The sequence below is a fragment of the Sparus aurata genome, chromosome 1 (genome assembly GCF_900880675.1).
Source record: "Sparus aurata chromosome 1, fSpaAur1.1, whole genome shotgun sequence".
In the NCBI taxonomy this organism is placed as follows: domain Eukaryota; kingdom Metazoa; phylum Chordata; class Actinopteri; order Spariformes; family Sparidae; genus Sparus; species Sparus aurata.
In genome coordinates, this window is record NC_044187.1 from 20603358 (window position 1) to 20658976 (window position 55619).

A 55619-nucleotide genomic window follows, 5' to 3' on the forward strand; every position below is an offset into this window, starting at 1 on the left:
GTCTTGGCTATTACGAACACCCGAACATCATTTCAGCTTACTGGAAAATGTGTTGCAAGTCTCCGATGACCCACTGACAACAGTGATCAGCAGCTGGTCAATCTCCTCCTGACATATATATATATATATATATATATATATATATATATATATATATATATATATATATATATATATATATATATATATATATATATATATATATATATATATATATATATATATATATATATATATATATATATATATATATATATATATATTAGGGCCGGGGCTTATTTTAATCGCACTAATTTTTGCACCGCGGAACGTTTCTCACTGGATGAGTTTCAGGGGTACAGATTATACTGGAGCACCAACTAACGTTCATGCATAATCGTTCATCCAGTGTTGGGCAGTAACGTCGCTACAAGTAGCGGCGCTACAAGTTTAACTACATTTCTCAGTAGCGTGGTGGTAGCGTCGCTACTTTCTGAATGAAATAGCTTTTCAGTAGCTTAGCTCTTTTATTGACCAAGTAGCGCGGTAGCGTCCACACAAGCTACATTTTTATGAACACCTCTGAAGTTCTGCGCAGCGGAGCTTTCTGTTGCGGTCTGTAATGAAAGGATAATTCGGTGATGCCACCGCCACACATGGCCGTGTATGTGGAGCCGACAGAAGCACTTCTGTATGACGGTGACACCACGGACTAATCCTTGCCTACAACGTGTCTGCTGCAGGGGAATACAGACAGGTTAGCTTGAATGAGTTACGTTACTTGATGGAAAGATGGCAGAGGGTGAGGAGGACAGAGACGAGTTGATCCCGAGGGATGCAAAAGACAAACTTGAATAATAAACAAATACAGTAACAGAGAAACATTACTCTGAATTATTACTTTTGTAATTTTTAACCAGCACAGGGTACAGCAAAAATGCAATTTCTACAAAACCAATGTATGGTGATTAGTCAAAATGATCATCTTAAAATGTATGTAGATATAGCTACTACTACAGAGTGGGCTTAATAAAAATACCACTTTTGAAACTGCCAGTTATATGAGACACTGGTTGATGGATAGAGTACTTTATTAATCTCAAAGGGAAATTAAAGTGTTACAGCCACTTGACATAAATCAAAATCCAAAAACAATGAGGTAGGTAAAGGAAACAAATACAATTAAAGGCTGAATTATATACAATAACTAAATAGACTAACTCAAATGTCAAATATAAATTATAAAGCTGAAACTAGAAGACTAGAGAACCTTAACGAAAACTAAATCTATAAACTATGAAAAAAAAACAACAATGTTTTGTTGCTTAAGCTTCTGTATTCAGTCATTATTCAATGGTATACTAAAATCCATGTGAAAAAAATTGCTTCTCACTGTTCTCAGGTCAAATATTTATATGCGATTAATTTCGATTAATTAATTACAAAGCCTCTGATTAATTCGATTAATTTTTTTAATCGAGTCCCGGCCCTAATATATATATATAGATAGATAGATAAGCTTTATTTTCAGACTCAAGGTCCATACAAAAAATAAAAACAAGACACACAGTACAAAAGGATTAAGAAACACACAATAAAATAAAAACATAATAATCTAATGACTCATTTTTAAAAGACACTTATACCAGTGCCCCCAAAACTGAGATGTGCAGCGCGTGTCACTATACATAATGTTCACCATTGCCACAACATTTTGATTCTCAGAATCATTTAACCGGCAGATGAACCTGTGCATTACATTTCTCAGAACTGCTTGCAGTGTGTTCACTCCAGCGCTCACAAACAGCTCACTAGCACTGGTCCATCTGGGCCTTTTTAAAAGTATCCTCAAAGCGTCATTGTATGCCACTTGCAGTTTCTAAAGGCTGGCTTTTTTATAATTCAACCACAGATGTGCAGTGTACATAGGTGAACAGTACGCTTTGAACAGAGTCAGCTTCACACCAACAGTGCACCAACCGAATTTACGTGCCAATACATTTGCTCGCACATACAACATACGACACTGACGAAAAATGTCCTCATCATCTGTCAGTTGGTCTGTGATCACATGACCAAGATATTTCACTTCACTGCAGATATTTAGAACCTTACCTGAAAGTTTAAAGTCTGGAAAAGTCATCTGTTTATCTTCCACGGTTCTGCAAATCATTATCACACTTTTTGACTCGTTGTTCCCCATACACAGAACACACATTAAGGAGCTGCTGTATACCAGCTGAGCTCGGACTAAAGATCACACAATCATCAGCATACATAAGATGGTTCATCACTGTACTGCCAACCATACAGCCTGTTTTACATGAGCTTAGATTATTTGATAAATCATTCATGTAGAAATTAAATAAAATAGGAGATAAGATGCTCCCTTGTCTTACTCCGTTACTGATATGAAAGGGAGCAGACAAGCAGTTGTCCCATTTAACTTGCATGGTCTGTTGGGCATACCAATAGGACAGGATTCTGACTATATACTTGGGGACACCTGCTGCACCCAATTTTTAAAATAATTTCTCGTGATTCACCCTATCAAATGCCTTTGAGGCGTCTAAGAAACAAATAAAAACAGATGAGTTTTTTCTCTTATAGTTGCTCAGCAGTTCCTTTAGCACATATACACACATATCTGTACCGTGTCTCGGTTTAAACCCAAATTGATTATCTGTAGAGATAATTAGTTCATTAATCCTCTCCAGGAGAATTTGTTCAACAACTTTGGACAATATATTAGCTAGAGCGATGGGCCTATAGTTTTCTGAGGAACCCACTTTTCCTGCTTTATCCTTAACCAATATATATATATATATATATATATATATATATATATATATATATATATATATATATATATATATATATATATATATATATATATATATATATATATATATATATACACACACACACACACACACACACACACACATTAATAACAATTAAGCAAGTCATATCCCCTAATAAGGCCCTCATCACTAAAAGTAATCCACAGTTTAATCCCCCAACTATGCATCATCAAACAATATGTGCCTCAAACAATACCACATGATATTCTGTTAATTAAAGAGAAAAACAACATTCTCCAAAATTATTTTTAAAGTGATTTATTCAAAGTAGTCATTTTACCAAACAAGCTCCATGTCAAGCAAATTATTTAACAAGCAAGAAAACATTAAGTGCAAATGACAGTGCTAAATTTAGATAGTGAGTCGAATAAAGTCTTCTTTATATTCATTATGAATAAAATGTAAATTCCAGTATTTTTTGAATGATAAATGGTCTCAGGGCTGACAATGATTTTGACCAAGGAGGGGGTTGAGGAAAAAAATAGTAGCTGATATATTTGTCTACTCGTATAGCAACATCACAACAAGGATTCAGTGGGTATGTCTGGTCTGTCTTCTTGTTGATGAGCACACAGTAGAACAAGTTATTAAAGTTAATTTAAGTCAGCAGTTAGAATTGTCATTTCCTTGTGGCTGTTGGGTTTTATGTTGGGATTTACAGTAGCATGCTAGTTATGGCATATAATAAAACGCTTGAATTGAAATCTTTCAATACAATACTTGTACCCTATAAATGTGTTTGCTCCTTCCTTCCTTTTAATGAAAAATATTATTGATAATCACCAAGCCATTTTTTTTTATTTTAGAATGGCTTCGGAAACAAAAAAATAAAAGTAAAACAGCTTATATCCTACACTGGACAACTAATAATCCATTTGGACTTTTTTAAGATGAAATTTACGTTTCACATTTCAAGATGTTATAACAGCAAGTTATAACAAGTAATAAGTAAGTAAGTAATAAGCAAGTTCTTTATTGCAGAACAATGCACATCATTTCCAGATTGTACAACCTCGTCCATGTTTTCAATTATCAGCTGTTAATAAATCATCAAATGAGAACAGCCAATGAAATCTTACATTCACATTTTATTTATATCCCTGACACTGAAACAAAGATATTAATGACTCAAAAACACGTATCCCCAAAATAAATTTTCAAAAAAAAAAAAATGTCCGAATCACTTTAATTCAAATAAACTACTAAAGGTACTGACTTTATGCCTGTAAACAATAAAAGAAATGTAAATCCTCCTCTACGAAACATCAACAACTTAAAGCATTCAAAATATGCATTTAAATGCACACATTTTAAAAAATAAACATTAAAAAACATTAATAACAGCTTGCAAGCAAACTGTTCATGAGTGTTTGGCAATTGGTAAGTATAAGGGTTTTTTTTAAATAAACTTGGGTTTTCTTGATCCACAGGATCAGACCGGATTCTTTTTTTATTATTATTAATGGATCTGATTTTGTTTATGTAAAAGTCTCACCCATATTTCAACCCTCTGGGCTATGTATGTTTGTGTTAAAAATGCCCTATTGAATTTATTGATAACACTATCAAAATGCAGTGATGGAGGTACCTTCAAATGAATGGTAGAGGGCACAAAATAAATCAAAGAAGCCAGCAGTTTTGGTTAAGATGGCACATGCATCAGGAAACACTGTCATTGAGAAATATAAATATAATATATACATTTATCAGCGGAACCCACTGGCATTTGAACTTTTGATCGTTCTGAAGATTAAAGTGGCTGTCCCTGTCCAGAGCTTTCTGCTGCAACAGATCCACTCTGACACCTCTCTTTCCATTATTATACAAAAAGTATTACAAAATATGATCTAAAAACATTAAAAGGATTTATTTTATTTTTTTTTTACGTTAAAGTATTCTTTGCTACAGGCTTTATTTTCCTTGTGCAGGCCTGTTCAGCTGTCGCAGATAAAGTATTTAAGGCCCTGAAAAAAAAAGGTAAACATTAACTATGCAGCACTGAAATGTATCAAATGTAAAAGTTAGGGGAAACTAAAACATCCTTAGACATTCTTTATTAACAGTCGGACTATAAAAATGGAATCAGCAAAGGTGTGGTTTCACAACTTGTTGATCAAACTATCTCTAAAATTGTTTGTTCATGTAGGGCCCCAAGAAGCTTAAAGAAAGAATAGATGTTTAATAGGTTTCTCCACTAAATTGTCTCACTAATTTGGATACATGCACTGTACACACAGTGTTTCATGTTCAAGTTTCCGTTTCATGCTCAATACCGTGAGCCTTAAATTGGGATCGGGGGAGAAACTGTGATTGGGACGAAACATTGCTCAGAATAGAATACATTCATTTTCTACTACAGTTAATGTCTTCAATTGTCGTTTAAAACTAATTCAAGCATCGTCTCTGTTATATATAAGAGCAGTCAGTATAAACATCATGTAACCCTTCAACCATAGGCAAAGCCCCAAAACATCTACAACTAAAATAATACATGGCATCAGCCATATGTCTACATAAAACTTAACAGAAAATAAATAATCTCCACTTCATCTCCACTGAGAGATCTAACATATCTAACTGACTTATGAGTCCAAATGTCCTGTTTTTGCCATTTTTTTGTTTTTTTTAAAGGCAACAATAGACATCATCCATGTCTTGTGATTCTGTCAATTTCTTTTAAATTTCAACTCAAAGAATGCAAACATAAATATGTTATATGTTTCTCTTACTCTATTTGGTTATTGCAAACACCACTGGCTCTGAAAACGTCCAGTTTTAGGTAAGATTATCCTTTCAAAAACTTTTAGTAAAAAGATATCTACAGTGTGGTCAAACTCCCTTTGATGGTTCAATAAAAAGTAAATAATATGAAAAAAAGACAGCATTTTAAGGTCCTTATCAGAGTTTGTGAAGACCACTTTGAAGCTTTTCTGGAGCTGACTCATTTTTCTTTTTAAAAAGGTTTTTCAACTTTAAGGATTTCTTGCTCTTTTCCTTATCATGGTTCTTCTCACGGGGCGATGCAGGAGATGGGACAGCAATCCTTGGCGGGGGCACGGGGGGTTCCGCCTCTGCTAGCAGTCTGCTCTGGGGCAGGTTGGCTGTTGAGACGGAGAGGCTGGTTGGGGTCGAGGAGTTGCAGGCCTTCTCAAGGATTCCATCATAAACAAGCTGGCTCAACGGGTAAAGGTCTGATGATGACTTCCATGGCTCCTGGGAGGTTACCATAAGATCTGGCTGTCCTGTTTGACCGGGAGATGAACTTGATTTGGATTCTCCCAGCTCCTCCCTCAGCATTGATTGTTTAGGTGTTTCCATTTGACCATCAACTCTATCCCAAGTGAGACTTTCAGTGGAACTGTCAATATCAACTCTGTGCATTCTTGGCATTCTCCTTCGGAGAGAACCAGCAGACATCTCAAGTTCACCTTTCAGTGTCATCCGACTTGTAGATGGTTCTAAACTGAACTCTTGCTTCTCTGGAATATTGGTACCATACTCCAGCTCATCTCTAGATATCTTTCTTTGGGGTGTTCTAGTGGTCTCTACCACTTTGTCCATTGCTAATGCCCTCACAGAGGGATCAAGCTGGCTTTCTCCTTTATTCCATGGAAGCTTCCTAGAACTTGTGTCTAGGGACTTTCCCATTGAATCTCTAGTAATCCTTCTGGATACAGAGTCAAGCGTACGCTCAACATCGTCCCGCATCATCTTTCTTGAGACATTGTCCATTGAGGAACCCAACTTATCTCTTGATATCTTCCTAGGTGCCATATCTGTTGTTGCTTCTAACTCATTCCAAAGAATCTTCCTCACATCCAGAGACAAATCACTTCGTTCTCTGTATAAATTCCTTGAAGCAGTTTCCATCAAATCCCCAATTGTATCTCTGTCTCCTTTCCTGGCTGGAAAGTCTGTGTCCAACTCATTGGAAAGCCCCTTTCTAACTGCAACATTCATAGGAACATCACCTCTGTCTCTGGATATCTTCCTTGAAGTAGACTCTATCAATAACTCTTCTTTGGATATCTTCAAAGAAGGGGTTTCCAAAGGAGTATCAAACATTTTGTCTTTTGCCATCTTCCTGCAGGAAGCATCTACTGTAGCTTCAAGCTCGTGCACAGATATTTTGCGAACTGGAGATTCAGCAACAGCTTCGACTTCTTTACTCCAAGATTTTGAAATGGAGCTGTCTGAACGAAGCTCAGTTTCATCAAGATAGAGTTTTTGAGAGGTCAAATAGTCTGTGTCTGAAAACATCTCATCGGAGTCTCTATTAGTGAGAGAAGAAAAGGAAAAAAACATGGGTAAGAAAGGACAAGGAAGGAAAGCAGGATGGAATCAAAGATGAACAACATCTGCATCAACAAAGGTGTAGCTGAAACATAGTGGTTTAGCATGGAAGTGTGTAAAAATCATTTGTTTGTAAAAAATTGTCAGAGACATACTGTTTCTTCAGAGTTTTCAAGAAGCGCCCCTCTTCCTCATCAAAACAAGGGTATGGGGATCGGATGGGGATGAGAATGTCGGGGTCTTGGGAGATCATGCCAGCTGTTGGCTGAGTGATGACACCAGGACGACGTGACCGACATATGGTGGACCCCCGTGTTCGAGGAGAGCGCTTCAGTGGTGGAGCTGTGACTAGAGAAAGGCCAAAGATAAACCAATCGGCAAAACTGCTCTATCCATACATAAGAGACAGCGGTGTAAGCCTAGATGTAGCAATGAATATATGTACTCCTTGTTGATAGACCTTAAAGACCAGGAAAATATTGGATTCTAGAAGATGAGTGACTACTCACGGCTTGTTGGCAGACTACTAAGACTGCGAGCTAATCAAAAAAATGCTAGCCATCTAGCTAGTGCTATTGAGATAAAACAGATTTTCAACCTTTTTTCTATTTTCTCTGTTCCTTCAAATGTCCTTTCTTGCTATTGGTCAATGGCACAAATCTAAAACTTTAGTCTATCTTTAGAGTCCACTTCAATGTTAAAATGTGTGCTGATTAATTAACATTGGCCCAGTTGATCATTTGATGCACTTGAACACATTCACTAAATTTGCAGCTTTCTAACACAACAGTTGAAGATGATCACATGCCATGGCCTCCACAGACACCAGATATGAGGCTGATGGAATACTTTGTTGACTGTAATGAAGAATAAAACATGTCTGCTACCTACCTGGCATCTGTGATAAGACTGGAGAGTCAGACTCTTCTAACAGATCCTCTATAGATCCCTGGAGAGAGCTGTGGTATGAACAAGATGACTGGGGCACTCGGGGCAACCCAAGGGCAACTGAGTCTGAGTAGAGCTGGGCAGTGAGGTTTGCTAGCCCTGGATTCCTAATGATGGGGAAGCCACAGAGGCGCTCAATGTGCTGCCAGCGATGGAGGCGCTCACGTAGGCAGGCTGTCACTTCAGACAAAGAATTCCTTTGTGAGATTAAAAAAAAAAAAATCCTTTGAGACATTTGTTGCACATTACACACACAAAAAAACTTGCTTTGCTTGCTATTTTTTGACTCACTTTGCCTCTAGGATCTTGTGGTCAACTTGGTCTAGAGAGGAGCTGTGGGCGACATGGAGAGTCCCCAGCACGGAATTCCTCTTCTTCTTAATTCTCTCTGCCTGCAAGAAAATGTAGGTGCAGGTCAGATTGCTAAATTCTTAATCCTGTGTCTTAACATTTCCTTTTTTTGCAATATCTTGCATCTGTATCCAGTCACATTAATAAAATGTTTTCAAGTTACTTAGGGGATTGTGGTGGTGTGACAGCAAGCGAGATGGCTGCCAAGCGAGAGACCGCTGTTTGAGACTGCACTTTCACATTTGAAAGCACGAAACCACTGGATATTTTTAACGCAATGTCGGGATATTTGCCAGCCATGTTTACCAGACAATTTATTTTGTGACAACAGAATCAGGTCAGCTAAAACATGATCTTTTCCCAACCCTAACTGAGTGATCAGAGCAAAGATTCAACGTAGTATGGAATGCAGGAACGTAAATTTCAACAATTATTATTGCGATTGGGTTGTATGTATCCAGAAAAGAAATGGAATTGTTATCTGTGTCCCTTTTTTCATGAATTACCTCTTCCTTGGCGGAGGCAAGCTGCAGTACTGCACTCTGCTTCTTGACATTATAGTACTGGACCTCAACCTCATGTGTCAGCTGCAGCCACTGCTGGAGGGCCTCTGAGGCCGTCCAGCTAGCATGCATGTCCTTCTCTGCCTGCTTCAGCGCTCCAAGGACCTAAGGGGATGACATTAGTAAAATGTTGGAAGTTAGTATGTAGAAGAACTGTTGAAAACTGCAGTCAAAGCTTAAATCATTTTCTTTACAGTCTTTAAACTTTATATAGCAAGGAAAATGAGTGTCTAGTGCAGGGTTTGCAAGAGTTGTGTGCTCGAGTTGTATGGTGCATCTACCTGCTCCAACTCTTCCTCTGCGTATCTCAGGCGGCTGAGCTCGCTGACAGCTCCCTGCCTCAGCTTGTGTAGACGGTGGGCCTCCTCCTGCGCCCCCATCATCTCATCCCTCATCTTCTCCTCCAGGTTCTGTTTCTCCTCTGCAACATTACGTTTTTCTTCCTGTGCTCGCTCCAGTCTGAGAAAGCGAAATGATTTCAGTGCAATCAAAAAAAGTTAATTAACATCACAGAGCAGGTGAGAGTCACTGAACACTGAATACTCACTGTTCCTGCATATCTATGAGGCTCTGTTCAGCCCTCTGCAGACTCTCCAAGTCTTTCATCATCTTAGATATGTGGACCTTACTGGCTTTGTTCTGGGCCTGGGCAAACCAACAGCCTCCAATTCCCATCACCACTGATACAATTAGCAGCAGGTCCTTCATGTAGTTATGAGGACCTGTGGTGAAATGGAAGGTCACGATTATTTATGGTGCATCGATCCCAAATCCATCATAGGTGAGGCTAGAGGAAAGAGTCATTTTGATTACACGTTACACACAAAAAGACAAACTAACACCATGCATAGTTGACAAATGTTTTAGCCTCTTAAACACGCAATATGTCATTTCTGCCACTAGGGGTCTCTCAACCAAAACAAAAGACGTAAGAAGTGTGGAATCATGGGAGTTGTTGTCTTCATTGTTGAGCAACCATCATTGCCAATGAAAATCTATCTACGTGGCAGACATGTTCACAGACAAGGTAATGCTTAAGGAGAGGGCTTATTCTTACGTGTAGGCGGTCCAAACAGAACGACATCCAGAGCCTTGATGTTGAGCTTCTGTTTGTCTCTCTGGTCCTGAACCCTCAGCTGGCCACTCAGGAATGAAGGCTCATTAGCTGCAATCCTGTATGCAAACGTCACATTCAGTTCAGCGTGTTGATATGACTCTTAACAACAACCGACTTGCTTTCACAGTGACTTGCGATGCAGTAGCACACACGACAGTTAACTATCGCATTGTCACTGGATAGTCTCACCTGGGTAGCGTGTTTCCATTGACCTTAAAGTCTTTAAAGTTCCTCTCATACTGCGGCAACTCAACAAACTCCCTTAGCCAGCGAAGCACCGCATCTTGAGTCCAATTGTGTACTGGGAAGTGAGACGAGGAAAGAAGACAAAGTGAGACAAAAAGTCAGACAAAGTGGACACAAACCCATCCGTCCTTTTGTACATGTACTCACACACACACACACACACACACACACACACCTTCAGATGACTTCCAACCCCTCCAGAGCTCCTCAACGGTGATGTGCTGGTCTTCTCTGTGCAGGTTGCTGTGTTTGTTTGTCTGCTGCTGCTTCATGTCTTCAATGATGAACTATAATGACAGTGAGGGACATAAGAAAGAGCGTTTTGAGATAGAACTTTAAAGAGCAAAGTCAGAGGGCAGAAACACTTCAAATTAGCTGAGCATGAACTCTCAACGTCTCTGTCTAAAATAAATTGGTTGTTGCTAGGAGTTATGTTCTTGGGTTTCAATCTGGTAATAAGGACTGGGTTGTTCTGAGACAGTTTTTATTTAGAATGCATGCAGAAGCGTGGTTGTGTATTGCAAACTTCAGTGATTGCGCACGTGTGTGTGTGTGTGTGTGTGTGTGGTGCTGTCTTGGAATGTTTCCTTGGCTGTAAACTGGAGCTTCATATGATGGCTAGGGGAATTTTGTGGCAACCGCAACCCGAGCTCCTGGATAGTGTGTCCATGAACTACATTCTGGAAGGCAAATGCATTCTAGAATTCTGGATTTACTACCAATGTCACATACAAGGAAAGACACACACAGTCCTTGAACAAAACACATGTTCACTCTGTATATGATTTACTCTGACATTCTAGACCGAACTCTGAAAACATGCAACAGAGATCACATACATTACATGCAGTAAATATGCCTTTGCATGCATGTGAAGAAGCAGAGGAATGCAGGAATTATAGCCTAATTACTTGTTTACATGACTTAATGAAAACAATGTTTTTCTTCCAACTTTCTTTTGCAGGAAATAAAAAAAAACTTCATACGTCTACAACAAAGCAACAGATAAAGTCTTCACACCTTGTTTTGCAACAAAACTTTGTAATATTTTAATTTATTCCACCATAAACATTTGTTCATCTTTCTAATGATTATTTACTTTTACTTCAATAAAACAAAATCATGCAATTATCAAACACAAATACCTGAAGTTAAATATTTCCTCTCTGTGCAAAAACAATGTATGACACCACAGAGGCAAGCAATGTGTCCTTTCAAGCTGTTTGTGACGACTATCAAAAAAATTTACTGAAGTAAAACAGGAGCTGGAGTCAGAAAACATTAAGAGTTGTACTCTTAAGCATGACTATGAAGGTCACCAGTGTTACAGTATTCTATTAGTGCGAACCGGTTTTGTCACTGAGCCAAAAGCAAAGTTATACCGCTGCTATCCTTGAAGCAGCACTTGACTCTGCCACCGGCCAGCACACCTGTTGTTGTATTGCTTTACCCGCTCTGTCTTGTGCATGCGAGAACACGCTCTAGGATTTACAAAAGCCAAGAAAATGGGGTTAGCGTTCCATGAAGCGTGAGTTTCGTACCTCCACACTCTCCTCCACCTCAATCCCACCATCTTGGTCATCGTCCATCATCTGATGGATGCTCCGCAGGGCCTCCAGGCTGTAGCGATCGGCCTCGCTCATACATGGCGGAGACACCACCATACAAGGGTCTACATGGATCAGGAAATCAATGTCATTATATTGATTATTATGTCACTGAAATTGGCGCCATTGAAAATAATGGACGCCTTTCATTTAAAGGCTGATTACAAGTGAAATACTTTCCTTTGTATCATCACTGCTCTTTTTTTAGCAGATACAAGAACAGACTGTCTTACACTGGTATTCTTTGACTTTTGGCTTATAAAGGGATAATTACATTCATTTACCAATGAATTATTCTCTGCTACTGTACATTAGTTAGGTCTCCTCTATTTGTCTATCCAAAATCCCAACAGGTCAATAGCCTAGTTTCCCTTAAAATACATTTAAGATACAGGCCAGCGAGTGAAATATGTCCCCTTTTCAGAGTCACAAACGAAAAGGATTGAGTATCTTATACAGAAAAAACATGATCTCTCAGCCTTTTTTTTAAAATTTAGATTGATCTCTAGGCTATTTCTTGTCTCATGATTAAGGCATAGCTAAGGAAAATGAGACATAACATAATACTTTGCCAGGAAGAAAAGGGGAAAAAAATAAACATCCTTGTAAGTCTGTAAGTGCTGTATGGCAGACGTTTCACCTCTCATCCAAGAGGCTTCTTCTGTTCTAACTAACCGGAGGGGAGTTGCAGGCATTTAAACACTGTGTGGGCTCTTAGTTTCAGAATTGTTAGCAATTTGACGTCATTCAGTTGCATACATGTTACAGTGGGGTATTAGGAAACTCAAGAAAATACAATGAGGGAAAAAATGGTCTCAATGGTTCGACATGCTGCATCTTTAAGTCCATCTTTAAGTCTAGAGAGAAAGCAGCCCTTCCAATCATGTAAACTGTCACATCTGTCTAGTAATCAGTGCTGTTAAAAGCACCAAAAGTCATTCTTAAGTACATGTGTAAGTCGCAAATATTACTTGCGAAAAAGCCTTTTAGTATCTGAAGTAATCCTCTGGCAATAAATGTACTTAAGTATCAAAATTCTTGAAAATCAAACCCCTCTCTATTTCTGTCAATTGAATGAATTTGAAAAAAACATTTTCGATCTGCATGTGCTGCATTGGGCAAATTTAGACAATAAACTAACCACATAATGGGTTAAATCCATCTGCTAACAAAACAATCTCACCTCAAGTGGCACTCTGCAGCTGCTACACAGACCTTCAAATGTTCGCAAGGTTAAGAATAAACTCTTTTTACAGCGACTGAAAAGAAAACGCTGTTAAAGGGCCCTTAAGACAACATGATAAAGTGCCCTTCAGGGTGCACTCCCAGTGGAGAAGTGGGGGACTCTGCCACTGCGCTATGAACAGTACCAATGACAAACACTGATTTTACACAGAGTCTAGATCACCATTATAAAAATAAATCATGATCGATAAACTTGAGGTTGAATCCTTAACTCAGTCAAACTTTGAGACAATGACTGGCGAATGAACTTGGTCACTGTAAAGTAAGGCCTCTCTAAAGAATGGGTCATCGTGGACCAAACAGCTGTGGTAATTTGGATTTAAATTGTGCAGTATGTTCCGGGCTTAACGATAATACCGGAACACAAATACATTAGCGGATGACTCACAGCTTTCCGTCATCTGTCATACTGAGTCACAGCCCATTTTTGTCTCTGTGACTTTAGAGTTTTGGTGCTCCAGGAGCTGAAGGGACTGGGGGCCAAAGGTTTGCTAGTAATACCCACAATCAAAACAAGCTCCAGTAGCACTAGACTCTTCTTGTATGGATGTATGGAAGGAGGAATAAAGCCATGGGGAAAAGTGAGTTCTGGGAAATAAAGATAATGACGTGAACCTCAGAACATTTCTGCAAAAATATTGACATTCATTTCCAAAGTATTTTTTTTTTTTGTGTTGCGCAAATCCTGTTCCATGAACATCAGCCCAGAACTATGGATGTATACTAGTGCACTTTGATCTGGTGACATAGGCATCTATATGAGCAGAAGAGGTGCTCTGACACATAGGGAAGAACGCAAACTGAACATAGGGAGATGAAATGGCTTTAATGATTCATTGCTTCTTTACTTGACGTATGGGATGGATGACAGATGTGAGCTATTCTGTTCCTGATAATTGTTGGCTAATAGTTTAAATGCTTCACTGGCATTAGTCAATATTGTGAAATGCTGAAACCTTTGAGAGAAATCCTGATGTGAAATCATGTGATTGATGTTCATCTGCTCGCTCCCACAGACAGGAGCAGGATACCATTATCCAGAGAAGAGACATCCATCCACTGTTTGATGATGAAACTTGAATTTCTCAACGCTGAGGAAACCTCTCAGCTGAATAGGCTATCAAATATCAATGGTCCATGCAAACGTCCTCTGACCAGTGTGTGTGTGCTGGTGTCCCTGTGGGACCTCCAGGTGACCTGAGTTTAACCCTTCCTACAGGTGAGCCGAGCACAAAGCCTCTGACATCACACCATCAAAATAAAATTCCTGCAAGATTTAGTATGGTGATGAGTTTTTTATTTTTTATTTTATTTAAATGTAAGTTCAAAGTATTTACTGTTTTTAACATGCATTTTTGATGTTCTCTCAAGATGTGGACAAACTGCTTATAACACGAAGCAGCTCACTATTTTGTTATCATCAAAATGAGTTTAGATACAGAAAAGTGAAGTTAATGTGTTTAAAAATAATTATAAAACATTTTAATGGTAGCTCGCCTTGTCCAAATAGATATATTAAACAAATGTAATTGTTTTTTGATGACTAGAAAGCCAAAACAAGGCATGGATTATACCAGAATCCAACCACAATCTATGTAAAACTACCTTGGAAAGCAAATGTCAAAACAGACGCACGACAGGAGAGACTGGTGCCCCGCGTAATATCTGGCGCACCACTGGTGAGGTCGGGAAATATAATATAATGCTCTGTCTAGCAGGATGAGAATTCATATGTCAAGCTTTACCATTTGATTCAGTCGCTCTCTCGTTGCCTCATCCACCACATACCTGTTGGGTCGAAGCCTGCGCCCCCACCGGGGAAGGTGAACCCGTGGAGGTCCCCGGCGCCCTGCGCGGCCACGAAGAGCGCAGCGGGGAAAACGACGAGCAACAACGGGGACAGAGGCAGCATTTTGGGTGCTTGATGATCTCGTCGTCCTGAGTTGAGAAACTCTTCAAAGCAGATGGAGAAAGAACATACGCGGTACCGACCCCCGTTTAGGACTCACCGGTGTCAGTCTGCGAAAAGTGTCAAGCGATCTGTGTTGCTATTACGGGTACAGCCAGGAGTGAGACGTGATACTGATGATTCACTTAAAGAAATCGGGTTAGCTGAATAAGTGCACCTCGAAGTGGGGGAAGCGCACATAGACAGACTTCAGTAGGACTGCTCAGTCATCCAAACACGAGGTGGCCCTGCGTAAAAAAAATACTCCAAAAACGTGCCAATGGTATTCCGGCGTGATGGCTGTTACAAATCCATACTGGGTAGAATAATAAGTTAGGATTAAAGTGTCTGAAGCTCATCCATAGTTAAAAAAAATAATAAGAAGAATAAGAATCCAGCGTTAAAACCACAGGCGCAGCAGATCTCAGGATTTTCAGGGCGCGTGAAAACCCCCCCTTTTTTTTTTAATGTCAGATGATGTTACAGAAAGGCGACATAGACCTCTAATCCTGCTCAGGCTGCACCCCGCCTCTCTGTTCCTCTTGTCCAGTTGGAGTCTGCTCTGTGTTCATGTCCAGAGCTCTGTTCCCTCCTTGGTCAACCCTTTCCCAACAGAGACGTTTATGTGTGACGTTCTTACTCGGAACTGAGCGCTTCTCCTCCTTTCTCCCCCCAACACCCCCACCTCCCACTCGCCCTGTCTCTGGCAGCGGGGCCCCCAAACACCTTATTATGTTTCCAAACCCACCGCCCCACCCAGCGCACAAAGATCAAACATTCTATTTAGCCTCGGTGTTGATCCAGTGACCTCAATATAGAGTTTCTGGATAGGCCTCAATCTGTCATTTGTAACAGAGCTGAGCATAGAAACACAGAATCCTACGTGAGGATTTCACCTTCCAGTCTGGTGTTTGTGGCTTTACTGATAATGGTTTGCGTGGGGGATCAATTAAAGCCTCCAGACTCTACCAGTGCTTGAGATCTAGACTGTCATGCCAGGAATAGCATGTCATATTTCACGTCATGTCCAGGCTGTCTGGGTCTGACAGTTGTATCCATGTTCACAGATCTCCTCGCTATGCGGATAGACTCAGTAAATGTTTGCACACCTGTTCGTGGGGCCTCTAGTGGTGTCTGTGCGTGGGTTGCAAGTTTTTCTTCAGCACGTTTGCACAAAAACACTGAGATGCACACGGTTCACCCTCTTTAGACTACAAATCTTTAGTAGAAACGTCCAGAATGTGAGGGACACAAACAGACCACATGCACACGCACACACACACACACACACACACACACACACACACTTGAACAGTTACAAGGCGTCAGGTTTCATTCCAGCAATTCAGCACCCAGTTTAAAAATAGCGGGGCAGATTTGACCTCTACCCTGTGGAGCATGCCCATGTGGCAAGTGTCCAATAAGGCCTGAGCGGGACCTGAGTGAGGACACAGCATGTGAGGATTTTACATGATTTCGACCCCCAACTTCTGCAGAACTACACACACACACACACACACACACACACACACGCACGCATCAAAGGGTGACACAAGTAAGGAATGCGACTGCAGACTTCAAAGTGATGTAGATTCAATATTACTTGGATTTAGCATTTAACATTTAGATTTAATACTTAGATTTAGATTTTTTCATTTAGATTTAGATTTAATATTTTACATTTAGATTTAGATTTAACCCCTATATGTACATTTAGCATTTAGTTTTCATATTTAGATTTAATATAGAATAGAATAGAATAGAATAGAATTACTTTAATGATCCCAGACTGGGACATTATTTAATATGTGGATATAACATTTCGATTTACATTTTACATTTAATTTTATGTTTTTATTTACCATTTAGCATGTTGTTTTAACATTTCGATTTAAAATTTCGATTTAACATAAATTTGGCTTTAGATTTAACTTCTATATTTTTTTGCCCATAAACATGTATTTCTCAACCAATTTGTATCAAACGGAAATGGAAAATTAGCTAAATATAGAAAACATATCAGTTTGAAATCTGCAGTCAAATGTTTTACAGTCAGTTCCCCATACATACAGACTACATGTATGACCTACAATGTTAACAGAAAACTGAAAGGGCATCCTTTAGTAAACTGCTGTGTGAAAATTGATAGCAAACACTAAATCAAATCATGAGATGAAGCATCTGTCTGACACAAAGAATTGACTCAAAGAGCCATAAATCCAAATGTTAGGCAAATATGCAACACACGTGCAAGAAATTAAGAGATTACCATCGGTGTCAAGGAAACTCCTGACTGTGGTTTTTTAAAGGCAACATAATCTGAATAACATGTGACTCCTGACTTGATTAGTGAGTCAGGTCAAAGTTTAACCTGCTGAACAAAAGAGGCCAAACAAACTACGAGTTTGAATCTAAATAATCATCTCATTGCAAAAAAACAAAACAAAAGCAGAACCACGGTGGGTTGTATTAAAATGAACTCTATTTGTTGTCAGAAGGCATGTTTCACTTGACTTAATTTACATCAACTTCGTACAGTGACTTTGTTCAAAGGCTTCAGTGAAATAAGCATCGCTGCTGTGTACACAGCAAAGGCAACAGAGGGACCGAGTGTGTTTAAAAGTGCACCTTGATACAATAAACAGAACACTGGTTGGAAAACAAAGGCCTTCATCTCCCAGAATACATTGATAGTGTATTACATATCATCACACACATACACTGCTCTCATCAGAATTGACATCTTTGATATAAAAAGTATTTTGGGACTTATCAATTAAGCCCAGTGACCAAGAAGATTTAGGACAGTCAGGCCCAGTGACTGCAGGTAGATTTGCACGTTTTAATTGTCTGGTGACGAGTCTCCTACACACCTTAGCTTGGATGTTTCTTTTTCATGGAGGAGAGCTAAAACTTCCATTATGACTGATAAGTAAATAAGATGCACAATAATGTTGGCAAATTCATCAGCATTGGCAGTGAAAAGCTTTCAAAATAAAATATTGGCATCAGCTCAAAATTACCATTTCTTCAGATTTGACAGGCCAATAACATAATGCTTCAATTATGCACATGTGACCCGAACTGTTGACTACTTGTCCACTACTTAGATTAAAATGTATAATTGGGTGCACCAAAATGATGTGCTAGTATACCTAAATTAAACAGTTAGGTGCACCAGTGCAACCAGTGTGAAAGCTGGTCTGAAGCCCTTAATTTGGCGATCTAGTCCAAAAAAACACCAGTGAAGATTAAGGAAAGAGGAGACAAGCAGAGGAGCTGCAGTCAGACCATTAAGAGACACACTACAAGAAATTTCCACTTTGAACAGCCAAATGAGGCAAAACTCAAATAGGTGTCAACATGACAAATTCTATTTGGTAACAAAAGTGAGCTTACTATGTAGAATCATACAAAAAAAATGTACCTCGGCAAAAGCTTATAAAATATTATATGAATAAAATAATATAATAATATTCCTTGGTCCGTAAAAACTATGTTACTCTTACAACACAGGTTTCCCTTGCACACAACGTATAAATCAACAAGTTCAGTGAAAACACAATGTCTGTAGAGAGAGAGAGAGAGCACAGTGAAAACAGCTTCCAAACCCACAGGCATATAAAAACAAAATGGTTCTTGTACAAAGGTTGTGTTGTTGTGAGAGTTAGAAGGCAGTTTCATCTTCTTTATGTGAATGTTCGTGGATATCAAGGTCCTTTTTAGTGGGGCTTTTGTCATGTCCACAACACACCACAAGAGGGAGCTAAAGAGAGGCATTCTTTTCAACCAAAGTCTTATTCCCAACTCTCTTCAGCTTTCCTGATGATTACAGTTGATTTTTGTCGAAGGCTTTCCAAGCCTGCGGTGTGTTTGCATTTACTCACAGGTCCATGATCCTCTTTGGAAAGTACATGAACATGTTGTCTCACTCAGTCTTCTAAAGCACACATACAAATGACACACAGTCAAAGTGCGCACACACACACACACACCCATACACACACACACACACACACACACACACACACACACACACACACACACACACACACACACACACACACAAAATGAGTATTACTATGACAGCACCGACATGTTTGACGCCCCTGACGACATGCCTGAGTCACTGCTGCCATAAGCCCCATGGCCGTCTGCGAGGCCACCCAATGAGGAGGATGGTGAGGATGAAGATGCTGGTGATGAGGAAGAGGTGCTATGTGAGCGCAGAATTGCCCCAGCAGCGCTGCAGTGGGGCCTGGGCCCTGGTTCAGGGGTGTAGGTGAATGTGAGGGCGGTGGCGTAGATGATTCCATCGTTGCGGACCAGTGTGACGGGGACCTGGACCGGCTGCCTCACCCAGCGCCAGCCCTCCCTGAAGGCAGAAATGTCTGGCACCACGCAGAGGACGCTCTCTCCACATCTGAGGGGAACATACAAACAAGACAAGGGTCAGAGAATTTGAGCCGTTACACACTAAAAATGCACCTCACAAATATTTTCATTATCGATTAACCTGCCGTTTTTATCTATGACTACTCGATTAATTGTTTTGTCTATAAAATTTCAAAACATAAAACGTGAAAAATCCAAAGAGTCCAAAACACAATGACCCATTATTTATCATAAATAATGAAAATAAATAAAGACAAGAAGAAGCAGGGAATCCTCACATTTAAGAAGCTGGAAATTACTGAAACAATAATCAGAATAGCTGATTATTTTATTAAAATCCAATAATCAACATTAACTAATCGATGTGACACTATTGCACACACTGATATAAACACCTCACCTGTACATGGTGTCAGCCTCCACATCTCCAAACCAAACTCTGAGGTTAGGGGTGAAGTTCTGTCCTGTCAGCTCCAACATCGCCACATCTCCTCCACCATTTAACTTGACACAGACATACAAAAATGGCTTTTGAAAGTTCTGAGGAAAACACTCACGTCTGCTGATTTAAAGGCATAACAACCTTATTTGAAACTGATAGGGTTGTGTGCGTACCTGCAGGCTTTCCACCACGGGCACAGGTGTAACCGGTGTGGGGACGGGGCCCATTCCCTCATAAAAGGTGTATTCTGCCTTGTCAGTGCTGATGATAGTCCAGGAAGCCCCATCGTTAATAATCTCCTTGTTAGTCTCTTTGGAGCACGCTGGGGCCTGAGGAACAAAACAACATACAAATGCATTTGAGCAAGAGTGTCAGGTAGGAGCTCGCCCAATGACAGGGATGAAGATTAGCGACTCTTCTCCGACATTCCAGCTCATTAAAACTAATTGGTAGACCTCTTACGTGGATACTAATTTCCCAACACACACCTGCTGGTAGGTAATGCTCTCAGCAGACTGGTTAATATTCTGTTGTCTGCATGCACAAGGAATAGCGCTATTCCAGCTAATGATAACAAACCACAGACAGAAACATCAGAGAGGATCCATACCAATTGAATATATATATACACACTTCTTTTTCTGCAAAAAAACACCTTTTTCACTTGCTGCAAAGAGGGAGGAGCTCTCATGTCACATCCACTTCTGGTTACGGAAATAAAAATCACCTTCATTTGTGAATTCATGCCTTTGGAAGCTGCTTCCTTTCCATATCGAGAGTCAAGTTTGATGCGTATAGTATTTAGGGCCATTTGTCATGCAAAACTGATGTACACAACTTTATTTTTTCAGTGTTTTTATAATGAGTAACATTGAGATCACTGAAAGAAATTTGAAATGTACATTACTGAGATAGGTGTACATGAACAGGAAATTAAAAATTAAAGCTGTGAATCAAGACCATCAACATCATCTAATTAATCAATACAAAGAACCGGGGCTGAGACCTACGGGAACTTTATTCAGAAAGTGGGATTCAAATAACTGTGTGTGTGACTGATTGCCCACCTGGAACTGGATGATCCTCTCCTGTGAGAGACAGAGATACATTCTGTCTGTATCTTTCAAGTAGAAGCAACACTTGTGAAGCTGGGACACTGGGTCGTCTGCATCCAGTGAGGCAGTCTGCTTGTCCACTTTGCGAATGACCTGAAGAATTGAGGCAAACGCACCGATCACAAACAGATGGAAAAAAATAATAAAACTACGTCTCACAATCAACTAACTAACATGTGAAATGAGACAGACGCATGCATACCAGTCTGGGCAGGGCCATGCCAGTAACAGAACAGACCAATTTAACCGTTTGGCCGTAGTGAATATAGCCGTCTCTCACAGCAAACTCCTCTCCTTCAGACTCTTCATCATCCACTAAACCAAACGACACAGAACACAAACATTGATAACACTACAATGACAGTATCTGATCTCATGCAGGTAAGGTTTAACATCAGTAAAAACAGTCATCAAAGAAATGAGCATAGAGGTTAAAGTAAAATAGAAAAAAAGAGGAAACACAGGCGTAACTTACAAAGGTGGATGTAGAAGGCTCCCCACTGTTGGGAGCTGGCAAGAAAGTTTCCCCCCTCTACATGAAGATACCTGGTGCTAACTGTCTGGGAACGCAGGCGGTTAAACAGCGCCACTTTAGTCCCCGACGCTATACACACTGGGGAGAAAGAAAAGCCGAGTGAGTGAGAAGGAGAGAGCATCTTCGCATGTGCTTGTTTGTGTGGTGACACATCCTGCAACTCACAATCTGCATTTTTCAAAGACTGCTTCTTCTTGGAGGGCTTGGAGATGACCTTGATCCTCTTGCTGAGGAAGACTCCTATGTTGGCGCTGTTCCCGTACAACATCTTCACAGACAGCATGAAGTGCTTCCTTTTATCTGAATCGCTGATATACAGCGTCTTAGCGGTGCAGAAGTGCTGAGGAGCAGGAAGAGAGAGAGGTTAGAAGATCTCGTGTGAACGCTTGTCTACTCTTTCACTTCCCTCTAAGGTCCTTCATGGAACAACTTTATAAGTGGCTCTGATGCACAAAAAAAATAGATGGCATGCAAGGATATTAGCCACAGCAGGAACACTGTTGGCAGGGTTTTGTGGCAGCAAACCACGGCAACAAAGCAGATGTACATATGTTTCGTGCTGTGGTTACTTTGCATGGTTTGTCAAAAAGCAAGCACCTTGTTTACTGGGAGAGTGAGTGAGGTGTGGGGGGAAACACCTGCAGTGTTATAAAAGACCACCCACCTTCCCCTCCAGATTGAGCTGCTGCATCTCCTGCTCACTGCTGCCTATGCCGATGAATGCACATGGCTGGGCCTCCTGCTCTGTGCAGCCCTCCTTCTCCATACTCTCCACCTTCTTCTTCCAGCCACTGCCCATCAGATACACACATGGTGGAGGGCAGAAAAACCTACATTTCACAAGTAGAAGTCAGAAAAATCATACAAAGGGGTTTCAATGCAAGATTTCACCATCAAATTGTCATATATTAAAAGTTTGCAGCTTTGAACAGTCTCACACAAACCTTTTTTCGTTTCCATATGACTTCTGCGCAACCTTTGCATGTAGTATGAGAACTGTTTGATCGTCCTTTCCCTTCAAGTAATTCCTCATAGCCTCCCTGGAATGGTGGGGAAACATGTTAGCACTTTACCCTCACAAATTACATTTTTAATCAGGTTCTTTTCATTTAGCTTTCTGCACTGATTCAAAAAGTACTGGGAAGCGTTGCTTGTGTCAAAAGCATTTCTACCTTGTCAGGCGCTGAGGCTGTGGTCGCTCACCAAACTTCCTGCAAAACAAAAACATCAGGTTTGCAAGTTGTTTATACGTGGTTTCAGTGCTAGGGCAGTGTAGCAGAGATACAAATCTAAATCTGGGATGGAGCTTCTGAGCAGTATACTGTGGTGTGATAATGTAGATGGAGACTTTAACAGCAGGTTAAACAGGTACAGATATATATGGAGTTAAAACACTATATTTAAGAACTATTTCCAGGTAATATTCAGAAACTTTCTTTTTGATAGAGAGGGGGGTTATAATTTGAGGGAAAAGTTAAATGTCAAGATGGTCTGCATTTTTTATAGATGCCAGCTGTTTGTACGACTATAAAAAAAGAACGTGCGTCTCAATCGGTGATGTGAAATTGTGGAACGGTATGATCTTGGAGCTTAAGCAATGTCCAAGTATGATCCAGTTAAAAAAAAAAAAAATGGAGATGATTTTCAAAAGTTACAGGGATGAGGGAGGGCTTAACAAATTGCAAATATGTTGTGAAATATAGATGTGCGGTAATAACTGTTTTAATAAGATACAGAAATTAGTCCAATGTATATATATTATGTATATTATATGGGTGTGTATGTAAATATATTTATACATAATAACTTAATTGTACATATAGTATGTTGAATAATTTATATATATATATATATATATATATATGTGTATATATATATATATATATATATATATATATATATATATATATATATATATATATATATATATATATATATATATATACACACACACACACACGCATATAGTTAGATGGGAGCATTAGAAGGTACACCGGTCAAGCAATGTAAGTAAATTGATTATGAGTCAACATTGAGTGGTGGAGAATGGGTAGGATTAAATAAGTTGAATATACTTTGTAACATGGCGCTTTTAATCTTATTATGCTTATTTGTGGCACTAATCTAACTTTTTCTCTAGTTTTTTTTTTTCACATCTCCCAAATAAATGTGCATTTATTCATTGCTTGCTTGCTAAGAATGATGCTTAACTTATCGAGCAACACTCTGACTGCTATAAGGTTGATGAACATTATGTTGCAGTTTGCCCACTTTTTAAGGATATTACGGTGTTGCTGTACTTATTTGCTGAAGCAAATGACACACGCCGAGTAGTTAGGATACAATACGAAACTGGTGACTGACAAAAAGTTTCTAAAACAGTTTTAAACAGGAGTCAGCACCGTGCGACAACTAAAGAAACGGCAGAGGAACCAGGCGATACAGCGAAGAATAGTTTTACACAACTGACCCCACATCAAGCCACAAGTAGCACTTCGTGGGGGAGGCTAGCTGACACCGAGGCAACAGCGCTAGCATCCAAAAACATCACCTAAAACCACTCCAACCTGCCAAGGTTTTATCACAAGACAAAAAAACTTTATTTTCAATAACAATATGCTTTGAATTTCAGCACTTACCCCGTAACAACGGGCGCCATCTTCCAAATAACCCCCCACCCCCCCGAAAAAAAAGAAATCCCAACAATCGCGAGATCCCTCCCCCAGGCCCCCCTCCCTCACCAAAGCCAACGGTACAACACACAAGAGCCAGACTGGAAGGAAAGGCAGGGGGGAGAAAGAGGGGGGAGGTGTGACGGGGCAAAGGGGTGAGAAAGAGGGGGAGGGAGCGGCGACGGGCAGAGGGCAGACGCCAAAACAGCAGGCGTGGGAAAGTTACAAAGTCGCGCGAGAACGGGAAAACTCTCACAATCGACATGAATGAAGACGGGCCGATTGTATCGCGAGATGAGCAGCGAAACCTCACAACCTACTTTTTTTTTCTCACAAGGCGCCCTCACTGTAACTCGATTCCCACGCCTTATTGAGCAATAAAGCAAAATGCACCTCTCTGTTTTGAAGAGCTGGAAACAGCCTGAGGATTAAAACGCCTTTGAAATATATATTCTTATGTGAACTCTTCATATGGCCTTTATAAGAGCAGTAATTATTATTCTTCAAGACACATCAGGGTGCTTTGGAGGCTTTTAGACTGATGAGGAAGAGATTATTAGAACAACTTCACAACCCAGCATCAAACTCAACCAACAGAATTAGTATTTTGGAATAAGTTTTATTGCATTAACTTACTTTCAAATGGTTAATATAAAAAAATAAATGTATAAATGTTTGACTGAAAGTAATTTTCATCAATTAAGACAGTACTAGATGAAGAATAACACCAAAATCTCTCACAGCATTTGGAAATTCTAGAAATTAGCATATGATTTTGTCAAATGTATTAAAAAAAATGAATATTTATATAACTGCCAATCACAGAGGGGGCACATTTGTTTTGTGGCAGCAACAGTAAGTTTATAGTAAACAAAAAAAACAAGAATCTCACAATGACACTGCTGTACATGGGCAACATACAGTGGAGTAACTTTCTATAAATTCATGACATATTTACCAAAATGTGAACAATGGTAAAAAAAAGCAAAACCTTGCTGAGAGAAAGGAGGGGGGGCATGTGTAATGACTCACAAAAAAGAGGCAGTTTAATGACTTATGGCTTTAAAAAAAACCTTACCAAAAAGATCACATGCATGTCTCCGAGTCAAAATGCAAAACAAGCAGATTCCCGTGTGTTTCAATAGTCTTCTAACATGCCCTCGTTCACTCGCCCTCAACACATGGTAACTAGCGGCATCATATGTCAAACCACTGGACACTTGCTGTGCGAGGGAACAGTGTCGGAGGGGGAGCAGAGGCTGCAAAGGGAAAACACTTTAACAAGCTGACAATAATACATGTAGTACAAGAAAGGAACAATACGTATCGCTGAGGTTTAACTTTCATTTTTAAAACCTGTATTTCCCCTTGTTGAAATATCACTTCCAAGTTCCACTGTGCAGTGGAAATTACCAAATAAACACAATACATTCTTGGTAGCCTTTTCTCTTGAATGTACATTATTTACTGTCTCCTCCTGTTGTTGACAAGTCAATTGCACAAAAACCCACTTCTGTTTTCATATTAATGCAACAGTGCTGAAGATGGCCAAGATGGTCGATGATTGTTAAACCAATACAACACCCTGCTACTATAGTCAGTACGGGATGAGGAATGAAAACCAGTGTCTTTTAAAATATAGCCAAAAAGCAGATTAACAATGTCAGTCTTTATAGCTTTAAATTCTCAAACTATTCTTGGCCATGTTATTCCTGAGTCAGTTGAGATATTTGGCAGGGGTCAGCCGCTTCATATCTGAAGATCTTTGGAAAAAGAGTCTTTAAACATTTATGGTCCTGTAAAGTAGTGAGTAAAAAATGAAAACATGAAAGAAAAAAAAGAGGCGCTGTTTGAAAGAAGAAACCCATCAAAGTTCAGAGACAGACAACCGTCATAGTTTGGACAAAATCAGTCTCCTGTTTCCCGCTTTCCAAATGTTTTCAGGTTCTAACTCCAGCAATTGTGATGTAAACAATGTCCTCTGGTTTTGTTGTCTGGCCCCATTTTAAATTTTCCAGAAAATCTTCTTTCTGTAGAGCACGTAGGAGATTAACACCCAACAGGAAGTAGCCACGAGGTTCTGGGTGAGGTGCTCAGCGTGGGATTGGCTGTTGGCCATTCGCCAACGAAAGGGGAAGTAGTCCTCCAACACTTCATGTCCCACATACACGAGGATGGAGTTCATACCTGGAATCAGGTACAGAAGTCAGAAGGTGAAGCAAGCTAGTGTACATGCTTGTTATATAAATAGTCAATGTATCTGACAATACGATGCAATGCTCACCAGGATAGTAGAAAGGTGCTCCAGACCACCAATTTTTCACGTCAACTGTGTAGTAGATCATCACTAGCAGCACATATGCAAAACAGGCCAGTGTTGTCACATAGGACAGAGACCTAGAAGTGACATGAACAATTCAAATTAAAAAAGCAATTTTATTTCAAAGCAAATTCGGACTGTGCAGACGACCCCACGTGCCAACATAAATGGGTGATTAGTTTGGGCTCCAGATTTAAGGTAGTTGCACTCTTTGACAGAATTTTCTGATTAAATATTTGTGTGTTCAATATTTAGTACAAAGGATATATGTGTAAAACCTGGACACGACTAGAAGCTTTTGACATATACATCAGTGTGTGTGAAGCTGGGAAATAGTCAGTACTCTACCAAAAGATAAAAGATAGAAGACAAAAAACAGCCATACAGCAGAGAAATACTAGTATCAGAGCCACATTAAGTACTGCAGCACTTAAGCAGTGAACAAAAAAGGAACCAAGAACAGAAAGATATCAGACAGGGTGGTGCACAACCATAAAAAAGATAGAAATGTCACTTAAGTCGCCTGGCAGCAACTTCCTCAAAAAAACTCAGTCATCAGATACCAAAAAGCCATTGCTAAGCAAACATTGTTCCATCTGAAACTGCTTAAAGAGGAAACTTTACCACAGGTTTTTGTTGACAGGAATGAAGCCCTCGTCTGTGGAACACTTGGTCAGAACTGCTGATATGACTCCCTGTGTGTTACAAGAGACTCTATTATTCAGCAAAAGTGTTAATAAATGTGTGGAGGAAGACTCACGGACATTGAAATTGTGATCCTGTTGAGCCAAACTCTGACTCCTACACATACTGCAGAAGCATACGATGTAATATAATGGGTAATGTGCTTACCAATGAGAGGCTCCATATTAGAAACCTTGACATTATGCTTGTGTGGAGATCTCTGTAGTGTAAGATTATTTTCCCTGCCTGGGGACATTTAAAAAGACAATTATATCATTAAAATGTTCTTCTTTTTGGTTGTTCTAATGACCTGTATTTTCATCAATTTTGACACAATAAGGAAGGGAGAAGCTGACAAATGCACATTACAAACCTGCAATCCAAGAAAAGCCATGAGGATAGAGTTGATGCTGCCCAGAACACCTTCTGGATCATATGGCATACGAGTTGCATAAATCACCTGAATTCAGATAGAAACAGGAGCAGATTTTTGAAAACATACTTCACCCTTTTATGACCTGAAATATTAGCATAGTTGGGGTTCACAGAGAGAAACCTGAGATGGAAGCTCAAGCTTAACATCCCAAGTCATAGAAAGAGTTAAAGTGACCACTGTTGGGTTATTGTGCAAGTCTCTAACCCGTGACGAGGGGGTCTGGTAGATGTGGTTTTCTCCAAGCAACCATCGGTCAATGAAACCAGCTGCTCCACCGGTGCAGTTAGTATATAGACCCATGTCCCCGATCCCACCTGGACCAAGATAGCCCCTGTTCAGAAAAGTTATAAATCAATTTAGGGTAAAGGGTAACGCGGGCAAGGTTAATGTTTAAAAACAAACACAACATTTTTAAAAAGTACAGAGTAGCCCACAATGGACAAACCAAACACTGGGTCTGGACACTGCTATTTGTTTTGGGTTTTTTTTTTTTTTGCTTTTTAGCGGCCACTGTAAGGAAGGGTGAAACAAGGGTGTTCAAATGGTTGCAACCTTTTACCTCACTGCTAGATGCCAATAAAGGCTCACATACTGGACCTTTAAGGGAGTTTATCAATTTGGATTAAACTTTTTGTGCTTATTTTCCCGACCATTTTAATCACTTCCTTTATAAAACATTGCGAGGAAACAATTGTACTGCAAAAAACTACAGTAGTTACAGGAAACAAAAAATGTTCTAACAGCAAAAGGTAAACATTTGTTCATGTTAAAAAATCCTGGGATGGGATGTGGAACTACTAGCTGGCAATTAAGCAATTAAGAGTGCATTCCTCTGCCTCCAAATATATATTAATGACAGAAAATGTTAAGAGATTTTAAACCTGTAAATTAACCTTGGTCTGAATTCATATGTAGCTACAGACATAAGAAAAGAAAGCACAACGATCAGACTAAGGTCTCACTGCCTTTCACTCAAACGCATACAAAAGACCAAAGACAAGAATACTTTTAAGATGTGGACAAAACCTTGCTGCTTGCTGAGGATTTCCGTTATTACACTGATGCAAAAAGATGTGCAAACATGCCCTGTTTGACTTACATCGGGCAATCTGGTACAGGAAGGACGAAAGTAAGGCAGAGCCAGAGGGTTTCTAAGAGAAGCACACACAGCCAGGCCGGCCAGTACAGCAAGATGTCAAGGGCAGGAGACCACCAAGCGTCCTGTAAAAAAAGATAGACACTCTTTAATCAAACACTTTTGTTCTCTTTCAAAATAAAATAAATTTATCACACAGATGTAAACGAGAGAATACAGTCATAACATCAGAATTAATTTATATTATAATATAAATAATAATTATAATATAATAATTAATGGACTTCGCGGACTCCTGATTATGGACACCTCGTCGGGCATTATCCCTTACTTATCCACAGTAAATATGGCACATTTATTTTAGTTGAACTTAATGGAAAGTTAAACAATGAGTGGAAAATGGGGCTGTTGGCTGACCATTGGAAGGATGTCAAGATGACCTCTTGCCACCAACAGGTCCAGGCAGGCTACAACTAGGTATGACCAGGCCAGGCGCTGCAGCACACCTGGTATCCGCAGGTTGCTCCAAGACACTGTCGAGTGGATAAGGTGGAGTGTGAGCACACGTGCAGACAGACACAGTTTGGAAGAGAATTAAAGAACATGCATTATTATTCATCTAAATGGTCTGAGATATTATGGTCAGTATCAAATGAGAAGTGTGTTTATACTCACATGGTCCCTGGCAGTAGTTTGGGTTGATGATGAAGACACCAATGATGAAGAGCTGCAGGCTTCTCCACATAACTTTCCCCAGCAGTGAGCAGCGGGTGGAGCCTGCACGGAGCAGGGAGTTGATTGACAGGGCAATGGACGTGCCCATTATGAAGACAAACCTGGTGGAGGAGAGAAACGCAGAGTGTGAGAATATTAAAACATGGAGTCATTCGAAAATAAGTTACAGTTCATTCAAACTTTGAACACTGGCTTTTCACTTTTAAACTGAAAGCGTTAGTGAGGGAACAGGAGAACTGATGAGGTTTTTATTTATAAATAGATATACAGTTTCCCTGTGGAAAAATCCAACTGCCTTGCTAAAACCTTTATTGCTTTTTAAGAACAAGTTTGTTTGCAGACAGAATTACCTAACAATAAAATATTTTTAAACATTGTTAAATATAGATAGTACCAGCACAAAACACCCTTGGAGACCAATATTTAACATGCAAATTGGATTTAATGGGTTTGCAGCTCTGGCACTTTTTAACACATACATATTGTGTTGGTACTATTGCAAAGAATAATGATATTGTATATTTGCTTCAATGTGTGAATGGAAATAAAGAGTGTTCATATAACTGTCCGATTTAAGTGTGTGTGGTCTGCAGGACTGGAATATGCAGGGTAGAAAATTTAAATGAACTTACCAGGGAAAGACTAAGTCTGCGATAGTGAGGCCTGTAAGGCAACAAATGGGAAACACAGGCTTCAGAGCACAACTACAACACCAAGGCAGGCCACGAAGATCTGTAAATGTTAACTAATTTGCGACCGTTTATGGTGAAAATTAAAAACAGAAGCGTGTGAGGCTCACCATTCCAGCTCTCGTGTCTGAAGAACCAGTATCGCCCTCCTCCATAGTTCACAAACACCATAATAACTAAGGAGATACTGGAAGGAAAAAGAGGAAATCTATTAAATTCCCTTGAAAAAAAATTCTACAACTAACAGTCACCAGATCTTTGCTAATGTCATCAGTAAGGGTTCATTAACGAGAGGCAATTCCAGTGTCAGATGCAAAAATGTCACGCTACAGTGAAGATCACTTGATAAGGGCATAATGTCATATCAGACCAAAGGGGGGTCAAGTTAATATTTTTCGTTGAGCAAGTTGAGCTGCTGTAGTGAAGGGGAAGAAGGGGGGTGGGTGTACCCTCTGAATGTGTCCAAAGATCGCAGCCTCTTGCTGGGGCTGGGTGGTGGAGGGAGGATGTTGTCCGTTACTGGTGCAGCTGTCCTGCCGGGGGTGCCAAGTTCCTAAATGATGAAAGATTTTGTTCAACTGGAAACATACTCTCAAAATAAAGAAAAAAAAATGTTGTAAAACTCTCCACATTAACCTTTAATTGTTTTAAGTCCTAAAATACAAATCCTGATAAACAGCAATATTTGGTTACTTAACTACAGATGTGGTAAAATCTTGGTTATATTGAGTTGTGGCTGACAAAATGCCCTCAACACAAACACTCACAGAGTTGATGAGCCTCTCCGTCTCCATGGAGCCGCCGATTCGGAAGAGGAACGCCCTAATTACATCCAGCCTGGACAAGAAGCAATCCACCAGTTTAGACATACAATACACACAAGCTCACGGTTCACACTTGAAAGACAACAATACAGCAGCAGGAGTGCTCTATGCTTGGCAGTAATTGTAGCAACAGATGTTTGTGCCACAGCGCCACAAGAAAAACATCTCTACGTAATTATTCAAGGACAGTGGAATCAGGCTATCATCAATTTAATACATCAAACGTAGACTTGGTTCTGTTTGAATACGTATATGATCCGTAGTAGATTAGTATAAAACTCATCACAAGACAAGAACAAAACTATAAAATGATCTTACCCTAATATTATTTTTCCAATGGCAAACACCAACGCCAGTCCAGCAAAGATAAGAAAAGCTACCAAGATCGCTGTGTGAAGAGACATGTACAGCATGTTGGAGATGACTACAGCATCGGAAACACTTCATGTGCATGCCATTCAAACTTGTTAATGCATTCATGTGACTCACGTATGTAGCTGTTGACGGGGTCTGCAACAGTCACCACGGAGCAGTTTACTACTGAGGAATCGTTCAGGTTTTTCGCCCACAGAGAGTAGTTCCCGTGCTCCCCAAAGTGGTATGGAACGCTGGAAATTAAAACCAATAATGCTAACCAGACAGCAAACCAGCCACACTGTTTTATATATGTATATATACATATATATATTTTTTTTCATAACAAGCAAGCCACGGCGAAAAACCACACTCAGAAAGCCTGCTCTATGTCAAATGTATTCAAATTATATGTACTAAAATGTTAAGCAGCTGTATTACTGTCAGTAAGGGCGTGCAGCCATATACGACAAATTCTCTAACAGACAATTTAAATCCCATGAAAAAACTGCTTGGATAAAAATATCACATTGTTATTGTATAGTTTTATATCTATACACAGTACTGGCGTATGTGAAACATGTCCATGAGATTTAGCTGTCTTGTGAGGTTTATACTCTACACTGCTATGATCCATTTGGACATAAAAGAAATAAACAGTCACTTTGAAGAACACTTAACAACCAAGCCTGTATTGCCAAAGCTCAAAATGTCCACGTCACTGAGTGCAAGAAGGTTTTGTGCTGAGCTGTTTAACTTACGTGCAGAGCTCCAGGTTGACAGGAGTGCTGTTGAGTTGTAGTGTAATTTCATGCTGTGTGCTCACAATGAAGTCTACTGAACTGGGCTGACCAGAACTGGGCCTTCCAGGTACCACCCCTAGCTGCTGGTACAAACACTAACACACAAGGGGTCCAGATCAGACTGTCATCATCATCATTATCATCACCTGAAAAACAAAACTTATGGCAACAGATTCAACTGGAGGACGATAGCTGGTGTGTGTGTGTGTGTGAGAGAGAGAGAGAGAGAGAGCTTACCTGGTAGCAGCGCTCTGACACCCAGGACACCACCACATCAGTTTCCAGCTCATTGATGACTGTCAGAGATGCCTCATCCATCTTCAGGACTGTGTGCTTATGGTGATGAGGGAAGCCAGCTTGGTAGAAGAAACAGCAGAACACATCGTGCAGATCAGTCGAAACCAATTAGCAAATCCATTTGCTGGAGAAATATGCAGAAAAGATGATACAGCCCACAGCTTAGCTGGCCACACCCGACTGTAAAGTCACTGAACTCAAGTTATAAACATTATGAATGTAATCTGAAAAACATGACACCATGTTTGCTACGGCACTGATTAGTAAACACAGGCATAAAATAAAAGTAATCCCAGCAACATGTTGACAGCCGTATTGTAAGCTACACGTCGGATCAATCACAGCGTTGGGGCTTTGCTTTCCTGATGCCTTTATAGAGGCTGCAGCTGTGCAGCTAGTTAGCTTCCTGTAACTTAGCTCAAAACCTATCGTCCACTGCTATCCTTAAGGGCGACGAAACATAGCAACGATAAGATTGTAAGACAGAAAGACAAACCTGTCCAAGCTAACCACAAGCTACAGCTAGTGGGCTAACGGTGCTGCCTGGTAGAGGAAAGCATGTGAGAGAGCTGAAATTATGGCTGCTGAGCCCTGGTCACATGCTGAATTAATCCGTAAACTACCCCCAGGAGGGAAGTTCAAACGAGGAGTTTATCCTTGGACTGTCCAGTGTTTCCCTGAGTCTGTGCTGTTTTGCGTTTGCCTCCGGCTTGCCCCGTGCTAACAGGTTTTATAACTTAAAGTTAATCTTTAACACATCCTTATATGTCGTGACGAATCCTAATGTGTATTGTGAAATATATCGACATTGGTGCAAGGCGATTTTACCACATGAAGGTGTGAAAATGGTGTAAAATAATGCTGGGCATTAGTTAGCAAAAGAGCTAAATCAAGCTAGCTATGAGGCACGGGCAGTAGTTTGCACTTGGTCAACAGTTAAGGTACTTACAGGTAAAGTTAGACATTTCAGCTGTCAGTGGTGCCACGCTAACGGCCACAAGCAAAGCAATGGCAGCAAGGGAAAACATGTAGTATTTCTCTGGTTGTGCCATTTCTTTCTGACTCGCCTCCCCCCCTGCGACTGAAGATGTGCCTTTGAAGTTCTTTTTTAATTTCCTTTTTGCCATAGCAATGGTTTCTGACCCTTCCTTGTTTTGACTTTGTATGGGGAGCCATAAGGGACAAAGTACATTATTATCAACGCCGCCAGCTTGATGACCTCAGCGGGCACTGCTACCAATGCGTCAATCCTATTATGTGGAACAGATAATGAATATTTATCTTTTTAAGACAGACAACAGACATCCGTGGGACCACGGAAGACACACACTGTTGACTGAACAATTTATGGATGAGGTCATAAGTGGGACTGCAAGGTCTGTTGCTATGGTAACGCATACTCCTTTATATTAACCGATTCACATATGTGTTTAAAAGCGTCACTTGCTTATTATATCCCGTGCACTGGAAATGATTTAATACGAACATAACCGATCCAAATTCCTTCTTGTAAGCGAACGATCATTATGCCCGAGTCGTCAGGGCCATGGTCTGTTTTTAGTCGACTGGCGCATGCGCATACGGTGTGATGGCAAGGACTGTAAATCGATAATCGAGTGAATCAACGGCGCCTCCCTCCGGACTTCCATCTATCACAATGGCAGATAAACAAAATTCTCAGAAAAGGTAATGTCGATGTTAACCGGTTCACGGCGTGTAATATCAGCGCTACAAGTTAATTAGAAAATAAACTAATGACTAAATAGCAACAACGAGGTTATCATGTAGCTAGTATTGAAGGCTATGCCGAATAGGCTAGCTAGCAACGTTAGCTAACATTTTCATCCCTAAATACTGTCCTGTCCACGGTCTCTGTTTTACTCTTTGCAGTGTCAAAATAGCCGCTGGAGCCGTAGTTTGTGTTGAAAGTGAAATTAAAGGAGATGTCACCATCGGTAAGAACTTTCGCCTTGGTTCACTTTCAAGTAGTTATTGCTGACTTGACAAAACCTGCTTTCCTCTCCCTTAAATCGGACCAGGCTCTTGACTACTTTCAGGAGAGGTTAACCTATTAAATTCTTTGTTTCCTCAGGCCCCAGGACAGTAGTCCATCCAAAAGCCCGTATTATCGCAGAAGCAGGACCCATCGTGATCGGAGAAGGCAATCTGATCGAGGAGCAAGCTCTGATCATTAATGGGTATTAATAATATAAGATTGTTGTTACTGAGTGTGTAAGCTGTGTGTCACTGGTGATCTTTGCATAAAGTCATCCATCTCTGTTTTAAAATCATCCTTACGTGCTATATATTAAAACTTTGCTTGTTCTCCCCCACAGTTACCCAGAAAACATCACACCAGATTCAGAGGTGGAACCAAAGACGATGACCATCGGCATGAACAATGTATTTGAAGTTGGCTGTGGTATCCTTTTGAGTTGCCTGACCAGTCTAATCCTGTAACTCAAATGATTTCATAATGTTGTAACAGTTTTATATGTCTTAACTAGCAACTAACAGTATCGCAAGCCTTGAAAATTGGGGACAACAACGTCATCGAATCTAAAGGTGGGAGGTGTGCATCTTTATTTGGCTGATTGTGTGTTTATATGTGAGCGATGCACGCCTGCAGAGACCGATGCAGCATTCAGATGAACAAAGTCACTAAACAGAGGTCCTCTATTTTCTGTTGTCTAGCTGACGTTGGAAGAAACGTGATCCTCACCAGTGGCTGTATTATTGGAGCCTTCTGTCAGGTCAACACCTGTGAAGTCATACCTGAGAACACGGTCATCTACGGCTCTGGATGCATGAGGCGGGTTCAGACAGAGAGACCACAGGTATGAATACACACGTTTGGGTTGTAAGCTGGCTTGTGACAAACTTTTGCAAGTGCAAAAACAAAGGGTTCCGTAACATTTTGCTCTTCGAGGGGCCCTAGAGTGCAGTTTTTTTTTTTTTTTGAGGTGTTGATTTAACTCAAAGGTAACTGATGACTCTGGTTTGTAGTTGTGTTTTAGTGGATTGCATAGTATTTGGACAGCTTTTAGTGCATCTACCACTTATTTATGCATCTATGTAGACTACTTGATACTACTGGGCATTTCATTTCTTAAAAATGTCAAAAAAAATTGGCAGATTTTCATTCTGATGAACAAAGCTATATGTGAACATTGTACCTTTTGTTGGCTGATTTGAACAGTAGACCTCTCCTGGTTAAAACAATCATGATTGTGTTTTAGTGGATTTATGTTTAGCCTTTTTTCAGACTTAGAATAATTATTTAAAGACATAACAGCAGATTGTGTCAGTATGACTACTTTAAACATGATTTTTAGGAGGTACACACCGACTCTGAAGCAACTCATCAGTGGCATCTTTCATATAAATATCAAAAGTAGTGTTTTTTTCCAACCTATGAGGTGTGCAAAAGTACATTTAATGAAATAACACATAAGTTGAGAGGGTCAAGACCTCCGCTTACTTTAACATTGGATGCACTAACTTATTAACACTACAGGTACCTCTAAGTGATCCTATGAGAGCGTATACATTACAGCCAACATCTGCATGCAAGCAAGAGCGGCAGGGCTCTGGGCACCACAAGTCTAACAACTGTAATATAATTTATGGAACAGCATTGCAGTTTTTCCTTTGGATATGTTTTTTCACCCAGTCTGTTCAACTTCACGAGAAAAACAGTATAAATCTTTTGGGTCTACTGTGGTGTAGCAGTAGTTGCAAGATTTTCAAACATGGCCAGTGTCTGAGTACAAAAGCTTTGCGACAACTCTCTTTTGGCATATCAAGAATTTGTTTTGTTATCTTTACAGCCCCAGACTCTACAGCTCGACTTCCTGATGAAGATTTTGCCAAACTACCACCATTTGAAGAAAACTGTTAAAGCCGGCCACAGCGCTAGCTAGAATGTAACTTTATACTTTTTAAGATGAATTGTAAATGGCTAGCAAACCCTTATTTAAATGAGTCTTGCTAGAAGGAAGCATGAATGTATATAATTACATAGTATTAACTTTTGCTTCAGCAGTACTTTTTCTCACTTATTTTCTATTCTAACCGCAACAGCTGATAAAGCATTTTCATCTTTCTCCTGCTGTGCTGGTGCTGTACTGTTTTCTATGATTAATAAAATAATCTAAGAAATACTGTTGGTTTGCGACGTGTGCTAATTTATGATCACGGTCGTCATTAGTCATTTCCTCACAAGGTTATAAATAGTGCAGTAAGAATATTAGTAACTGGTAGAATATCTTCAGTCTATAACAACATAACCATAACAAAAGTACGTAAACCTTTTAAATATTTTATTTCATCTCAATTAGATTTTTATAGTTTAACAAAGACCTTAATGCTAGCATTTTAGGCAGCTAACACACACATTTTAAAAGGGTATCTAGCGTACATAAGGCAATGAGGCAGTATCCTGTAACAGTGTCATTTATTAAAATAAGTTCAAAAAGTTTTTGTATTTTAAACCACTATGCCACGTTGCTGCAAAATGAAAGGATTTAAATATTCCACGAGAGGTAATGTCCAAGATGTTCCATGATGGCTGAGAGACCTCCGCGTGATGCACTGCACAACACAAGCCCGTCGTATGCAATCGCTAGTGACAGAATGGAAGGGTACCCTTTCAAATAATACCTTCCACACACGCACACACTCCTTTATATTATAGTAAATAAAATTAACAAAAACAAATGGAACACAATTTAACAGTAAGGTTGTAGCTCCGTTTGGTGTCCTTAATGGTCTGTGCTCTTTTCCTCCATGCCCTTCAGTTATCACTGATCAATACACTAAAAAGGATTCCACAACACAGTTGCTATTCACTCCACAAAATACAGGACCACTGATCACTGAGAGGAGTGCAAAGAAAGGAAAAGAAGCTAATTTGTTTGCCATGAAAAAGTCTTTGTATCGTAGTGTGGCCAGGGTCTCCATCTCCTGCCATCTCCGATCGGTCCTCCGAGGGCCTGAAGCACTGAGGGGGAGGCTTTCACTTCTTCACAGGGACACCATCTGAATAGTCCTCCAGGACACCTGCCAGATGGTTGTTGTGGGTCTTGAAGTGTCTCTTTCTCTGCCCACCTTGCTTCTTCCTCTTTTGCACTGGTAGCTGTAGGGACCCCAGAAACACAATGGACACCAATTAAGATGCTTGATCAACAAAGTAAAAATGTCAAAATTCAGTGTTAAAAGTTGAAAGCCTTTATTTCTAGTGAAATAGTTCAGGGCATGTCTGTTTAAATCTGGGAAGCGAGAATGAATATCAAGTAGATGGGATAGCAGCAGACACTGACCACTTTCTTTGGTCCCGTTTCTTGCATGGAGGAAATTCCTTGTTTCTTCAGGTATTCTTCAATCTTCTCGTCATCTATGGAATCAACTGGAACGCTCCTCCACAGTTTCTGGAATTCTGCATTTGAAAGACAAGTGTTGATCCAGGAACATGATCAAACAGCTGAACACACTTATATCAAGTTTCTGACCAAATACATGAAAAATGTTCTCTTCACAACATGAATTCTAAAGTAAGGTGCACAATACTGTTCAAATATTTTCAAACCATTTTAAGATCTCACACCCCAATAGATGCAACTATCTCATTTTAGAACGTCATCATGATGTTACTGACAGCGGGGACACATAGGAGACACTTGGATTTCTATTCTTGCACCAAATACATAAATTCAAGTACTTTCAAATTTCTCCCCTTCGAATTCACAAACTCTTAAGAATTTCCTCCGTGAGGACCTTGTCACTTATTTCGCCTGATTAGACTGTGATGCCATATTTGAGATAGGAGGCAATGACAGAAATGGGAAATGTTTTCATGTTTAGAACTTACAAGCATTCATTCACATACAGCTCAAGACAGCTTTATGATTGGTTGAGTAAGGGTTGAAAATATTGTGCTTGACAATATAACACTATTGATTAACTACGGGTTGACACAGCTTAAACGACCAACGTTCGCCGGTGGTTTCCCAATCACAATCGATGATAACATCACAAACTTGGATGTTACCATCAACAATATTTATAAACTGGAACCTCATAAATAGAAAAATCAAAACAACTTTTGTATGAAATGAGCGGAGCACGAACACTGAGTGGATTCTGACTGGATTGTGATTTGAAGTCTCAACTGTAATCTTCTCTGCTATTAGCTAAAGAGCCAAAGTGTATGGTTTTGTACTTTTATCTGATGATTTAGACAATTCATTGTCAAAACCTGCAGCAACCACATCTTTGAAATGCAGACAGCCTAGATAAAAAATAAATTAAAAATAAATAAAAGACTGAGAGAAAAAACGAACAACCCAAATTACAGCTGACTTCTGCTCACCTTCATCCACAGCAAATTGGCAGTGTTTGTCATTGTAGAACAGGATCTTCTTCTTGTCTGGTCTGGTCACGAAGATGATCTGATCCCCCAAAGCCTGTGAACACATGGGAGCTCATGTCTCTGCTAATACAGTCCCTCATAGAGCGTTCACTCACCATACAAAGATGAGAGACAAAAGTTGGTATCTCCTCTATTAATTAGCACATTGTGTAGTGTACATATGTGGCTTTTTTTTGCACATAATAATATTTTTTGTGTTACCTTGATGGCCTTTGCTGAGTTGGGCAGCCCCTCCTCTACATCGTCCAGCAGCACTCCTCCCAGGCCCAGCTGGTCATGTTTGTCCAGCAGCCTCAGTAAAGCTTTCTTGTCTTTAAGGTTATATTTGGGCTTGAAGCCATACGTCCCATCCCTAACGTCAATTTTTGGGTTGTTGACCAAGGCCTGAGGTTGACAGGGAGCAAAGGAGCAGATTTCAGGTTTTAAGCCACCATTGTTTTCTTAAGGATTCTACTATTAACAGGAGTATCTTTAACACGGTATTGAATGTTGTACGATCAGCGTTATCATCATCAACATCACTAAGCTTCTACTCATTGGCTTCCTTCTTTTGCATCATACATCATAGTGTGGTCATGGCTCACATCAGTCTATAGATGACTTTGAGGCAAAGTAAGTGTTAATAGGTCATTCAATACTTCAGAAACACAAAACGCACCTCAGTCATGAGCCACTGTTTCTGTTTCATGCTGATATCAAGAAGTTTTGTCTCATCCAGAATCTCTTCAAGAGTCAAGAAGTGTGTATCACCATTCTGATGCCTTGTCTGGGAGTTTAGGACAGAAAAGCACGTGTTAACATGGAAAAAACATACATACAGTCCACAAATAATAACAAATGATGATAAAAACTCCTTAGAGTTTATTTTTAATAACGCAATTATTAGCCTTGGACCTCTCACAGTAAGTTTGTGCCTTACATCCAACTGTCAGGGTAGTTTACACAGTTTAAAGCTCTGTGTATTCAACAGATGGCACGAAAAATGCACACATTAAAAGAAAATCTGTCAACTTGAGTGCGAGTTCTGCAGTAAGCGATGAGTCAGACAGCTAGTGTGATAGGGCCTGGCTGCTTCTCTGCAGAGCCACGGCATGACAAACAAGCTGTTAACATACCAAAAGAAAGACTGGGCACCAAATGTTACACAGCGGACACGACTGACTCACTGGGCTCACACAACAGGCAACAAGTCGAGCTTTTAAAGAGCTTTGATGGAGATGACGACAGGCTTAAAATCTGGCAATTAAGTGGATGCTGTTGTGACAGCTGATGTCATCTTGGAGAGGAACAATATCCCTGTGACTGAATCATGTCTTTGTCTCGAAAAGTGCTCATTTGCAGAGAAAAAAAAAACATGAACGAAGAAAACAATCGCCACTTAATTGCTGGAGAACGTTCTTTTTATAAAATGCCAAATGTCCCCAGACGCTTACCTTCATATAATTGACTATCTTGGCCAGGCAGCCAAACTTGTACCCAGAGCTCGTCTTGATGTTAAAGCTGCCATTACTAGACTCTGTGAAGAAAATGAAAAGGAGCAATTTAGGCAACACGGTGAAATGTCACATTATTTTTTGTAAATGCTGACGTCAGTGGACTTTCTGGACAGATGGAAGCCACAGCATTCTGTTGATTGAACGGTTTAAAATCAACGGACATGACTGAGTAAAACCATCAAAAACTAAACCAAACTTACACAAAAACTAAACCAAACTGTAAACCTTAACAAACCCTCTGCTCCAAGTTGTCTTTTGAATGGACAGACTGTTAAACCAAACCTGATTCTAAAAGCAGGTGTTGCATTATTTTCTCTGAGGTTACTAATCTTTATTTAATCAGCCTTAAATTTTAACTACATGCATTATTCAACCTTTTAGATATATCTACATACCCTTGTGTATCTTCTTGTTCTGCTACTTTATACTCCACTACATTTTTTAAAAACATTTTTTGGTTACTAGTTATTTTGCAGATTCATATCACTGTATTGCCTATAGGCTATTAATCATTAGGGTATGTCACCAATCAGATAGTGTTGCGGACGGTACGCTGTGGGAGAGGACAATGCTGCATCAGAGTCAAAGTGGCACATTTTTGAATAAGTTTTTGTCGGCAATCTGACAGAAAAGTCACTGATAATCAGAAATGATGTTTAATAACTGTCAGACTGATGATACAATGTCATACTGTTGAGCCCTAACTGATGTCACTTTGGACAATCAAGGTTTTTCTACCTTATAATTGTACTATAAATAGGCGCTCACCATCTTTGTCACAAATGTTTGCTAACCACTTTTGAGGAATCACTTTAAAAAGAAAAAAAAAAGATTGGTATGGGCTGCTTTAGCCCAAAAATTGAGGTTGAAACTTGTTTGTTGAATGGATTAATTCTTTCATGGAATTTGTTGATAATAAGAAAATAACCAGTCTTATCCATTAATGTAACAAAAACATCCTTAAAATACAGCAGGAGATACTATGAGAGTAATCTGATAAGAATGACTTGAAGTCTGGCCAGCTGGTCCTATTCTCTGCTGGAGTCCAATAATGCTGCTTCCCCCCTGCAGACTGTCTGAGGCCTGGACTCAGCACTGCCAATCAAAACTGAAAACAGACACTGATACATGAATGATTCATGGTGTGGGCAGGAGCTTCTGTTGCTGTGAGCTGCGCTGTGGGCAGGACACTGGAAGTGTGGCAGGCTGATCAGCGAATGGTGCAGAGGCAGGGCTAAGAGAAAAGAGCCAATGATGGAGAGGAGCCTGCGCCTGTTCAGCCGGGACATGAAGAGCTGCAAGGAGTGGCGGAGGGAGTGCACGAGTGACGGGCGAGAGTGCATGAGAGTGGAGCGGAGGAAAACAGGTCGAGGGAGAGAACGCGGAGGAGGGAGAGAGAGGAAGACGGAGCGATAGGTGGAGCACCGAGGAAGAGGAGAGTGCATCTGTTGACTCGCATCTTGTAAAGACTGAGCCAGACGCACAGGTGAGTCTGCAGATTTTTCGGAATAGCATCATCAGAGGAATGTGTGCGCATTTGGCATCAGCAGATCATAACAACCCACAGTGTTAATCTAAGCTACAGGCTGTAGGCTGCTCTTGGTCTCACTGTGTAGCTATGACTAATATGGTTTCGTTTAAATGGGTAATCTAGCGGCTAGGGGGAAAAATAATCACATATTTTTAAATGCAGCAGATTCTATTTTAGAAGCTAATCCCTTATGCATTAGAGAAACCTAAAAGTGCACATCAACATATCTAGCAATGCATGCAAAAATTGAATTATACTGTAACAAGAACTAAGTGAAGATCTCAACAAGCCGCTATATTATTTAGGCCAAGACTGAGCGAGCATGCAATGGATTAAATAAACATGGACGTCTCTGTCTGCACTCCTCCAGCTTGAATACCAAGCATCAGAAACTCTGTGTGTGTGTGTGTATGTGTGTGTGTGTTTCTATGTCAGTAACAGTACTCATGTGCATTTAGTCTGCTTTTGTGTACGACTCGGAGCAAACTGCAGCTCTCGAGACAAATCAATGAGGGGCTGACAGCTGTGAGGAGCCAGCCCGGGGCATTAGGGAGTATATAAGTGTGTTTGGGGTGTGTTTGTATGTGTGTGTGTGTTTGGTGAGGGGCAGCCGCGTAGCCGCCAGAGAGCAATCTCTGGTGCTACAACACCTTTAAGAGCCTGGCTGGGGTGGGGCTCATTTGGGGTGAAATAACAGATGCTGTGGGGAGCCAATCTGTTCTTATGTGTTTGACTGCTCTGACAAACAAAAAGGACCGTTACAGTCACATTACAGTTTCAGCTGACAGAGAAAACAAAGTTACAACCACGCAAACCGTATTCACTTGTTTCCGCAAGTGCACTATAATACACTCACAGGACATGCAGTCTTCCCTGTCACAGTTAAAATGATCTTAGAGGAAAATACACTCGTGAAATAATGTAACCTCACAGGCTTAGCCTAGTGTAAAGAGAAGCTCTTATGCCCCTCTTTCTGGGGCTCACTCAAGTAATCTGGGTCAGCCTCCTCGGTCTCAGTGTGTAAAAATGTCTATGTGCTTGCATGCATGTGCTTATGTGTGCTCAGAGCATGTATGTGCACACATGCAAATGTGTGAGTGTGGGCAGAGATACTGGCACACTGTTCACTGAGCATTTTGGCTGAAAATGTGAAAGGACAGCTGAAGAGAGAAAACTGACAAATGTGCATGTGTGCAGAACATGTTTAACTTCATTAAGTAGACTGAAATACCTGAACAACAGCATTTTTGTGAAGTGATGGCCAAGTTGAAAACCAAGCGAGGGTGCCACATTTCACTGTGCTGTGATGTTTTTCTACCAATCTATTTTTTTTTGTGAGCAGATGGTCTCAGTAGGGTTTATACTCTTCTGCAATATAACCTTTTGCTCTCATAACACTTTGTCCTCTCATTCAACTAAAAATACATTCTAGAGCTAGGGTTTACTCCAGTGTACAAACAGATATTGCACTTCTCCTTTCATATCATCATGCCCCATGCGACTGACTGATAACGATGTTGTGTCATAATCTCATCACGGCAAATTACCTGAGAGAAGTCCAGATGGTTTGAGGAGGAAATGGCTTTCCCACTCTGTGGTCTCCAGTGAGATTATATCTTTGTCAAACAGCACATTAGCTGTGCAAAAGCGAAAATGTGAATGTCATGATCTGTGGAGCTGATAGGATAGGGTGATCTGGCCAAAAAAAAATCATCATGATCCATTTAATCGCAATCATGATCCATGATCTAAACTGAAATCTTTATTCTCAGTTTGGAAATGCCTTGTTGACAACAGCCTGATTTGAAATAGCCTAGGAATTTCTCTGTTTGTATCAATAAATCACTGAATATTGAATCAAAGAAACATATTTCTTTGTCTTAAGCTGTTTGTCCACCATACCACTGGCTATAACGCTTACATTATTTACAATATGTCAACGAAGGAAGAGCCAGGAGAAGTAAATTGTCATAGTCAGCGTAGCCATCTAGTTGGTGGCACCACTCTGTTGGTTTGTTCACATAGCATGAATCTGACAGTATGAAGACATTAAATACTGCCACTACAATTCTAAAATCCACCCCTACGAGATGATGTTATTTTAAAATTCTGGCACTCCAGAGCCCAGTTCATCAATTCAAAACAAAATTATAAAAATCAAAGAATCCTACATGTATGCCCTAGAGAGAGATTCTTCTATTGCTTTCATTTTTTAACCGTCTTCTCACCATGGAAACAAGTTTTCTTCAACCATCCTTGTCTAATTTGGTGTCTCACATGCTGACACCACCTCGCAGTGAAATCAAGTACCAAACGCTGTTACAGGCATTAACAATCTGTTCCTCTCTTTGTCTTTTGTTGCTTCAAACCAGAAACCATGGCCAATATCACTGCCACTATACACCCAAGTAATCTGCCATGGCACCAAGAGGCGGCCCCTCTCTCCCACGTCTCCTTGCAGGTCCAGGAGGTCTACCCTTTCCATGATGGCTGGAATGTTGCATGCTTCATCATTCTCCTGCTCTTCATTCTCACCGTCCTGTCCCTTGCTGCCTTGGCTGTGCTCTATGAGCTACTGGACTGTGGGTGCTGTGCCAAAGGGAAGACACATCAGCAGCTACAGGAGGAGGGGCCAGGAGGCTGCGGCAAGCTCATGACCAGCATTTGCAAGGAGCCGGAATCCCACACTGAGGTGGTATAGGGGCGGCGGGGATGAAGATGAGGCAGAGTGGGAATTCAGGTTCATTGCTGAAATGGGCAATACCACAGCGTTGACCCTGATGTCCCAAACAAAGAACTTCTAAAGCTGCTCGATAGTGGTTCAGTTGCTCACAGTAAAGAGGATGCGGAGGAAGGAAGCAGGATAAAGAAACAGAAATATGTAAAAAGAAAACAAGGACAGGGGGCAGTTTTTCAATGATTCTGAGTCCAATTAGCTTTTCATTCCAGATAGGGGGGAATCTTCACACATCTACATTCACTAACACTTAACACACAGGGCAGTAAAAGCCCTGTTTTACACCAAAAATATTTCTAGTGGAAGGACAGAGCACTCAGGTAGAGTAGTAATAAAAGTACCCGACATGGTACTAATAGTGTGGCTGGAAAATCATGCTAACACAGGCAAACAATTATCAGACCCAATATAAACTAGGTTTCTTGTTTCAACGACACCTGCCCTGTTAGTACTGCACATATTTGTGACCTGCTGGACGCCAATGAGCTTCTATGGAGACGTGTTGTATACAGACAGAAAATGCTGTCCAAACCTAAGGACTTGAATATCCTTGTTTCCCAACAGGACATGAAAAACAACAAATAAATGATCAAGCTCAGTTGGACAGCATCGTTGCTTTGGATAAAGCCTGTGCTTCTCTATACTTTATTAACTTGTATGCCAGTGTTGTCAACATGTTTAGCATTAACAGCGTTATTTCATGACGAGTGACACTTGACTGCTGCACATGTGACGTACTGTAATTGATCATGTCATGTTGAGCACAATGTAAGATTTCATATGCCTTACCACAAAATGCCTAATAAAGTGTCACTATATTATGTACCACATTTTTTTCTTCTGCTAAAAGAACAAATAAATGTTAGGTGGTGAAAAAAAACAAAAAAACATGTGTTTTATTATTTTATTGTTGCTAATATTTTGCATACTTTCATTTTAAATTCTCAAACTATTTATTCATAATAATAGTCTGATGTCAAAATGGCAAAACATTATTGAACAAAATCCATCTTAAATAGGCTACAGGGCCGCCAGAGACCCAAGGTTTGTAAGGAAGTGACATTCTTTATATTCACTGTGTGCTTGATGCAAGTCTTGGCAGGTAATGTTGTGTTTCTCTGTTTAGCCTCATGACGGCTGTTGTCTCACTGTTACTATGAATAAATACAAACTTAATTCATGATAAAGTTTGTTTGTATTAATGTACTGTCACACTAACATGATGGTGCACCACGTGGATGTCAGCTTTCGTGCAGAGGAGCATTTTCTTTGACACTGTAAGGCTTTCATGGCTGTAGTTCAGGACATGAAGATTTACCTGTGACTATGGATGAGGAGGAGTTTGTTTTTGTGCCATTTATAAATCAAATGATTTAAAAGCAGAACTTGAGGCTAAAAATGACAAAGGTAGCTCAGTCGACATGAGCTCTGGATGGTGCTACAACTAGCAAGTCGGATTCCTGGCGAAATGTACAGCTTAAGATTTTACAAGCATTGCACTTTCAGCTTGGTCAGCCCACCAACTATTGTGGTCATGGTTTGTGAAAAGATAAATGGTGCTACCCCTTCCAGAAGTTAAAAGGATGCTGATGCTGAGTCTTCAGTTTATTCAGAAACTGAGGAACTCCCACAGAAACATTGGTGATGCTACTTCTGTCCATCGACACTCAGCTGCAAAACAGTGGAGCCGCGCACTCAGTGCACACTAGCACGTTGCAATGACCACAATCAAGTGATTACTATGCTGACTAATTTGGGCTTTGTAGGGGTCAATCTATAAGAAGTTACAGTAGCATATATGCATGAAAGTACAGAATAAACATGAAAAATAGCAAGCTATGCTAAAATGAATATGAAAAGCACATTGTCCTAAGTCTATAGGCTAAATGATTGCAAAGTTTTGCTTTTGTGAATAATATGTTCGGAAATTTTCAAAAATAATGTCTTTATCTGCATCATAAAAATGCAGGGTCATTACAGACCAGAGGTATGTAAGAATGCCTGAATTGTTTTAATTTTATTCAAGAGATAAAATAAAGATCAATTACACATATAACTACAAAATATGCTGGTAAATAAATGGCAAATAATAACATTTATGGCAGTGCCTTTACTGCCTACATAAAAAATCTGTACTAAGAATATCATTTAAATTGATTAAAATCCACATGTTCTCTTTGTTTTAAAACTGTGATAAATACATCAACAGCGTTCTTGTTTTGAAATATATAATCTAATCTTTCTAGCCGTTTTCTGATCATGAAAACGTTGACCAGCTCATCCTTTACGAGTACTTGCAAGTACAGTGGGGATTAGTGCCAGAATCAGGTGTTACAATGACATCTTGACTTAGGCTTCCATCCATACAGAACTCACTTACAACACAATGAGGGAGCCATTCACTCCAACGGTCAGGCAGTCATTTAAAATTTTTTATAATTTTAGGTTTTCGTCACTCACCAGCACTGTGTTTGGACCCTGAGGAGCCCTCCTTGTCACCTTTGGGCTTCTTCTTCTTGTGTGATCCCGAGTCTGAGGCAGCCTGTCTCTTCTCTACAGCCGGAGTGGACAGAGCTCTTTTCTTGAACAGCTCCCTCTCCCTCAGTAGAGCTGGATCCATCCTGGCTGACAGGGTGCAACATATATCAACAAACAACAACAATAAGATTAAGATTAAGCGACAACTGAATGAGACAAAATAAAAGCTCCCTTTGGTCTGAGACCTTTTCAATAATCCATCAGAGATGGCGGTCTGGACAGGGACAGTCAAGTTGTTAAGACAAACATTTCATATAAAGCTGGCACTTTTTATCAAGCAATGAAGAGACTAAATAGAATCTGTTTTCATATCTGTGGCTAAACAGATGACATATTGTAACCATAGCTGGATAAAGCTGTTGGGCCAATCTGAGGTAAAATTGTGAAGCAAAAAGCTAAGACCCTAATGATAACCTTTTCTCGCCCTGTGCATTGTAAATGTACTCTATTGACAACTTCTCATCAAGAACAGTGCACAGATTACACACAACAGCTTCTGTATTTCTGAACAAAGTCAAAGACCTACCTTAGCAACACATTGGGAGACATTTATTTAAGACTATGCACCATCTGAGCACAACACTCAAATGATACACATCTGTATTTTGACAAAGGGTTTCTCTACATGACAATCAATTATCCTAGGTCCCTAACTACAGGATATATAGTTATTTCCATAACACGATTGATGAGCCCTCTTGTATAAAAATAAACTAGCGTCAGAGAGCAAAAGATCCTCAAAATGTAACAGCTAAATTAACATTATCATTAGCTAGTTTATTTGGCAGCCGGGTTACTAGCAACGTTGGCTAGCTATGGTTAAGCATTGTTCTAAGTTAGCCTAACATTGTTCCTGTTTAGTGACAATGTAAACCCCAAAAATAGCAATAGCCAACGTTATCTAGCTGCTTCAGCTAACGTCTCTGTCTACTGTCTAATCATTTATAGCAGATACAAGAACAAACACAAGTAAGTTAAGGAAAGGCTTCTTAGTTAGCATTAGCTTGCCGATTTCTTGAACGCGATCCTAGTGACCATTACCTGGTACTGTGTTCCCGTTTCTCAGAGAAAGTGAGGGCTTAACCCAGGAGGGTTATCTAATTTCACAGGATATCGAAGAGATATGTTCTCTTCAGCGAATAACGGCCTTCACTCGTCCCTTCAAAGATAATAAGTTAACGTTAGCTAACTAACTTCATCTCTCTTTTTCTCATGCTCAACTTCCGTTGTTGTTGGATTTGTCGGAAATCGACTATCAGTCCTTGGTCGACGTCATCACGTCATGAAAATACACAACAGGAAAAACAAAATACATGTGTTAATGGGATTATATTTTACTAGTGTTATGTATGTATTTAATAATGTTTGTATTATGATCATTATGATCATTATTTTTGGTATTATCATTATTATTTTTACTAGGATACACGTTATCCATTGAATCTAATCTAAATGGTAAGAACCACTGAAGAGACAAGGTGTTATAAATGAAGAGGAACAGAAGGAGCTCAGTGGCCTACAGTTTTATGAATTACTGGTTTAACCTCAAGTATTTTTCTCCTTCCATTGCAGTGTCGGGTTATTTTCTCAAGTCATATTAGTTTATACACATAAAAGGTAACAGTTCATTAGGTACGACATACTGTATGAATAAATTAGGTACAAATGTATTGCAAGGGAATCTCTTTCAATTAATTTGAAAAAGGCTGCTAATAAAGGAAATGCCAGATAACTGGATCTCGTTCTTTTAACGGTGACAGTAGTAATTAAGAATATTTTTTTTCAGTATTTCTGCTGGGTGTTGTTCTTTAATCAGTGTGCCTCAGTATCACATCCCTATGCTCTGTATTTCAAAGTATCAAACCCTGACAAATGCTGTGTATCTCCAGTGAGTAAATGGCACATTGGTGCCACATAGTGGAGAGTTTTTGCCTGTCATTTCCCTTCCTGAAAGTTAAAAGTAGTGGCCGAGTATATATTTCAGACAAGGTTTAGTCTTATGATAAATCATATTCGGCCTCCAAGATTAATGAAAGTTAACCCAAATGGCCGGGCAGGCTGTGACTGATCAGCAAACTGAACTGCACGTGAAGTTTGGAGATCCTCTTGACTCTGACTGAGGTGATAACATTCAAAATATTTTCAAGATCAACCTGAATGGTGTTTTCAGAGCAAGGAAATGACCGAGTAAGGAGCACACTTTTGGTGGAAAAAAGACTGATGTGTTGATCTGTTTATCAAGATTTCCCAGATGTCTGCCACCAGTGCGTTGCTTTCCTGCTGCCTGGTCTCAGGTGACCAATGGGAACTCTGAAATGGAATGGGATGGGGCTAGCTGCTTAGCATGCTAACTTTGGGAGATATCTCTGCAACACAATACACAGATATCATAACATCAAAACTGTTATTTCTTCACATTCCGTGCATGATTGTAGTTGATTTTTTTAAATGTTACAAACAATTAGAATATGAAATTCTTACACAATGCACCCCCTGAACAGCTTTGCATCAAAACCTGAGAGCAATGAAAGATCCGCATTCGTATAAATAAAGTGCAAGCACGATTGCAATGATGAAATCCTGGACATGATGCTGCCATTTCCTGTCACTACTCACTGCATTCAAAGATGTTCTACACGGGAGGCTGGAGCACGTGTAAGTTTGAAAGTACATCAGTTCATGCAACTGAAAGGCAACCTGAAGCACCTCTGAGCACATTCAGGTGAGAGAATATGTGAGATAAGGCCACAGTTTAACCAAGTCACTAAAGCAAATAGAGAGGCGAGCACTCAGGAGCAGCAGAGTGTGGAATATAAGATACAGTGAGGAGCCAGACCGTGGCATGGCATTCAGCTGAAACTCTAAGAGGGGAATAGAGGCCATTTCTTTCTTCCAAATTAGTTCTCAGTTCCTGCACACGCATAAGCTTTCACGCATGGATTCACTGGCACAGGATTTCACATAAAAGATGCTCTCTCATTTTAGTCAAGAATTAGGCAGTAACTAGTTTCTGAATGTTCCTCTGATATAAACATAAAGAATCTTATCTGTCTTTTTCTGGTGATCGATTTGAACACATCGCTGTAAGAGCAGTGGTGGAAAGTGACTAACCACATTTACTCAAGTACTGTGCTAAGCACAATTTTGAGGTACTGAACCTCAAATCGCCCCTGGTGAGCAGGGCAGTATGTGTGTGAACGGGTGAATGTGATAAGTGTTGGACGGCACTTTGAACTGTCAGTAGACTGGAAAAGTGCAATAGAAATGCAAGTCCATTTACCATAACTGTACATAAGTTTACTTGACAAAACGAACTTGAAGAAAACTTATTTTATAAGGATATATTTTTAAGCTGATACTTTTGAATAGAACAGAATAGAATAGAATATGCCTTTATTGTCACTATATCCGCAGGTCAGTAGAAACAAATAGTGCAAAGTAAGAAAGGGAAAGTATACCAAATAAAATATATAGTAAAAATATACGCATCTATACAGTAGAAAAAAAAAGAAGAAAAAAAAAAGAAAAAGAAAAAGAACAGTATAAAAATATTGGAGGTAGCAGCTTTAACACTGTAATAGTGCAAAACAGGGGTGTTGCAAGACAGCGCAAGATATGTCAACCACTGCTGCAGTTTCTGTGGGTGGGATTGGGACTTAAGTGCTTTTACATAAGTATCATTTTGAATGTAGCACTTTTACTTGCAACAGAATATTTATACACTGTTGTATTCGTACACTTACTAGTACAACGCACTGTGAATGAGTATTTTTCTTTTTCAACTGATTTGCCTTGTGAGGTGAGGTGCATCTGAACTTTGCGCCGTAGGATTTCTATGTCAGTCTGTCATGTTTGGCCTCGAGAAACTACATACAGAGGTACACAGTGGCATGTGACATCACTAATTTCTGCCGAGAACAGAAAAAAACGAAGAAACAAATAACAATTGCTGTCACTTAAAAAGAAAGTAATGTGTTCATCACTGAAAGTAAAAGCATTTTCAGGGCCTTAAATGAATGACGGTTTTACGAATATGCTCTATACAATCATTGTAGAAATAACATACCTTTCACATTTTGCCAGCTGTATAGCGATCTGCTGTTGCGTTTATGTGAACCAGGTGAAAGTATGCTCTGTTAGTTAGGACTAATTTTTCCATTCTTACACCAAACACACACACAGAGATATTGTACATGCTCACTGGAGTGTTTTTTTTCTTTTGTGTACAACACACAGTGGGAGGAAATCCCAAAGTTGAACCTGAATTTGCTCTTTCCTTTGTCCAAACTGCACCGTCTCATGCATTTCTTATGAGGATGTTAGCATGTTATGTAAGCAGGCTGGAACAGCTCTCTGAGTACTTTGTTGGATTTAGTTTTGTATGTGCAACTTCTCTCTTTAAAAGTAATACATTGCACGGCACACTGTGACATATAAGGTGCATTGTTAGCTCCGTTCCACAGGGATATGAACATTTGAGTAGGAGCTTGTGTGCGCGCCATTAGTCTACATTAGCTGGATATTTTTCATCCAAACCCAAAAAAGCCTGAGAGGTTGATGGAGTCAGTATGTCCTCTAGTGTGTTTGTGTGAGTGTGGGTGAGTGGACACAGGCTGGATGTATTGGCTGGATGTATTATACCAAAGAAATTATGCAACAAACATTGCAGGGCAACTCTCTTTGTGCAGGTACAGCAAAGAACATTAAAAAACACGCAGTTCTTCCAACTTTCAGATGCTCACCCAGATCACAGATCAAATTAGCATCTCCAGGACTCATAATTAATGATTCAGCAGGCCAGTCAAAGAAGTGAGTCCACATGAATGATTAAATATGTGCTAACCTAATTTAGGGCCTAATCCATAATGAATGAATTACACTGTTTAGACATAGGCAGAGAGAGAATGGAGGGGAGAGGGAGAAGACTTAGACATCAGAGAATAGCGAGACTTGTGAAGGGACAGCCATACATTATTCGGCCTCGGATGGCTCAACTTCACTTTGACTTCAGCCACATTCAAGCCACTGCAACCCCGGGTGAGTCCAAAGTGTAACCACAGCTCAATTAGGCCGATACTGTCCCTGATCGTTTTATGAGTCACTGTGTTTCTCTTTATCGATTCCTGTTCTGTCGTTCTTCACAGCCAAAACTGCAAGAGCTGGTCATTTTATTAGCAAGCCTGTGTGCGTGTACAAGAGAGGGATGAGAGAGAGTTTGTGTATTACAGCAATGGAGAGCTAGAGAGAGAGAGAGAGAGAGAGAGAGAGAGAGAGAGAGAGAGAGAGAGAGAGAGAGAGAGAGAGAGAGAGAAAGAGAGAGAGAGAGAGAGAGTCAGTGCTGTAATATAGAGGTGAGGAGTAATATCAAAGAGACGAGACGAGTGAAATCCTGGAGCTGCAGCCAACCAGCGCAAATCCCTGTGGAGGAGAAAATCTCAAAGTGACAGCTTTCAATTACAACAGTAGGAGGAAGTGTGTGTGTGTGTGTGTGTGCGTGTGCGTGTGTGTGTGTGTGTGTGTGAGTGTGTGTGTGTACCTGTCAGCACTTGTGGGCTTCACTGACAGTTCGATGTCACAGCTTCTGAATTGAAAGTACCTCATGTACACACAAGGAAGACCAGACGCACAGACACAAGCGAGCACACACACACACACACATGAACGCACACACACACACACACACACACACACACACACACACACACACACACACACACACACACACACAGTGTTACTCTCCTGTTTTCGGCTTCTTTCTCTCTGTCTCGGTCTCACATTTGTCTGTGCTATATTCTCAGGTGTCTTGGTCGAACTGCTGTTGGACCTAAAACCAAAGAAAGAGGAGGCAGATGCTGCTTCTGGAACTCACTGTGCTACTGTACATTGTGTGTAGGTGTACGTTATCTGTGCCCGTGAGTGTTTGAGAGCATGTCACGGATATGGATTTTTGCTTTTGCAGCCCTGTACTTCAGGGAAACAAAGGCTGGTACTGAAGCCGCAAGGACTTTGACATTCTCAGACATTGGTTAGTTTATAGGGACACCATAAATACATATTGTTAAAGGTCACTTAGGTAATGTAGAGAATGAGATTTTATAACCTTTTTGGTACTTTTTCTTAGGTGCTATATATATACTGTGAAAGTGTCAAAACTCTCAATCCACAGAGAAAAGAGCACTTCTGTAAGGTTGAAATTTCACCACCCTCAGGAATGCCATCAGCATGGCCATGGACACAAAAAGCAAACAAGCAACAGAGCTGATGTGTAAACATGTTGGGCGGTGCCTGCACGGGCCTGTAAGAGCTGACCAATCAGAGCAGGTGGGCCTTAAAGCTGCTGTCAGGATGCTGGGAGGGGATCTGCAGAAACCCAAAATAAAAATATGAACCTGAAAATGAAAATAATAGAAGAATTTTAAACAGGATGAAGACCTGAAGAAGACACACATAGAGCATCTAGCTGAAGCCAAGTCAACAAAATCTATGGACACAAACAGTAGACCTGTGCTTGACATCACATCCTAAATGGACATTTATCTGCTGCTTCAATAATCTTCACTCTTCTGAGAAAGTATTCCTACATTGATCTGGAACCTGGCTGTGGGGATTTGCTGCCATCCAGCGTCCAGAGTTTCAGTGGGGTCAGGCTATGACGGTGGGCGATAAGGTTTTTCTCTCAGCTGGCATTCCACTTCATGTCAAAGGTGTTTAACCGGTTGAACTCTGTGCAGACCGGTCAAGCTCTTCCCCACCTGACTCTAAAAATAATTTCTGAGTATGGACCTAGCTGTATGCAAGGAGCCTTCCCCAGACTGTTGCTACAAACATAGAAGCACAACGTTGTCTATAATATCAGTATACACTGTGGCATTAATATTTCCTCAAACCTTAAAAAACAGCCCCAGACAGAAAGGACACAAAGACACCTGTCCAGGTACTCATGGTCACATTGTGCACTCTCCTTTACAATATTCAGATCAGGTAAATGTGTTGTATGCATCATTAATTGTAACTTATTCATATTTAATCTTGGTCTCAAAGTAAATTCAAGGTGCTATATACTCACTTTGTGACTACATTATTCAAATTAATATTTATTCGTAATATGAATTAGTAATTATTAAGACCTTACTTTAGATTGGCGCCTTGTAATAGCAAATCTTTTTAGTACAAGTACCAAGTGCCGCTTTACCGTCAGGAGTTCATTTTGAGAGGAGAGATTTTGGGGAATGAAACTCTACAGTTGACTAACCACAAGGTGGCAGTAGAACAGCATTATTTTCTGCTGCAGCCTGCTGAGTGACTCATCGAACCAGAGGAGCTGCAGCCTCTCAGACAGACACAGAAGATAAAAAACAGCCAAACCTGGTGTATTGACCCCAGTCTCAGAGCTGTAGCTCATCTGCCAACCTTTCAGAATGGAAAGCACACAGTGGCTGCAGAAGCATCCACATTTCCCAGTTAAGTATAAATACAGAAGATCATGGGACAAAGCATCTCTAATAGAGGAGACGAAGAGGTCTGACATGCTGTCACGCCGCTCTAAACCAGGCCAGCTGTCTTTGGCTTTGTTCAGACACTTTTTTTTTCATACCGTGCCCTCTCTTCAAACCTTGCATCAAAGAAATCAATGGTCTGATTTTGACTGACTGGAGAGAAGTGCTCTGGTCAAGCCAGGCAATCCTCTGCTAAATCTGACCGTTTAGAAGAAGGAAGCGACGCCTCTTAAGGATTTTGAACAAGTTCACTTGCTGTGAGGTGGCTGGTGAGGCATCGTTATGTAAGACGGCACACATACACTCAAGGATGGGGCAGAGTTTTGTTGCAGAGGCAGTTTTTCAACTGTTCTGTACTTTGTAGCAGAAATAATTTTCCCAGAATGAGTCTCATAGCCTTGTGAATGTGAGATGATGAAGAGCATTAATGCATTATTCTGCTGTTTATGTAACTGGAGAAGGAGGATTTTCATGAATATACAGCAAGGGGTTAAAGGCTCTCCAATCCATTACTGTAGTTTTCCACTAAAACACACACATACGACTTCATTACCGTACCTTCAACAACTGCATTTATCCCCTTAGCTGCATTCCCTGATGTCAACTTCCTCTTAAACATTCCATTTATCTTCAAGTACTGCACATCTGTGTGTTCTCCTGCCAGATGCATGTACAGTATGTGTGCCGTGGGGTTGCGGGGGCGACATCCGAGCGCTATGGGACAGCCAGGTGAAACGAGTGTGTGCTGTCCAAACCCTGCAGGGGCAAGCTAATCCCGGCTCCTGATGTTAATCTGAGTATTGAGCTTCTGTGTGGGGGGGCCATGCTGACAC

General features: G+C 40.2%; 6 protein-coding genes across 11 annotated transcripts; 2 read left to right on the forward strand and 4 right to left on the reverse strand.

Annotated features, from left to right (window-relative positions):
* Positions 1-3085: 3085 nt before the first annotated feature.
* Positions 3086-15814, reverse strand: stim2a (tromal interaction molecule 2a). Its single transcript, XM_030436755.1, has 12 exons — positions 15002-15814; positions 11903-12033; positions 10537-10648; positions 10305-10416; positions 10056-10171; positions 9546-9720; positions 9280-9457; positions 8942-9103; positions 8376-8476; positions 8028-8281; positions 7292-7484; positions 3086-7116 (listed from the first exon to the last, which is right to left on the reverse strand). The coding sequence occupies exons 1-12, from the start codon at positions 15123-15125 to the stop codon at positions 5742-5744; spliced, it is 3033 nt and encodes a 1010-aa protein (XP_030292615.1). The 5' UTR covers positions 15126-15814; the 3' UTR covers positions 3086-5741.
* A 1811-nt stretch (positions 15815-17625) lies between these two features.
* On the reverse strand, positions 17626-24324 carry rbpja (recombination signal binding protein for immunoglobulin kappa J region a). Of its 2 annotated transcripts, none has more exons than XM_030422082.1 (11): positions 24119-24202; positions 22821-22859; positions 22593-22688; positions 22313-22478; positions 21814-21988; positions 21589-21726; positions 21316-21428; positions 21066-21206; positions 20172-20327; positions 19957-20060; positions 17626-19584 (listed from the first exon to the last, which is right to left on the reverse strand). In XM_030422082.1, the coding sequence occupies exons 1-11, from the start codon at positions 24184-24186 to the stop codon at positions 19242-19244; spliced, it is 1539 nt and encodes a 512-aa protein (XP_030277942.1). In that variant the 5' UTR covers positions 24187-24202; the 3' UTR covers positions 17626-19241. The 2 variants fall into 2 exon arrangements, with proteins under 2 accessions (XP_030277942.1, XP_030278780.1); XM_030422920.1 differs by lacking the exon at positions 24119-24202 and adding an exon at positions 24288-24324 and having other exon boundaries at positions 19242-19584.
* A 595-nt stretch (positions 24325-24919) lies between these two features.
* On the reverse strand, positions 24920-33813 carry hgsnat (heparan-alpha-glucosaminide N-acetyltransferase). Of its 2 annotated transcripts, none has more exons than XM_030415180.1 (18): positions 33508-33813; positions 32499-32617; positions 32220-32356; positions 31594-31712; positions 31423-31492; positions 31048-31117; positions 30730-30833; positions 30391-30467; positions 30224-30254; positions 29532-29692; positions 29274-29389; positions 28860-28981; positions 27965-28091; positions 27698-27784; positions 27493-27570; positions 27265-27335; positions 26605-26717; positions 24920-26507 (listed from the first exon to the last, which is right to left on the reverse strand). In XM_030415180.1, the coding sequence occupies exons 1-18, from the start codon at positions 33683-33685 to the stop codon at positions 26326-26328; spliced, it is 1962 nt and encodes a 653-aa protein (XP_030271040.1). In that variant the 5' UTR covers positions 33686-33813; the 3' UTR covers positions 24920-26325. The 2 variants fall into 2 exon arrangements, with proteins under 2 accessions (XP_030271040.1, XP_030271049.1); XM_030415189.1 differs by lacking the exon at positions 33508-33813 and adding an exon at positions 33055-33465.
* Positions 33814-33963: 150 nt separating this feature from the next.
* LOC115580661 (dynactin subunit 6-like) lies at positions 33964-36722 on the forward strand. The gene is made up of 7 exons (XM_030415237.1): positions 33964-34244; positions 34449-34513; positions 34651-34756; positions 34895-34980; positions 35076-35123; positions 35253-35395; positions 36389-36722. The coding sequence occupies exons 1-7, from the start codon at positions 34216-34218 to the stop codon at positions 36479-36481; spliced, it is 570 nt and encodes a 189-aa protein (XP_030271097.1). The 5' UTR covers positions 33964-34215; the 3' UTR covers positions 36482-36722.
* A 275-nt stretch (positions 36723-36997) lies between these two features.
* gtf2e2 (general transcription factor IIE, polypeptide 2, beta) lies at positions 36998-48556 on the reverse strand. Of its 4 annotated transcripts, none has more exons than XM_030415198.1 (8): positions 48332-48556; positions 47213-47377; positions 40422-40504; positions 39647-39754; positions 39190-39372; positions 38929-39022; positions 37880-37995; positions 36998-37695 (listed from the first exon to the last, which is right to left on the reverse strand). In XM_030415198.1, the coding sequence occupies exons 2-8, from the start codon at positions 47370-47372 to the stop codon at positions 37576-37578; spliced, it is 864 nt and encodes a 287-aa protein (XP_030271058.1). In that variant the 5' UTR covers positions 47373-47377; positions 48332-48556; the 3' UTR covers positions 36998-37575. The 4 variants fall into 4 exon arrangements, with proteins under 4 accessions (XP_030271058.1, XP_030271087.1, XP_030271077.1 ...); XM_030415227.1 differs by having other exon boundaries at positions 47213-47373; positions 48332-48551; XM_030415217.1 differs by having other exon boundaries at positions 47213-47392; positions 48332-48551.
* On the forward strand, positions 41758-45631 carry smim18 (small integral membrane protein 18). Its single transcript, XM_030415250.1, has 2 exons — positions 41758-41970; positions 44388-45631. Exon 2 carries the CDS (start codon positions 44393-44395, stop codon positions 44714-44716), a length of 324 nt encoding a protein of 107 aa, XP_030271110.1. The 5' UTR covers positions 41758-41970; positions 44388-44392; the 3' UTR covers positions 44717-45631.
* Positions 48557-55619: the final 7063 nt, after the last annotated feature.

Bases quoted from the DNA above. Each gene is read 5' to 3' on its own strand.
- stim2a (XM_030436755.1), bottom strand. From the start codon at position 15,125: ATGCTGCCTCTGTCCCCGTTGTTGCTCGTCGTTTTCCCCGCTGCGCTC. The intron at 12,034-15,001 runs GTATGTGGTGGA...TGATCCATGTAG, and splicing joins CGCAGGCTTCGACCCAACAG to ACCCTTGTATGGTGGTGTCT. The intron at 7,117-7,291 runs GTATGTCTCTGA...TCTCACTAATAG, and splicing joins TTGAAAACTCTGAAGAAACA to AGACTCCGATGAGATGTTTT.
- rbpja (XM_030422082.1), bottom strand. From the start codon at position 24,186: ATGCTAGCGCTGTTGCCTCGGTGTCAGCTAGCCTCCCCCACGAAGTGC. The intron at 21,207-21,315 runs GTATGCATGCGT...TCAATTCTTCAG, and splicing joins GCATGGCCCTGCCCAGACTG to GTCATTCGCAAAGTGGACAA. The intron at 20,061-20,171 runs GTACGCACACAA...GTCTGTGTCAAG, and splicing joins CCGTGGTGGAAAGCCTGCAG to TTAAATGGTGGAGGAGATGT.
- hgsnat (XM_030415180.1), bottom strand. From the start codon at position 33,685: ATGGCAAAAAGGAAATTAAAAAAGAACTTCAAAGGCACATCTTCAGTC. The intron at 28,092-28,859 runs GTAAGTCAAACA...TTTTCTGAACAG, and splicing joins CCTGTACCAGATTGCCCGAT to GGGCTATCTTGGTCCAGGTG. The intron at 27,571-27,697 runs GTTTGTAATGTG...AAATGTCCCCAG, and splicing joins TGGCTTTTCTTGGATTGCAG to GCAGGGAAAATAATCTTACA.
- LOC115580661 (XM_030415237.1), top strand. From the start codon at position 34,216: ATGGCAGATAAACAAAATTCTCAGAAAAG. The intron at 34,981-35,075 runs GTATCCTTTTGA...AGCAACTAACAG, and splicing joins TGTATTTGAAGTTGGCTGTG to TATCGCAAGCCTTGAAAATT. The intron at 35,396-36,388 runs GTATGAATACAC...TTATCTTTACAG, and splicing joins TTCAGACAGAGAGACCACAG to CCCCAGACTCTACAGCTCGA.
- smim18 (XM_030415250.1), top strand. From the start codon at position 44,393: ATGGCCAATATCACTGCCACTATACACCCAAGTAATCTGCCATGGCAC.
- gtf2e2 (XM_030415198.1), bottom strand. From the start codon at position 47,372: ATGGATCCAGCTCTACTGAGGGAGAGGGAGCTGTTCAAGAAAAGAGCT. The intron at 37,996-38,928 runs GTGAGCAGAAGT...TTTCAAATGCAG, and splicing joins CCAATTTGCTGTGGATGAAG to AATTCCAGAAACTGTGGAGG. The intron at 37,696-37,879 runs GTCAGTGTCTGC...GGGTCCCTACAG, and splicing joins AAACGGGACCAAAGAAAGTG to CTACCAGTGCAAAAGAGGAA.